The 64,350-nt window shown below is 56.1% G+C and overlaps 4 protein-coding genes across 11 annotated transcripts; 1 reads left to right on the forward strand and 3 right to left on the reverse strand.

Annotated features, from left to right (window-relative positions):
- Positions 1 to 6,350: 6,350 nt before the first annotated feature.
- ZMYM3 (zinc finger MYM-type containing 3) lies at positions 6,351 to 28,348 on the forward strand. The gene is made up of 24 exons (XM_009487165.2): positions 6,351 to 7,233; positions 7,950 to 7,993; positions 8,390 to 8,462; positions 9,274 to 9,565; positions 10,003 to 10,180; positions 10,621 to 10,833; positions 11,433 to 11,583; positions 12,146 to 12,261; positions 15,797 to 15,883; positions 16,214 to 16,364; positions 16,944 to 17,116; positions 17,540 to 17,705; positions 21,466 to 21,524; positions 22,082 to 22,250; positions 22,851 to 22,966; positions 23,119 to 23,293; positions 23,841 to 23,987; positions 24,802 to 24,905; positions 25,314 to 25,482; positions 25,604 to 25,755; positions 26,222 to 26,336; positions 27,248 to 27,502; positions 27,590 to 27,707; positions 28,123 to 28,348. The coding sequence occupies exons 1-24, from the start codon at positions 6,351 to 6,353 to the stop codon at positions 28,319 to 28,321; spliced, it is 4,305 nt and encodes a 1,434-aa protein (XP_009485440.2). The 3' UTR covers positions 28,322 to 28,348.
- Positions 28,349 to 30,095: 1,747 nt separating this feature from the next.
- On the reverse strand, positions 30,096 to 30,989 carry LOC104033019 (gap junction alpha-3 protein-like). Its single transcript, XM_009485529.2, has one exon. It carries the CDS (start codon positions 30,987 to 30,989, stop codon positions 30,096 to 30,098), a length of 894 nt encoding a protein of 297 aa, XP_009483804.2.
- A 959-nt stretch (positions 30,990 to 31,948) lies between these two features.
- On the reverse strand, positions 31,949 to 32,785 carry GJB1 (gap junction protein beta 1). Its single transcript, XM_009485527.2, has one exon. The coding sequence runs from the start codon at positions 32,783 to 32,785 to the stop codon at positions 31,949 to 31,951; it is 837 nt and encodes a 278-aa protein (XP_009483802.1).
- An 8,825-nt stretch (positions 32,786 to 41,610) lies between these two features.
- NLGN3 (neuroligin 3) lies at positions 41,611 to 63,025 on the reverse strand. 8 transcript variants are annotated; one of them, XM_075720515.1, is made up of 8 exons: positions 62,548 to 62,668; positions 61,392 to 61,451; positions 54,263 to 54,322; positions 51,384 to 51,533; positions 49,462 to 49,651; positions 44,574 to 44,596; positions 42,877 to 43,666; positions 41,611 to 42,448 (listed from the first exon to the last, which is right to left on the reverse strand). In XM_075720515.1, the coding sequence occupies exons 1-8, from the start codon at positions 62,651 to 62,653 to the stop codon at positions 41,611 to 41,613; spliced, it is 2,217 nt and encodes a 738-aa protein (XP_075576630.1). In that variant the 5' UTR covers positions 62,654 to 62,668. The 8 variants fall into 8 exon arrangements, with proteins under 8 accessions (XP_075576630.1, XP_075576626.1, XP_075576631.1 ...); XM_075720511.1 differs by lacking the exon at positions 44,574 to 44,596 and having other exon boundaries at positions 49,466 to 49,651; positions 62,548 to 63,025; XM_075720516.1 differs by lacking the exon at positions 61,392 to 61,451.
- Between the last annotated feature and the right edge of the window lie 1,325 nt (positions 63,026 to 64,350).

Here is a 64,350-nt window from a genome sequence, read left to right on the forward strand (position 1 = left end):
GACACCAGGCATTGCTGCTAAGACCTCTGTGTTAACACATGTAAACAAAGAAAGGTGTGTTAGAGTATACCTCAAGTTGTTGCTCCTTTCTCTGTTGCAAAGCCTTGACACTTAGTGCTTGGGGGGATCCTGGTCTTACGAAAAGATGAGGCAGTATCCAAGCAGTTTCAAACTGCTGCCAGGCATTCTGAATGGATGAGCATGCTCCTGTTGTCTTCGAGTTTACTACTAGTACAGAGGTGTTGGGTTAGCAGCAAATAATGCTGAGATCCGAGGAATGTTATCAAGTACCTTTGAAGTGTTGCAGGCAGTCTCCTGGTAACCCTAATTCCAGACAATTCTGTAAGAAGATTTCTGAAATTTGTCCTTCCTCTTGCATTTTCTTGAAGCTGAGATGAAGTTTCTGGAATGCAAGCCCAAAATCTAGTTTGGTCATTCCTGCCTTTGAGGAATTAACAGGAAACTCATGGTGCTGTTTTGCAGCACCATCTGCTCTGTGTTGAAGGGTTCAGGCTTTCTTGATTCTAGGTGACTGCTATACTAAGTTTGAGTCCTGCACCCTAAGCTGGTGCTCCTGCTGTAGAAAAATCTAGCAGTGGTCTTGGTACCTCCTGGCTTTGGGACCATTAGAAAACCATTGCTGGAGTCTTCAGGCTGCTGGTGATGTTCTGGGAAGGACCTTCTTTTCCCCATCTACCAGTTCCTGTTGCGTAGACAGTTCCACTCACATGTGAAGACTGGCCTGAAGGAGACGGTGATAGCTGCTGCTGTTTGCGCTCTAACTGCGAGAACCAGTAACATGTTTAGAGATGAGAAGAGACAACTGTTCACCGAGCCCTGCCTGCAAAGCACAAGCTGAAGAACTTGACCAGTGACATCTGCAGTAGCTATAGCTGACTTGAAGAGAGTCACTGAATGCTGTTGTGGAATCTCCAAGTCACAGAGGGTTTACATATACCTGGGTCAGTTGTTTAAGTAATCAGCTATGATGTTGATCTGGAAATAGCTGTTTCTGAGTTTGTCCAACTTTGACTTCCAGCTTTTCGAGTCCTCATGTGCATTTGTCTGTATCTCGGAGGAGTCCTCTGCTGTAGATCTTCTTACCTTTTGTTTTATTTGAGATGGGTCATGTCTCCCCGTTTCTTTTCAATGAACAAAATAGATTTATCACTGGAAGGTGTTTTCTGAACCATAGATGATTCTTAAAGCAGTGGGATTCTTGCATTACTGTGTCAGCTATTTTTTTTTTTTTTAATTTGAAATATCTCAGCTCTTCCAGTAGCTGTCATCAAGTGTAGACACTAGCCAAGAATGGGATAATAATGGTCTAATGTGGTACTGTGTGCAAGCAACACTATAGTGAATGTCACCAATGGGCTTCGTGCTCTTTGAAGACCAAGTTTGGGCTGCCAGGTGGGAGCTCAGGGAGCTGCCTCTCCAAAAACACTAGTGAATAACAAAATCCTTTCGGCTCCTTTCTGGAGATTTTTGGCTGGACTGAAACCTGGTCCTTAGCAGTGTGCTTAGTTTACTGGTGATTCTTCATAAATTCATTTGCTTTAAAATTAGTTAACTAATCTCTAATAAATGTTTGCAGTGCTTGAATCTGGAAAGCGATCAACTGCCCATATAAACTCAGATAAGTCACAGCAATGAAGTTAGCTTTTAGCATATTTGTAACTCAAGGTATAATATTGTTAATGAAGATCTGTTGACTGAAACCATGTTGGTAGGACGTGATACTAATAATGTCTTATTGATAGAACTGTGTATCGACCACTGTTGTTTTTGTTGAGAAATACTAGGTTGGGTGTTACTGTTTATTCTAAAATTTGGCACAAAAAATAGGAACTTCCTCCAGAGCTCTGCTCATGTCTTACAGAACTCGTAGGTTCTGGAATCAACTGGAATGTTGATTTAAGTGTCTTAATTTTTGTAGTTATTAGTTAATGCTTTTCATATTTCAAATGATCTCTAATGGTGAAAAAGAGAATTCCTTCAGCCTTCAAAAGCCTTGAAAAACTGAATCCATATCCATGAACAAAATTGCAGGACAGGTACCTAAGCAGTTGCTGGCCCTTTGCTAGAGGAAAGCAGTAACCGTGTGGCCATGCTCTTTCATGGGCAGTGGAGACTTCTGAGGTATTCACTTCATCGTGAGGGAGTAACAACAGTATTTTTTCTTCCTGTCTGATTTTAATTAAATGTTTGATGGTAGCTCCTCATTTTTGTAGGTAGGCCACGTATTCCCCTGCTAATAGTTATCTGAGGCCACTGAGATGTGGAAGATCTGTGCAGTTACAGCACCACTGATGTCTTTTATAAGGCAAATAAAGTCCCAGGTAGTCACTTGGTGTACTTGAGTGTCCTGGCAGAGATGTCTCATTCTGAGCTTCCAGGTCTGAGAGGAGATCCATGTGTTCCCTCTTTGGCAGAAAGGGCAGGTCAGGTCTGGTAGTCACATGGGTTGGATTTGGCAGTCAATGTTGCATTCCGTGCCAGTCCTGTGGACTAGGGGAGGACCGTCAGCCATCCCATCACTTCTTTGGAAACTCTTGCATGCTACCTGAGAAGCACTCCGCTTCAGACTGTTGTGCAGGGGACTTTGCTCCTTGAACTTGATCTTCCCAGGAATATCTGTTACTGAGTACTCTGGAGAGGTTGGTGCTGAGTCCTAAGTAAGGAGTTTCCAAATGCCCCATAGAGCAATCGTATCTGCTGTAACATGCCAGATTTCAGCACGCTGCCTCCTCTTTGTCCGAGTTGTGTTCCAGTGTACTCTCCTCGCTGCCAGGTTATGTGGCTGGAAAAGAGGAAAATTTCAAGCAGACCAGTGACCAGGGTCCAGTGACTGAACTGTGCATTAGAGGGTCCTGGAATAAAAAAGATGATGACTTGTGGTGGATCATTTCAGCATCTGCCAGAAGCAATAAGCTATTTTTCTTCAGTTGGAGAAAGTGAGAATAGATACCAGAGGTAAAGTGCACGTTCACTTGGCAGCTTAACTCACTGTAAAGCTCAGCAGAAAGCTCAGATGAATCTGAATGTCTGGGGCAAACAGAAGAAGTAGCGTTTCTTACCCTGCTGCAGCTGGGCAGCTCTAATTTCCTCAGATTCAGTTTTACTTCAGAGCAACCAATGGAGCTAGAAAGCATTGTTTTCTCCTGTTCTGAGGGCTGCCCACTTGATCCTCACCAGGTGGCGGTTGAAAGCCACTGTAAAAGACTTAATTTTCAGGGAAACAGAATTGCAGTGATGGGCAGGGACGTTCCTTGCTTTCCCACTCAAACTGCTTGTCAGCATCACCTCCTTGGGTCCAGCCTCAACTCTAACTCCGTCAGCTTTTCCAGATTCTTATATATACATCAAAAGTCAGCACTCATCTGCTCTGTATTGCCTTGTCACGGAGCTCTACTGCAGCAGGTTTAAAATAAACAAAAGGGAAATACTTTTAAAAACTAAATGTTAGGCTGCAGAACGTATTGCCACTGGAATTTTTGGAAGCCCAAAGTATAAATTGGTTCAAAGGGGGATTAGGCAGATTCATAGAGGATTTGCCCAGTACAGATTCTTAACAGCGAGTCTCAGTGCAACTCAAGCCAAGCAGTTCTTCTGCAGCTGGTTACCACTTGATCGGAGGATGTGCTGAAGAGGAACGTCCTGTTAGTTATGTTTCTTATACTCTCTCCCCAGGTATCCATTCTTGGTGTGAATAGGGACAGGATATTTGAATACATGGTCCTTTCGTTTGACTGACTGCAGCAGTCCTTAGCTTTGCACATACTAAGTAGTTTTGGGTCATTCATCAGAATGTGAGCTGTTCTGCTGGGGGCGTTCGGACAGAGCTGGTGAAAGTGGACAGGACCTTGAACACACAGGGCAATGCTGTGCTTCCTACCAGAACATGCAAGTGAGTGGTCTTGCTGTGGGCTCTTGGGTCTGCAGAAAGGTCTGTGTGTCTGTCCCAATCACATACCAATAGTTTGGAGTTGACTTAATCTGACAAGAATACTTGTTCCCTTTAAGACTATTTTGTTGGTCAATGTTATTGCCATTAAGTTTGTCAGAGTCTTGTCCTGCATCGTAATGCTCTTGCACCCAAAGCTTGAAAGCAATGTTAAGGTACGCACTATTGAAACCAGATGCTTTTGGTCTATTTGTAGAGCACGAGTAGCATGGCAAGTTCATAGATTAATTGTTGCTTGCATTATCCTCTGGGAGGGAATGCCCAAATGGATTTCTTATGTTCCATAATTGTTCCCAGAGTCTATTTCTGCCAAGCAAAGACTAGGCCAGCTGAAAGTGGCAAATACTGTAGTCATACCACCTCTGTGGTTCATTGTAGACTCGTGCAAAGTGTCTGAAGGTAAATTTGAGGAGTATGTTAGTCCTGTTAAGTATACCTGTAAATAAACTTTCCTTATTCATCTGGGTGGCTTGACCTTTCCACTGCTTATTGTTGTAAGGTCCGCTGTCTGTCTGGAAATCTGGGTGGGGGACATCTTTGAGGAGGCAGCATTGTTTGTATTCTGAGCAGCAGAAAAAATGTGTTTATCATCTTGGAAGGGTTCTCACCTGCTTCAAATCCTTAGGACCTTTCTTTCAGATGTATTTATTTCTGTTTCACTTTGTTCTTTCTGTCAGCCACCCTAAAACACATATTAGGTCCTGTATTGCTCTGGAATTGGCTCATTCTAAGAGCTTTGTCTCCTCCATAACTAAAGAAAGTGAACGGAATCACCAAAGTCTTTAGAGGTGAAACTTGCTGAGCATCTCTGAAGATTACGTCTTCTGTAGTTTCTGTTTGTGATTGTGGGAGCAGTGGTTATCTGCCACTGTGAAACAGAAAATGTAGCTGTGTTTTTAGATGAAATAAGGAGGCAATGACTTTAAACTCCAGCTGTAGGGTATGGTTCCCTAAACTCCTGCTTAAATGAGTTTCAGAAGTTGGGTACATTCTCTGTCCAAATATGTTCTGTTTAGTTCTGAGTAAACCATTTGTGAGTGAGACTTGGTTATCCTTTCAGAGGGATCAGGATTAATCAGCCATCACCAGTGAAATTATTTTTGACTTCGTCCTTTGTTGATATAGATGAGTTTCCAATAGAAAGGAATACTGAATCTTCTGCTTCAGGCCTTAAAACAGTGTCAAATTTAGAATTAGAATTACTCTAATGTGGGGGATAGGTTGGTGCCACATTTTTTATTCTAGTGCCTTCCTTGTAGTGTCTACTTACAGCCTGTTCTGGGGACATGATGCCACTTCAAGTCTTACTCTGCCTCACCACTTATAGATTCCAGGTCCTTCGCCCTTTCCCTCTTCAGGTTTGTCAACCATTATCTCTTTGTGGGGGTATAATTCATTTTTAGTCAATATTGATATAAATGCTTACTTGCCTCATCTCAAAGTCTTGCCCTTTCTGTCTTATGATAATCATGTTGACCATGAGGAGCTGGCCTGTAACTTTGTCCCTCTGATGTTAGCAGTCAGCATCACATCTTCCTGTGCCAGTGCGCTGTCTGTGCCCTGCACAGTCACACTGGTCTTTTTTCCTGACTCCTCATTGCATGCTCGTGTCTACTTTGCTACTTGTTCTTCCTCTTATGACTGCTTTTAACGTCATGGGCTTTACCACCTTTCTTCTTGCCACTGTCCAGAATTCCTCCTAGTTCTAACTTAAGCTTTTCCAATTGTTCTGTGTCTGAATATTAGCCCACGTAGTTTTGGGACTATGCTGTAGCTGTAGTTATACTATAACATGGTTTATATCTGTCCTCTGACAAAATTCATGCATCTTGTCATCCTATATCTTGTTCAAGGCACAGGCTACAGAGCTGTTAAGGAGTTCTTTCTGCCTCTGTGTTTAAGAGAAAAGATATTTTAAAAATAAAAGATGTGTTAACTCCATGAGAACAGATCAGGAGAAAGGACAGACCAGATTATTTGGATCTGGTGAGATAGAGAGGAAGGCAGGGAAGCAGGTATTACATACCACAGAACAGCTGTGTGAAGCCTTCTGAATTGGTACGCGAGTCCTTTCTGATACACCACTGTGTCATTTAGCATAAGCAAGTCTGCCATGCTGTGGTGAGGTGTGTGGGGGCTGTAAAGTTCCCAAAGGTCTGCTGTACCGAACTGCTGTATCCTGCTGCTGCTGTTTGGCTTTGGAGTTTTGTAAACTCCCAAATATATGTGATTGACCTGCTGGTATCCTGGTTATGGCTAACAGTATTACTGGGCCTTGTTTTACTCCAACAGTGTTCATAAGAGCGGACAATTCATGCACTATGTTAGACTATGTTTCATTAACTTGCAAGTCTCTCTCTCATTTCCAGTTGCCATCTTCTAAATGGATTCCAGTGAATTTTCGGGATCTTTGGACCCCCTGTCCTTGCCTGACAAACCGCTTATTGGTGATCTCCCTGCTGACATGGAGTTTGGGGAAGATCTCCTGGGCTCCCAAACAGCTTCTACCCAGGAAGTTTCAGTTCTTCAGCCCCCTGACTGGGATCAATCCAAGCAGATGACTGCAGATGGGGACTTGGACCTTCTAGTGAAAGCAGACAGCCTGTCTGAACTAAACAAATCAAATGACCTCGTTCTAGATAAACCTAGTGTCTTGGATATGCTGGAGAAACCTGATGTCTTAGATGACTTGGATAAAACTGCTGACTTGATGGAGCTAGATAAATCAGAGGGTCTGGATGGGCTGTATAAGGCACATCCTTCCCAGGATGTGGAGGATGGACCGGCAGACTCCTCTGCCCTCTCTAGAGAAGCCCTTGTTCCAGAAACATGGAAAGAAGGGGAAGATGCACCAAAAAATGATTCTGGGGACCTAAAGGAAGATGGTGCTGCTGCTATTTCTGCACTGTCTGATGACAACACCCCTGAGTCACCCCAACAGCCTGTTCCTGACTCTGGGGACCTCAGCAGTGCCCCAGCCACAGAAGAAATCACAGCACAATCCTCAAGTCCACCAATGGCGCACCCCCAACTCAGTCTTAAACAGACAAAGAAGACAAGGTTGAAGGCACCAAGGAAAAGCTCACCCATGCAGAGGGAAGGGCTGGCAGGGGAAGCAGAGGTGGAACTGAGCCCAGACAACAGTACTGCAGCTTTGCCTCCTGGGCCCATGGAGGAAAACCAGGCAGAGGAAGGGGATGATAGTGGAAACAACTTGCTTAAAGAAAGTAGTGTACTGAAAGCACAGGAAGCCTCACCACCAGCAGGTAGGTTGTTATCTCTGCAGAACTTAGCTTCCTTTTGCTCAGGGGGTTATACTGCTGCACATTGCTGAAGCTGGAGTCTGTTTTGCACTCCAGCTTTTCCCATCGTCCCCTGCTATGGAAATTGTCAATGCTACTGATGGACTAGATTTGAGGAAAGTGTCTTGCTTACAGGGAATAATGCTCTGGAAGCTGCTTCCTTGGTGCACATAAGCTCTTGCTCTGGCTTTCATAGCTTTAACTTTGATTTTCAATGCTTGTGTCAGCTAGGAGCTTCCCTGATAAAGCTGCGGCTGCGCGTCAGCTTAGCTCACACTCTTCAGCATTGGAGTCTTTGCTGGAACTGAGGGTCACCAGGAGAAGGTATTTCCAATAGGCAAAGTCCTTCTACCCAGTCTGGCCATTCTCAGGAGATGCTCAGTCTCAGGCAGAAGCAGTTGGATCAACTGCCCAGCATGCCTCCCCCATACAGGGAGGTCTCCCCCTTACAGGACTTCTCCCAAGCTGTGTGTTTGGATCTCTAACTACAGGTGGTGAGTTTAGGAGCTTTCCTGTGTCTGATCACCACCAGAACTGTGCTTGTTAGCCAGGACTGTCTGAGGCTTCATGTGCAGACTGACCCAAAGGGTGGCTGCATTTGAAGAACACCTGCACCTGTCCTCTTCTGTTGGAGAAAAGCAAGATGTTAGATGCAAGCTTATTGTGTGCTTCTGTTCCAGGAGAAGGTCTGTCTGGGAAGGGAAGCGAGCTGCCAACTGAGAAGGTGAGGAGAATGCAGTCAAGTACATATGCTACAGGAGCACAGAGGGTGGCTGGCTGTTGTCAGACTCTGTGAGGGACACTGGCTGTCTCATCACCCCTCTGGGAAGGAGTTTGCATGTCTCCTGTGATGGAGTGATCCCTGCGCGCTGCCACTGTGCTGTAATGTGGCTTCAGTGTGTCCCTGCTACCCCCAGCTAGAATGTCATTCTCATAAGCCTACTTCCCCCTCGCCCCCATCTTGCCAACTCTGGTCAGGTATCCATGGAGTTTTATCTGTTTTCGGCCTAGTTATTGGGAAAGCAAATTGCAGAAGCTGGAATTCCACCATGATCTGGGATATTTATCCATGGTTGTCCTAGCAGATGGTTAGCCTAAGTATTTTCTGAATGTTTTCTAGGAGCAGAAAAGAAGTGAAAGAGCCAGAAGATCAGAAACTGCCAGGCCTGAAACTGTGAACTCCTCTGAGAGCAGTGAGTAACTAGGGCTGGCCAATGCCTGTTTTCAGCCAGAGAGCAGGGCTCAGGCTGGTTGCGGGCAGGTAGTTCATGGTGTGAGTACGGTGGGAACTCTGGAGCTTCTGTGCATACTTTCCTCCTACGCAGGACAGGTCCCTTCACCCCATGAGTCTTCATCCTGGGATACTTGCCTTGCTTTCTCAGGGCACTTAGGTTGAAGGGAAGGTTTTTACGGTGTAGTAAATACAGGTAGTGTTTTTACAGTGGTGTGTGGACACCAAGCACCAAGTAATAGGATGAGACTCTGGGGTTGTTACCAGGAAATCTATCTTCCATCTCTTCAGCCAGGAACCTTTGTCTCTATGGCAGCAGGCTGGCTGAAGGAAGGTTGCATTTTGGGAATTTTCCTGCAGAAGTATGTGAAGTCTCTGTTCTTTGAGACGTTGAGTGTCACCCTGCCATTCCCTAGTATTTTTATGTTGCTCCTTCATTGCCAGCTTGTTCCCTTTAAGGTCTACTGGTTCTTGGAGGGTTTTCTGCTGTAAGTGTTCACACTTTGGGCTTCTGCTCGACCTTGGCAAATCATTACTTCCTAGAGAGGAATTGTACTTACGCCTAGTTTGCTTAAAGACCTCCTGACTCATCTCCAATTCCAAAAGAATATCTTTTAAGGGTCCCTTTATCATTCCACCCAGACAGGTACAAAGCATGTAGAAGGACTCCAGAAAGGTGACCCCAGAAAGCCTCAGTATGTGTCTCATGGCAGAGGTTTCTCTCTCAGTTCCTAATCAGGGATTTCTGTGCATCTTTATCTGCTGCCTTGCAGTTCCAGTCTCTGACGAAGATTCTGATGCAATGGTGGATGATCCCAACGATGAGGATTTTGTTCCTTTTCGTACCCGACGCTCAACTCGCATGTCTTTACGCACTCAGATGGCTCAGCGAGCTGCCCGCTCTACTGTCACCAAGATGACTTGTGCCAACTGCCGGACCCCACTGCAGAAGGGCCAAACTGCCTACCAGCGTAAAGGGCTCCCTCAGCTTTTCTGCTCCAGCTCCTGTCTCACCACCTTCTCAAAAAAACCACCTGGCAAGAAGATATGCACCTTCTGTAAAAAGTGTGTGTTCATTCCACTTTCCTCAATACTCCCGCACTTGTAACCCCATTCACCTGCCCCACAGCCCTACCTGCCAGTCCCCATCCCTGTGACTCTGTTTCCCATTCACCCACATCACTCCTGCCCACTGCCAGCTGCTGCCCCATGTCTTCCTTCACACACTGCATATCCCATGCTCCCTACACCCACTTCACATTATGGCCTTTCCCTGCCTGCCCCCAGGCTTAGTGCCCCATACCCCAGCCTCCTCTCAAAACAACCTCCCGCATGCTCTGTCTTCAGGCACCACCCCTATGGGCCAGGACAGAAGCTGCTGTGAGAGTTCTTGCCACCCTTTTGGGACACCAGAAAGTCCCATGCATTGCAGTGTGCCATCCTGTCCCTTTGTGGCAGGACTGGTGCGTCCCTGCACTAACACATCCTGTCCTGATCCCTAGGGAGATCTGGAACACCAAGGACTCTGTGGTTGCCCAGATCGGTTCAGGTGGCTCTTTCCATGAATTCTGCACCTCTGTCTGCCTCTCTCTCTATGAGGCCCAGCAGCACAGACCAGCACCTCAGTCCGCAGATGCCTCGGACACCAGCCGCTGCAGTGTCTGCCACAAACCTGGCGAGGTAAACGAATCCCTTGTCCTTCCCATGTCCTGGATGAGGTGCTTGTGACCTGCAGCACTTGACTGTGCCTGGGACCATCACAGGACATTCATTTGCCAGCTTCTCTTGTGGTGTGAGGCCTCAGCCCCTGAGCTGGCTTGGGCTCACTCCCACGTCCTTCCTTGTTACTGTGAACTAGCCCTTATTCCAGCAGAAGAAATAAGGCTTCTGCTTCTCCCCGCGCTGAAGCTCTTTGCTTCCTGCCACTCCAGCTTCCCAGTTGCTCTACTGACTTTTGGTGAGGGAGGCCAGCCTGAGTCCACACCAGCTTCCAATATGGCACTTGCCTGAGTTTTAGCCTAATAATCTGTTATCCCACGGGCTGTGATAGTAGTGGTGCACAGGTGTTGGAAAGAGGCACAGGGTGGTTTGGGGGAGTGACAGCAATCATGTCTCTGCAGATCCAGCATGAGGTCAGCAATGGGAACGTGGTTCACCGCATTTGCAGTGATGCCTGCTTCACCAAGTTCCGGGCCACCAAGGGGCTGAAAACTAACTGCTGTGACAACTGTGGACTTTACATCTACAACAAGGGCTTGCCCCTGGAGTACCTCTTCCATGAAGGCCAGCAAAAACGCTTCTGCAACTCTGCCTGTCTCAACAGTTACAAGAAGGTGTGTGGAGTCAGCTGCCTGGCGTGGGGGGCCTCTGTGGGTTCACAGCTCCTTTACTTGGTGTGGCACAGGGCACTTTATGCAATAGCAGGTGACTTGAATCCCCTTGGCCTTTTATTGCTGACAAAACATTTAAGAGATTGCTGTGAAGAAACTTTGAAGCAGGCAAACAGAATTTATTCATTCCACGTGGGGCCTATCTTGGATCTGAGCACAGGTTAGGCACTCAGTAAGCTGGACTGTGCAGCGACACTGGTATGTGCAGTTAGCTTGGGCTGGGTTCTTTTGGATGTCTCCCCAAAGCTTGGCTGGATATGTTCCTCTGTGGCCTGAGAAGGCTTCACTTAACTGTCGTCTTGGGATTGCCAAGCTCTGTATTCCTGCCAAGGTACCCTTGAAATGAGAAGGTGAAGTGCCAAAGGCAGCCTTTTTTGCTACCACCACCCGAACCTGCAGACTGTGAGCCTGGCTCTGGCATCAGGCGTTCCCTGCAGGACAGCTGCCCTGTGGCGGATACAGTAGTGGGGTGGGATATGAGGGTCAGACCTCGCCGGCTGTGGTGGTCTCCCTGGCAGCTCTGTTCTGCTCTGTGTTTGCAGAAGAACACTCGGGTCTACCCATGCATGTGGTGCAAGACATTGTGCAAGAACTTCGACATGCTGCCCAACGTGGATCGCAGTGGCAAGATGGGCCTGTTCTGCTCCATTTGCTGCACTACCTCCCACAAAGTGAAGCAGTCAGGCTTGGTTGGTAAGAGCACCTATGTACAGGGAATCAGTCACCTCTCCACTCCAACTCCTTCCTTGGTACTATTTATTACTTGTGGATGAGACTGGAAAGAAGGCATGTTGATTGCTTGGGGAGGAGTCCAGTGAGACAAGTAGAAGGAGATTTGGAGAGGGAGGAACCCTCACAGCATGTAGACATCTTAATACTGAGTAGTGTATGTTGCTGTTCTTGACAATGCAGTAAGCAGTTGTAGTGCCATACTGTGCTGGCATAGCCTTTTCCATTACACAGAGTAGCAGGGTGTCCCGGAATGAGTGTGGTCTCTGGTGCAAGTATTGCAGCCTGTTTTGTCCAAATTCCTGTAGAGCCAGGGTCACTTCCTTGAACCACTCTGCTCTCCATCCATGTTTAACATTTCTGACCTAGCAGAATCTGGTGCTTTTAGTTTCCTGATGTTCTTGTCCCTTGCTTTTTGATAATAGCTTGACAGACTGAGGATGAGTGAGTAGCTTGCATGCCATCCTCAGAATCCAGTCCCACGTCCTGTGCTGCTGCCCTCACCAATTCCTGTCTGTTTCATCAGGTCCCCCTAGACCCTGCAGCTTCTGCAGAAAGAGTTTATCTGAACCCTGCTATTACAACAAGACAGACCGGGTTGTCTACCAGTTCTGCAGCCCCAGCTGCTGGACCAAATTCCAGGTACTGAAATATTATTCATGCTGGGCTGGGCTGTAGAGCTCATGCCTCCTTTCACACTTAGCAGAGGCTCCACCTTCCTCAACCTCCTCAGGGAGGGTCCATAAGAAAGTCTCTGCTGGAGCACAAGAGTTGCAGTGACTGTAGTTGCCAATCACTCAGTCTTGACCTTATCACCCTCTTCCTCCATTGGGATAAGACGGGCTGTAATTCACTCCTGTCTGTCAGGTTATGCCCAGTGGGAGTGCAGTGTAGAGCTGTGCTCCCTGAGTGGTTTAGGATGTAGTGGCCTTACAAGGGCACGAGGAAAAGCACAATTAAGTTAGCAAAGCAAGTGGGCACCTGCTAGTGGGGTGGAAGGGGGCAGAGCTGCCCTCTGAGCCAGGTGTCACCAAGGAACTTATATCTTCTAGGATGTGTTGTCTAAAAATTGACAACCAGCAGGCCTGGATACCTCATGTTTACTAATCCGTAAATGCTTGACTGGTGGTTTTTAATCTTCTGATGTTAAGTTTCAGCACATGTGAAATGTTTGTGGTGTTCAAAGGCAACTGGAAGAATATTAGTTTTGTACAGCTGTCAAATAACAAAGCAATAGTCAGGAAGACCTGGGAAACTTAGGCTAGGACATGTCTTGGGCAACTGAGAAAACTTACAGAATCTAGAGGCAGAGAGTTAGTTACTGGCAGTTGCAGCATCTGGTTTTGGGATTTAGTTTTTTTATTGTGATTTTTGTGTTGGATTTTTTTGTTGTTGTTTTTTGTTTGGTTGGTTTTTTAATAAATCCCTGATGTAATCCTTCGCTGAGATCACAAATGGTGTTGGTAGGGTAGCTGTAGAATTTCTGCAGTTGTAGACTTCATAAGACTTGAATCATAGAATGGTTTCATTGGAAGGGACCTTTAAAGGTCATCTAGTCCAACCCCTCTGCAATGAGCAGGGACAACTCCAAGCAGGGACATCTCCAACAGTTGCTCAGAGCTCCATCCAACCTGACCTTGAATGTTGCCAGGGTTGGGGCATCTACCACCTCTCTGGGCAACCTGTTGCAGTGTTTCACCACCCTCATTGTAAAAAATTTCTTCCTTATATCTAGTCTAAATCTACCCTCTTTCAGTTTAAAACCATTACCCCTTGTCCTATTGCAACAGGCCCTGCTAAAAATTTGTCCCCGTCTTTCTTATAAGCCCCCTTTAAGTATTGAAAGGGGCTGCAATAAGGTCTCCCCAGAGCCTTCTCTTCTCCAGCCTGAGCAAGCCCAACTCTCTTAGCCTTTCTTCATGAGAGGTGTTCCATCCCTTTGATCATCTTCATGGCCCTCCTCTTGACGCACTCCAACAGGTCCATATCTTTCCTGTGCTGAGGACTCCAGAGCTGGATGCAGTATTCCAGGTGGGGTCTCACCAGAGCAGAGGGGCAGAATCACCTCTCTTGACTAGCTGGCCATACTTCTTTTTGGGCAGCCCAGGATATGGTTGGTGTTCTGGGCTGCGAGCACGCATTGTCAGCTCATGTCCAGCTTTTCATACCAGTACCCCCAAGTCCGTCTCCGCAGGGCTGCACTTCCCTTCCATCACCCAGCCTGTTTTGATACTGGAGGTTGCCCTGACCGAGGTGCAGGACCTTGCACTTGGCCTTGTTGAACCTCATGAGGTTCACACAGGCCCACTTCTCAAGTTTGTCCAGGTCCCTCTGGATGGCATCCTGTCCCTCAGGCGTGTCAGTTGCACCACTCAGCTTGATGTCATCTGCAAATTTTCTGAGGGTGCACTCGATCCCACTATGTCATTGATGAAGATATTAAACAGTACTGGTGCCAGTACGGACCCCTGAGGGACACCACTTGTCACTGATCTCCATCTGGACATTGAGCTGTTGACCACTACCCTCTGGATGTGACCATTCAACCAATACCTCATCCGCCGAACAGTCCACCCATCAAATCTATATCTGTCCAATTTAGAGAGAAGGATGTTGTGGGGGACCATGTCAAAGGCCTTACAGAAGTCCAGATAGATGACATCTGTAGCTCTTCCCTTGTCCACTGATATAGTCACTCCATCATAGAAGGCCACTAGGTTGGTCAGGCAAGACTTGCCCTTGGTGAAGCCGTGCTGGCTGTCTCGAATCACCTCCCTGTCCTCCATGTGCCTTAACATAGCTTCTAGGAGGATCTGTTCCATGATCTTCCCAGGCACAGAGGTGAGGCTGACAGGGCGGTAGTTCCCAGGGACCTACCTTCTACCCTTTTTAAAAATGGGTGCAATGTTTCCTTTTTTCCAGTCACCAGGGACTTCACCTAATTCACCTAACTGGAATTATTGCCATGTGAAATCAGCATTGTAACGTATAGTAAACCCATGCATAACCTGCATTAGGAGCTGTCTTGCTGGCAGATCTCAGAACACACTTGTCAAAGAAAAAACACTGAAAAGAGTGTTTCAAGATGGCTTCTTGGGGATCAGTATTAAGTCCAAGGAGTTCAACATCATCATCAGTCATCTGGCAATAAAGTGAAAGTAAGCGTGATAAAATTTTGCAGATGAAACAAAAACTGGTGAAGTGTTAACTCATGCTGAGGTCAGGGCAGTCATTAGAAAGCAAAGCAATTGGATTGCTTGACAAGACTGGTTCCTTCTAACGTGTGCACAGTTCAGTGCAAGATCCTGTATCAGCCTTACTCAAGTAGTATGGGGATGTAAGTCCTGGGAAAATAAGGATTTTGAAAAGGCCCTGGGATTACAGTGGATAAGCCATTCAGTATGAGTGTCTTAGTTTACAGCCACAGAGGGAAGGATTAATTAAGTTACTGCCAGTACAAGCAGAGGAACAGGGAGTTAAAGTTTGGGGGCTAGGGAGCAAAAGAGCTACCTAGAATGTTGCACACATAGGAAGGGTGTTCATCCAATGTCCACTTTATTTTCAATGTTGAAGAAAAATTGGAAATATGCTGAAAAAAGACAGAAAAATTACATTTGGGCTTGAAAAATGCATGTACTGAGGCAGTTGCAGAGCACCTTGTCTGAGGTTATCAGAAAGAAAACCAGGAAGATGAGTTATTAATAAATAGATCCTTGTGGACAAGACACCAAGTGCTAAATGGCTGTTTAATCTAGCAGAGGAAGAGGGATGAGAACGGCTGCTTAAATTCTGAAGTTGCATTACCTTGAAAATAGAAACCAGGCACCTGTGCTTCAAGATCTTTTAGAGAAATTCTCAGAAGAGGTAGTGGAGACCCCATCTCTTAATGTTTTCAAATCCAGAGGGGTAGCAGCTTGAAAGCTTGCCTTCCTGTGAAGAACTGAACCCAGTACACTGGAAGCAAAGTGAAATTGCTCAAGAATCTGCTCTCCAGGAGCTTGAGACATGATCTGATGGACTGACTATGAGTCACTGACAGTGGCAGCAAGTGCAGGTCTGAGCCCGGGCAGATGGACTGCTGTGAATGGTGGAGGAGGCAGGAGGTGGTAGCAGTGTGAAGTGGGTGCTCGCTGCCCTCTGTGTGCCTCTCCCTCCATGAGTTGTCTGTCTCCTGCAGCGAACCAGCCCGGAAGGTGGGATCCACCTCAACTGCCATTATTGCCACAATCTTTTCAGCGGGAAGCCGGAGATCCTAGACTGGCAGGTGAGGACTTTCCCCAGGGGGATGTTGAGGCTGAGGCCAACCCCGGTGAGGACCACAGGGCTCCTTTCTCTCCCTGCTCAAAGCAGAGCTCCTTCTGTGCCAGTGCTCTGAATGCCTTAGCTGCAGAGACATGCCTGGAGACTGTGCGCAGAGTGCTGCACTCCTGATGTTCAGCAGGACGTCAGAAGGGCAGGAGGAGACCACTTCTGCCAAACCCCATGCCAGGAGAGCTGTGGACTTGGCTCAGCCTGGTAGTCCTACTCTTGCTTCCCCAAGAAGTGTGGGGACCTCCTGCCAGCCTGGCTGACCTGGTGGCGGTCTCTTTGGCAGGACAAGGTGTATCAGTTCTGCTGCAAGGACTGCTGCGAGGACTTCAAGCGGCTGCGTGGGGTGGTGTCTCAGTGTGAGCACTGCAAGCAGGAGAAGCTGCTGCATGAGAAGATTCGCTTCTCTGGAGTGGAGAAGAACTTCTGCAGCGAAGGTACTTGGGGAAGACGTGGGAGAGGCAGACCCCCCCATGCCAGCCCATGCTGGGGGAGAAGAGAGCATGGAGAGGAACAGAGGGGAGACTGTCTTAGCCAGGCCCTGGGGCGAGAGCCTTGCCATGCAGTGAAGGGAGGACTGTTGTGGGGATGGCTTGCTGTCCAGCCAGGCCCTAGGGCAAGATCTTTACCATTCATTGTGTCCTTGGGGAGGGCTTTCTCACAGCTTTTCTCTCTCTGGGGGCTGGGGAGACAGCAGGTGGCAGCTCCGCTCCTCCTGTCATCATGCACTTCTACGCTCTTGCGTCTGGGCTGGCCTGACCTGGCCTTGCCCTGCCTGCTGGGTTCCTGCACACAGGAGGTTGGAGTCAGACTCTTCCTAGAAGCATGGAGGTGAGAGATGGCAAGTCCCCATGAGGTCCCATCTTATCCCAGCCCCAGGGGCCAGTGCTGGATTGTTCCCTACAGTGTGTTGCGTGTGCTCTGTTGTCTCCGCAGACCTGGATTCTGGTCATGTTTGGGTCAGGGAGGCCCCCAGTTCATCCTGGGAAGGTTTCACTCCTATTGTTTCTCCGCAGGGTGTGTGCTTCTTTACAAACAGGATTTCACCAAGAACCTGGGCCTGTGCTGCATCACCTGCACCTACTGTTCTCAGACCTGCCAGCGGGCGGTCACCGAGCAGCTGGAGGGCAGCACCTGGGACTTCTGTAGTGAAGACTGCAAAAGCAAATACTTGCTCTGGTACTTCAAGGTCAGTATTGGCACTGGCAGCTTGTGCTAAGTGCTGTGGTGGGCACAGCACCCAGATAAGTGGGCATTGCACTGAGGAAGTTCGCACTGCTGGAGTCTGGCTGGCACTGCTGCGGAGAACCTGGCACTGCTGGAGTCCTGCCTGGTAATGACGGGACACTGCTACGGGGAAGCTTACGTAGCTGGAGTCCCCAGCTGATCCTGCCAGAGCACTGCACTGAGGAAGCTCACAGTGCTGGATCCGCGGCTAGTGCTGCTGTGAGAAGTTCGCACCGCTGGAGTCCCCGGCTGGCACTGGCAGGGCACTGCTGTGGGGAAGCTCACAGCACCTTGCTATGTGCACCTTTCACTGGAGAGTTGTGTTGCACTCGGAGGGGGTGTGGTTAGTTACTCGTTGTTTCTCTCCTGCTGATGCGGGCTTTAGGCAGCTCGGTGCCATGCCTGCAAGCGTCAGGGGAAGCTGCTGGAAACCATCCACTGGCGGGGGCAAATCAAACACTTCTGCAACCAGCAGTGTCTGCTGCGATTTTACAATCAACAGAACCAGCCCAACCTGGACACGCAGAAGGGGCCCGAGAGCCTGCTGAACAGTGAGTAGGAGGGAGGGAGGGGACCTGCATAGCTCAGTCTGAGAGACACAGGGAAGACTGAACAGCGAGGGGTGGAAGCTTCGTGCCCGGGACTGGATGAGACGCTAGGGAACAATCCTGCACTGGCCCTTGGGGGGGAAAGGACGGAGTGGGACCTAATGGGGCTTCTCCATCTCTAACGTCTATGGTTCTATGACACACAGGGCCCAGACGGGAGGAGCCGGTGCCAGCGTGCTGCCTGTAGCTCACACTCTTAGCGAGGATACTCAGGGATTTAACATCCTCATGTTGCCAGCGGAGAGCTCGATTTACAGGGTTAGGGGACAGCGTGGTTTGGCATGATAATCCACTTGCAGCCCCACACCACCTCCAAGCTGTGACCTTCTCAGATCTCATAAGCTAATCAGGATTGGGCCAGGTCAGTGCTTGGATGGGAAACATTCAAGGAAAACACAGGGTGCTGCAGGAAGTGGTGCTGGTGATGCTGTAGGTGGGCTCTCCTCAGCCAGACCTGAACCTAGAACGATCTTGAGGGAGCGCTGAGCTGCTGGAGGCACTCTGTCTTGTGATGTTAGATTGGAGTCCTACCACTTACCCAAAGATCGCTGCAGCTTTGGGGAGTTGCCAACCCCGTGTCCCGGATAACCCTATTCTGCATCTGTGGAGTTCCAGCTGGAGAGGAGATTTTGACTGCCTGTTGCCCCATATCCTATCATTAACTTGAGCCAGTTGCTTATGGAAGATTGCAAAGTGCTTTGGGGTCCCTCAGGATGGAAGGTGCTCGTAGTGACAGTGACAAGACATCGCTTGGCCTCGGACTCTCGCATAGTCTCATTTTGCTTGGTCTTTCATAGGCCATGATCTTCTAGGTAATCTGTGATCTAGTTAAAATGCCTGCAGCTTATGTTTGGACTCACTTCAGTGCATCAAACTTCGACAGATACCTGGATCACAGGCTCAGGGCTTTGCTGCCCTCCCTGGGATTTCATGAGGTGTAAAACCCTGACTAGGGTGCACCAAGGAGGGGAAACCAAGACAAGGACCTTCCCGTGAGAGACTTCATCCTCCATCTCCAGACTCTTCCTGGTTCCTCTCCTGACAGCAGTGGGCTGATTGCAAGACAGGGGAAGCCCTGGATGTCAGTGCTGCTTAGACAGCAAAGCAGAGGTGCTCTGCCAGAAGCGGCAGGTTCCCCCAGCCAGGGGAGCCCCAGCCTGCCGTCCAAGAGCCATGTTCTGTAAAAGGCCGTGTGAGACGACGGCTCAAGTGGCAGCGCACTGAAGTGACCTGGATAAGGAACTGTTGGTTTCTGCTGGCATGGGGGTGCCCAGGGGGAGTCTGCTTGATGGGGCACAGACTGTCCGGCTGCCCAGGGGAGGAAGAGGTGTTAAACTTGCTGGCTCCTGTAGCTCACCAAGTGGTTCCACAGCCCTAGCCATGCTGTTCCATTTGTCCTCTGTTTTCAAGGCATCTCACTTGTGAGGGACCCATAACACTGCTTTTGGGACACAGGCACAGCAAGCAAGCTGTGCTTGCAGAAGGAAGCATGTTTCACACCATTTGGCCATTGTCTCCTTGGAGCCATGGACCACAAGACTGCGAAGTACCTTCAACAACAACAACCACAAGAGTCCAAGCCCCACCCTCCACCACATCTCTGGAGGCCCCCAAGAACTTCACTGTTTGGCACATGGGGCACTACCCTTCACCATGCTGCAGCTGCCTCTCCATGCACCCTGTGAGGCAGAGGACTCTGAGGACAGTCAAGGAAAAGCCCATCAGCAGTGGTGAACGCTTGGCTGAGCACAAGCTCCAGACTGCCCCAGTAGCTGCCATGCTTGGTGAATGACGCTGGTGGCACTGGGCCCTCTGTGTGTTCTGGCACACTCATCCCATGCCAATTGTGGGATAGCCATGGACATCCTTGTCCCAGGACTGCAGCATACTGCTCAGCTTGCAAAGGAAGGGTGCTGGAGCCAGGGCCTGCCATGTGTTTACACAGAGAGCTTTCCAGCCCAGCGTGCTATGCGGGGGACTTCAGGAGGAGCAACTTGTTAGTGCATGGTGAGGAACAGCTTCTGCCTGGTCCAGACAGGGTTTCCTGTGGACCTGGCAGTTGTGTTGCCAGCTCACAAGGGAGTACCTGGATTTCAGGCCCATCTTGGGCAGAGCTGCTGACTACTTGCTTCTCTTGCAGCCAGTGGTTGCCTAGAACCATTCATTCCTGTGACCCAGTGGCTGCTGCCAACCTGGTGATCCTGAGAGTGCTTGCTGATGATGAAAGTGGCCATTCCTTTGCTGGGAAAAGTTTGTGTAATGAGGGATTGAGGAGCTTTGTGCCCAAAGACTTCCAAGGGGAACTGCCTCTGCATGGGGCGGCCATCCAGCTGGAGAGGATAGAGGGCCAGAAGTCACAGTTGGTGCAGGCAATGCCTTGACAGCTCCTTGCTGGTGTTGGGATGAGAGTAAAGAACAAGATGAAGCTTTTCTGGAAGCCTGGACATGTAGTACATGGAGCTTTGTGGCAGGAGGATCTTGTTTCCCTTAGTCCTAAATCATTGGCTTGTGGGGCAGTCAACTCTGCTTTTGATTCTGCTGCAGCAGAAACTCTGCTCATAGTCTATAGCTTGTCTTTTCTCATTCAAGCCTTTGATGTCTCCCACCTAGACCCGCTGCCCATCCACTTCGGTCTCGTCAAGGGGAGTTCTTGGACCCATCAAGACCATTGCAGATCCTATGGCTGAATGCTCAGCAGCAGGCTAGGGAGCTTCCTCCAACTGGAACTTACCCACCCCTCTGTGGTGGTCAGCAAGTGGACCCTGCTGAGCCTCCAGTTGCTCAAGGGCTATCCTGCATTTCCTCGGGACAGAGGAAATCTGCAAAGTGCAAATGCCCATGTGTTGGTCCTTTGGGAGTTTGGGTCTTTCCCGGAGAGCCTATCTGTATGTAGGAGGTGCAAATGGACCCACCACTCCCTTTGGGTGCTGAGACCTGCTGCTTTCCTTGCAGGTGTCTCCTTCATGCATGGCCCACGGTTAGTCAGTGCTGTAGAAGGTAGTTCTTTTTCCCAGCCACATGGGTAACCAGGGCTCACAGGAGACTTGGATGAAGGTGCTCTTATAGCTCATCAGCCTTTGAGACGGGTGCAGGTTCTCTGCAGAGCAAATGAGCTGGAATTATCATCCAAGCCAGGATGGTATTGTCGCCACCTGAGACTAGTGTCTGCCACATGCACCTCTTACCTGCAGGTGATCCCCTCTTTCCTTAGGGGTATGGACTGCATCCCTAGGGCTGGGGCAAGCTGTCTCACTGCTTTCTGGGATATCTCATAATGCTACTAATAGCTCTGTCACCTTCTTCCTAGGGATCTCGAAGCACTTTGCCAAGTTATTTGTAGCAGGGAGATGGAGGCACAGGGAGGGGCCATGGCTCGGTACAGCAAGCCAATAGGCAGAGCTGGGAGTAGAGCCCTGGATTCCTCTCTCTACAAGGGGCTGGGATTTCTCCTGACCTGCTGTGATGGGGATGGGGTAGACTGCAAGGGAGCACAAAATGACATGGGAATGAGTTGATTTTGGAGTTGTAGCATCTTCTGAGCTGCTAGGGCTAGAGATTGTGGAAACATTAACTGTTCCTGGAGTGGCCAGGAGCAGTTTCTGGGGAGCCTGTCCCTACCCTCTGGCTGCTGCCACCTCCAGTCCCAGCAGTGGGACCTGTTGGCCCAGGAGCTCTTGGACTTAGTCATTGCTTTCTCTTACAGGTCAAACTTCAGAGCCAAAACCACCTGCCCCTTCCCCACAGAAGGCAGAGACTAACATGGTAAGGCCTGTTGGAGGTAGGAGTTTGTAAGATAGGATAAAGGGGCTGTCCCCAAAGAGAGGACAGATCTGCAATTGCTCAGGGACATTTAATCCTTCTACAGCCGATACATTTTAAGATGTCTGGGTAATGGGAGCTGATAAGAGCTGCTGGGGGAGGGCAGCATCAGCATATCTCCTGCAAGGGGGAAGAATAACCATTCCCCAGGAATCGATGATGGGCTTCAGAACAGCCTGGCACTGGCTCCTCTTTGCATAGCGCTCGCCTGTGCCTGGGTATAGTTGCTGTACCACTGTTCCCTGCTGCCCCATGGGGCAGAAGCAACCAGTGGCAGACTCCCTGCTGGCTGCTGCAGAGATGCCACACAGGCTTGCTGCCTGCCAGGAGTAGCTTGACAGTCCTTCGGCTGGGTCTGACCGTGAGAGTGTCCATGTGTGTGTTGGGGACTGCCAGGCTCCAGGAGGTGCTTTGGGAGTCTCTCCAGCTGTACCCATGGTTGGGAAATGGTGGTGCCGCCTTAGGTGGACACCAACCTTCTGCTTTCTGCGTTTCCTCAGCTGTCAGCAAAGACCTCCTCAGCCCAGATGTCTCCAGCCGCGCCACCTCCCCTGACCCCTCCGGTTCCAGCCACCCCTCGGAAAAACAAAGCTGCCATGTGTAAACCACTGATGCAGAACCGGGGTGTTTCCTGCAAGATAGAAATGAAGTCCAAAGGATGTCAGACAGGTAGGAAAACAAGACATAACTGCAGGATTACCGGGGCGTTTTGGAAAGGCAAGTGGCACATCCCTGCTCCAGACAAAATGCGAATCCAGCTTGAAATGCTGTACAGAGCAGCTGGGATTTTGGCACTGTGTTGAGGAGTCTCAGGGTAGTGCAGGGCACACACGGCAGGGCTGGAAGTAAGGAGCCTATTTCCATCAGCAGCAAAAGGAGAGACACAGAGAGCCCTGCAGCATGATCCCACCTCTTGTGGGACAACTCCTGTTCCTCTGGAGATCATGAGCTTGTCTGAGGGGCCATCTGCTGAGCAGGTTCCACTGTGCAGCTCCTGTCGGGCATGTGTTTGTGGTCTCCAGCATATGCAAGGCAACTAGACCCCTCAGCAGGGCCGCATAAGAGCAGGGCTTGCACCTCTGGCTAAGGCAGGCTCTCTTGTTGCAGGGCTGTTTGGCTTGCTGCTGCTCCAGCTCTGCCCATGAGTCACAGAAGCTGGTGGCTGGAAGGGCCATGGTGCTGCATGGCTGGGGGCATGGCAGTGCACAGTGGGGCTGGTTGGAGGAGCTGCTGGGAGCAAGCTCACTGACGTACTTCTGCTCTTGTCAGAGGCTGACTGGAAGCCCCAGGTGATTGTGTTGCCAATCCCCGTCCCGATCTTCGTGCCTGTGCCTATGCATATGTACTGCCAGAAAGTACCTGTGCCTTTCTCCATGCCTGTCCCGGTAAGCAACACACTACACCTGCTCGTGTTCTCTTACTGTCTCAGTCCTGCCTTGCTGCAGCCTCCCTGCTTCTCTGTTTGTCCTCTTCTGCCTCTGCTTTTACATCCATTGGCTGAGTGTCAGTTTTCTGCCTGGTGTGCTGCTGTTGACAGGTGCCTGTGCCAATGTTCCTGCCCACCACACTGGAGAGCACAGATAAGATTGTGGAGACCATTGAGGAGCTGAAGGTGAAGATCCCCTCCAATCCCCTGGAGGCTGACATCCTGGCCATGGCTGAGATGATTGCAGAGGCTGAGGAACTGGACAAGGCCTCCTCAGACCTGTGTGGTAGGTTCTGCCATGGCTTGGTCTGGCCCAACAGCTGGGATCATGTGGGGTTTGCCGGCTCTTGGAGCTGGAGTGTCCACCTGGTTCACAGCTCCCCCAAAGCCTTTTGAAAGGGAGCAGGGAAGAGCAAGTCCTCAGCTTCTGCTGAGGAGGTACCAGGAGGGAAGAGCTGCAGCAGGGAGCAGTGCCTGCCACTGTCCCTTTTGGGGGTGCCAGTCTTGTTGCACATGTGCAGCACTATTAGTTTATTCAGGTGGCTGTTCAGGCTCTTGCCTAAAGCAGCTTCCCAGCCAAAAGACTAGCAGTCCTGACCTCACAGGTCTTTTGACTTGGGGGCTGCATTCCTCAAGCCCCAGTGACTAGGGCTGTGGCTGAGGAGAGAACAAAGGTCCGGTGTCTCGCTGTCCAGGGAAAGCAGATGTTGCGGGGCTGCTCTGGGCACAGGACTGTGCTGCAGGGAGCCTGACTTCATTTTCCAGCTGTTACAGGGAAGACAGACAAAAGACTTTCTTGAAAGTTGGGTTTATGATCTGCCTTTGCATTGCAGACCTGGTGAGTAACCAGAGTGCAGAGGGTCTCCTGGAGGACTGTGATCTGTTTGGACCGGCACGGGACGATGTGTTGGCTATGGCTGTCAAGATGGCAAATGTCCTTGATGAGCCGGGCCAGGACCTGGAGGCCGACTTCCCTAAGAGTAAGAGCTGGGTGAAGCAGGCATGCAGGGCTGCTCATGCTGCAGCAGGGTCCTCCCACTGCCCTCGGCCGACCGTTGCCAGCAGCATTAAGAGCTGTGTGAACTTACCTCCCCATGCCCTCTGACTGACCAGGCTTGAGGCCAGGAACTGAGAGTCTTGCAGATGACTGCTCGCAGCAGGGGTGAGGAGACCACCACTTTTGAAGGAGTGTGTGTTTGTCTAGACTAACTGACCTGTTGCGAACATAGGTCTGCAGAGAAGAGGGAATGAGAAGCCGATTTTAACAGCACAGAAAGCAGGGCAGTGGCACTGGTGTGCTTATGGATGATGATTCCAGAGGATCCAGCAAGGCGAGAGAGAGACGTGGACAGGGCATGATGTCCTAGGAGATGGCAGAATTGCTGAGTGTCCATTAGCAGGCAGAAAGTGGAAGAAGAGGCAGGGACTTTCAGGAGCACAGCAGTGCTGAGGCAGGATGCTAGCAGCAAAAGACAGAGAACTGGGATGCCTGTGCCAGGCTGTCCCCAGTGCTGGCCTGGCACAAGGGGATGAGGAATGTTCCTCAGGTTTAAAAAACAAACAAAAAACTGTCAGAGGGGAGAATGTGGGGCTCTGGTTAGTCTGAGAAAGCTTAGCATCATCTGCCAGAGCTGTATTTCCTTTGGGTTGTGGCTGAAAGTTCATGCTGGGCAGTGGTGGAGGGTGTGAAGCATTGGGCTGTGTTCCACCTTCATCTTGCTGTAAGAACCAGGCCAGCACAGGGGACAGGATGAGAATTCTCAGCTGAGCCCTTCTGCCTGTGTTTCCTTTCAGACCCTCTAGACATCAACCCCAGTGTGGACTTCCTCTTTGACTGTGGGCTGGTGGGACCAGATGATGTGTCCACAGAGCAAGAACTGCCTCGTGCTGTCCGAAAGGTGAGCTCTCCGTGGGTACTGCCTGCTTAAAGCTCTTTGGGTTTGGAGTGGGAGCTGTCGTCTGGGATATATGAGGTGAAGTGTACCAGAAGCTTTCGTGTGCTGGGGAGGTTGTGCCCTCTCCCTTCAGGGCATGCCTGGCCTGTGGCTACTCCTTGAATGAAAATACTTGCCTGTCACTTCAGAGGAGCTTTGAATGCCACGGGTCATATGAGAGCTGACCTCTTTCCTGCCTGTGGTCCTCATAACTAATGGGCCTTGTTGGTTTGGCTGTCAGCAGAAAGATGCCTGCTGGCATGGGCACAGGCACACTGGGAGAGAGCTGGCAGTCAGCAGGTCTGAGGCATGGCCACGACTCTTGCATCTGTCCCAGGTAGGTCCCCAGTCTCACAGTACACCTCTCTGCAGGGGCAGAAGCGTCTGGTGCTCTCTGAAAGCTGTTCCCGGGACTCAATCAGCAGCCAGCCCAGCTGCACAGTGCTGAACTACTCATATGGTGTGAATGCCTGGAAGTCTTGGGTGCAAGCCAAGTATGCAGGGGGAGAGACCAGCAAGGGAGAGGAGCTACGCTTTGGCCGTAAGTGCCCTGTCTGGATGGGGTGGAGGGGCAGAAACTTCCCAAAAGCTGGGTCTCAAGATGTTGAGGTGCTCCTGGCCTTGCAGGCTATTGTCTGAGGCTGCTGTGCTTGTCTTCACAGCCAAGCCCATGAGGATCAAGGAAGACATCTTGGCCTGCACAGCAGCTGAGCTCAACTATGGCCTGGCCCAGTTTGTCAAGGAGATAACACGGCCCAATGGGGAGCGCTATGAACCGGACAGCATCTATTATCTCTGCCTTGGCATCCAGCAGGTGAGGGAGGGCTTACTGCCCTCACGTCCTCCACAGCCAAACTTGGGGGTCAGATCTGGTGAGGGGAGCTTGTATCCTTTATTCTGCCTTCTGGGGACCCAGAGAGGCTTACTGGACTCTGCTTCAGTGCCTCACCCCAAGACAGCAGCCCACCTGGTTCAGTCTTTGTTCCCAAGCCCAGCGTGTAGGGTGGCAGCTGTTCCCCAGCCTTGCACCCTTCTTGCACATCCTTGAGGAGGGCTGGGAGATCTCCCCAAACTCAGTCCCTTCTTCAGCACCAAGTCTGCTTTGTCATGCCCTGGGGTTTTCCTTACAGCTCTCAGAAGTGGCTGGTTTTAGGAGTCTGCCCTGCAGCTCTGGTTGTACAAGGGGAGGTGTTCTGCATGTATACCCTGGGCTCTCTGGGGAGGGTTTGCATTCTAGGTGCTGCTGTGTCTCTCTTGACTGTGTGTTCTGTCCTTCCTAGTACCTGCTCGAGAACAATCGTATGGTGAATATATTTACAGACCTGTACTACCTGACCTTCGTGCAGGAGCTGAACAAGTCCCTGAATGGCTGGCAACCCACAATCTTACCAAATAGTATGTGTCTCCAGAGTAGCTTCAGTCACCACACGTACCTAGTTTGTGCTTCTAGCCTTGGATCCTCCAGTATGATTGTGCTCCCCCAGCCTCAACCCTGTTACTTGGCATAGGCAGCATGGTCCCACTGTGTCTTGGGGTCATACTGACCCATACCGACAGCAGAACCAGCCTGGTTTACGCCTCAGCAGCTTCTGTTGCCCAGAGTTAGGGTAGCTGGGAGCAGAGCACGGCTGCTTTGTGTCCTGGGGCAGTTTGAATCTTTACAGCATTTCACAGTGATGTCTCCATCATTTGGCAAAGAGGATACCAAATCAGGAGGCATGCTGGCTCATGTCTTTGTGTTCCCAGCACATGGGCAAGCCCTGCACACTGTGCTAAGTGTTGGCCAGGGTTGCTGTGCTGCCGCCTTGTGAGCAGACTAACTTAGAGCTCTGCAGAGGCTTTTCATGATGCTGTGATCTGGGCTGCCTTCCCTGCTGTGTCTTGTCTGTGGTTAGTTCACAGATCCAGCCTCACCTCTGCATATTGGCTGTCCCAGGCAGAAGCATTTGGCTCCAGACCTGTGTGTCTAGGCAGGAGCTGGCCATGTCTGTCCCTGCCTACTGCTTTTCCTTCATTTCATGTTGAGTGTGGTGGAGCACTGACCCGGAGTTCACTTTGTGGCCATCTGTAGGGATGAGCGGGTAGGATTTATTTGGGTTCTGGCCTGTGGTTTGGCTGCGCTCTGGGGCAGCTTGTGGCTGGGCAGAGCCAGCATCTAGCTCTGCTGATGGCCTGGAGAAGTAACCTCGTGGAAAACAGGATGTTGTGAAGCGTCAGTCTTTTGCAGTGAGCTTGCCTGGGCAGGGTGAAGGGATTGCCACGAGGCCACTGTTGACTTGACCTGGTTCTTCCTCTGTGCATTGCAGACACAGTTTTCTCGCGTGTTGAGGAGGAGCACCTCTGGGAGTGCAAGCAGCTGGGCGTTTACTCACCCTTTGTGCTCCTCAACACTCTCATGTTCTTCAACACCAAGTTCTTCGGGCTGCAGACAGCAGAGGAGCACATGCAGCTCTCCTTCACCAACGTGGTGCGCCAGTCCCGCAAGTGCACCACAGCCCGTGGCATGACAAAGGTTGTGAGCATCCGCTACTACGCTCCTGCCAAGCAGAAGAAAGGTCGAGGTAGGGTCTGACAGAGCACCTTGCTGTCCCTTCCCCTGCCTCCCGCATCGGGTCCCAGCCATGATCCTGCTCTCTCCCCCTCTGCAGATGGCAGCTCTGGAAAGCGGAAGCGTGAGGAGGAGGTACCGATGCTGGAGCAGCGGGAGAACAGGATGAACCCGCTCCGATGCCCAGTCAAATTCTATGAGTTTTATCTCTCCAAATGGTGAGACTTTCTCCGGAGAAGGGGCATGTGGCATTTTGGAGCCATCTCTCAGCTTTGGTGGGACCCTGTGGGGTGGCTGCTGCTCTCCAAACATTTGTACTTTGAGTGTGAAGCCTTGTCCAGGGTCTGCCCTGCTTGTATAGTCAGTGGTTGAGAGAATGCTTCTCTCTGGACCCTTCCACTACTTGCCTCTCTCCAGACAGGCAGGAGTGTGCAGTATGTGTCCTGGTGCTTGGCTGGTTAGGGGCTTTGGTCCTGAGTGAGGAGCTGAAGACTCAGTTTGTGTCCTCATTCTGCCGAAGGATGAGAGGCTGTGATAAGCCTTGAGCCACCCCTTGACAACCATGAGGGCAGGCCAGGCTTTCTGAGCCCCTAGAGCTGATATCCTAGGGCTCACCTTCCTCTCTTTTTACAGCCCTGAGAGTCTGCGGAACCGCAACGATGTCTTCTACCTGCAGCCTGAACGGTCGTGCATTGCCGAGTCCCCACTCTGGTACTCAGTCATCCCCATGGACCGGAGCATGCTGGAGAGCATGCTGAACCGCATTCTGGCCGTGAGGGAGATCTACGAGGAGCACAGTCGGCTCAGCAGCCTGGAGGATGACATGGACTAAGCGTGAGGTGCTGCTGGGCTGGCTGCGCTCCAGCCCTGGATGCCTCATCTCCCTGCCTCCTGCTGCAGGGCAGGGGCCGTGCAGCATGGGAGGGGACAGTGCTGCAGCAGTGCTGTCCATTCATTGTTACTGGACTTGGACATCCCATCCTGCTCGTTACAGGCCTCTCCTACGTACGTGGCCCCCGTGCTCAGCCCTGCCTCCTGTCCCGGCTGTTGAGTGAGCCGTCTTCCCCAGGGCCAGTCCCCCACAGCACAGGGTTGACAGAGCCCCTGGGGCAGCTCCCCTTGCCCAGCCTTGTCCCTTCTTACCCACAGCCCTGACACCACCCCCATCTCCGCCTGCCCTGGGGCAGGAACCACACAATACTGCAGAGCGCTGTTTGGGACCAGTGGCCCAAAGGCTTTTAATTCCCCCTTCCTTTAGCATTCCCTTGAGAGGCTGCGAGTGGCACGACAGGAATGGTGGCTTTGCTGCTGCTGCTTTGGCAGGATGGTGTTTTCAAGGGTGGGGAAGGACCACTGGCAGCCTGAGAGCTGTTGGGTCAGGGGGAGGGCTTGTTCCCACACGGGGAGAAATTTGGGCTGGCTTCAGGGAGCAGAGGGAGCCAGTGCTGGAATGTGAGGGCAGAGACCTGGCCTCGCCACAGGGGTACCTCCCTCGTGCACAGCTGGGCTGCCTCCCTCAATTTCGTCAATATTTTCTGAATTGGCAGAAAACTGATGGAGGCTGGTCCTGTGCCAGCGTTGCCCCTCCCTCCCCGCTGTCCCCTGTCCTGGTGTAACCCCCCTCCCTGGTGCAAGGTGCCATCGGTGGGTCCCTCTGCTCCAGCTGGAGGCTTGGGTAGCTGCTGGCAGAAGCGAGGAGCTCTGTCTGCCCACCCCGCGCCTCTCCCCCCACCCCCCCAAAGCCGCAGGGTGCCAGTGCCCTGCCTGGGGCAAGCCTGGCTCCGGCTGTGCCACTCCCTGCTGCCTCCTGCCCCTCGTGTTTTGGTCGGTTTTCTTGAGCTGTACATGGGTCTCTTGTTGAGCCTGTATATATTGTTCTGGGCCCTGGCCCGGGGCCATCTGTTCTCTGTGTCCATGTGGAGAGTGAGCCGCTCACCAGTCTTGTTGTAGTGATGCCAGGGCAGTAGGACTAACCCTGTGTCTCTGGAAACCATTCATTTCAAATAAAGATGCAGAAAACTTTTGGCAGCCCCTGCTTTTCCCCCCTGGGCAGGCTGGGCACCGCAGGAGAGCAGGGCCAGTGTCCCACTGCTGCCACGCACCTCACTCTTGTCCATCCCTGCCTGCCTGTGCTGCCTGCGCTTCCTACCTTGTCTGGCTCCTGGTATGCTTCCAGCTCTGGCATGCTGGGATGGCCTCTGACCCTGTGCCCACTGGTGCCAGCCAGGCATGCCCTACCTGTCCTTTGCCCATAGGGCTGCAGCCCAACCCACCCAGCAGCAACCCTGCCCTGGCCACGCAGTGTATCCATGGGACAGACCAGTCAGAGCACGATGCCATGGTGCCCATGGGCAGAGCAGGAGTCGAGTGAGGTGCAGTGGGTGTTTATTTGCTCCCCCAGGGCTGACAGGCCCCTGCCCCAGCCCAGCCTTACTCTCAGCCCTGCTGCTCCCAGGAGTGCAGGGAGCAGCCAAGCCGTGTCCCCAAGGCCATGCCCATCTCTTGCACTGGTTTTGGAGTCCATGTCACGAGCCTGGCAGGGCCTGGAGACCACAACTGTGGCCACCCATGCATCACCCATCCCTGAGCATCTCAGCAGGCCATGTTCACACTGCCAGGTCTGCAGCTCGTGCCTTCCCATGGGACCCACTGGCCACCCCCAGCCATGCACTCGCCCTCCCCAGGGGTGCCAGGCATTGGGGGGGTCTGCCAGCAGCCATGGGGCTGCCACTGCTGGGGAGGGTGATGCAGGTGCTGCGAGGCCCTGCAGGGCCACCAGGACTGGGCAGGGTGCGGGACTTGGGGCCTGGCTCCTGCTGGCACTTGGTGAGACCCAGGTGGTAGATCTCCACCAGGTTGAGCAGCAGGGACACGCAGGCCACCCCCAGCATGAAGAGGATGAAGATGGTCTTCTCGGTGGGCCGGGAGATGTAGCAGTTGACTGTGTTGGGACAGGGCCAGCGGCTGCAGGTGTAGAGGGGCTTCAGCTGGAACCCATACAAGGCGTACTGGCCCACAATGAAGCCCACTTCTAAGAGAGCCTTGAAGACGATGTTGCAGACATACGTTCTCAGGATGGCCCCCCGCATGCAGACCCGTCCCCGCGTGTCCCCTGCAGGGAGCTGGGGCTGCCTGGGGCGCTGCCGCCTGGCCCCGCTGCCAGCCCGTGCCACTTGCTGCTGCGCCTTCTCTTCTAGATGCACCAAGTGCAGGATGTGGCCCAGGTACACGAGGCTGGGGGTAGAGACGAAGATGATCTGCAGGACCCAGAAGCGGAGGTGGGATATGGGGAAGGTGCTGTCGTAGCAGGCGTTCTGGCAGCCAGGCTGCTGCGTGTCACAGGAGAAGCCAGACAGCTCATCACCCCAGACCCGCTCAGCAGCCGCCCCCAGCACCAGGATGCGGAAGACGAAGAGGACGGTGAGCCAGACCTTCCCCACCACTGTGGAGTGCTCCTGGGCGCTCTCCAACAGCCGCCCCAGCAGGCTCCAGTCCCCCATGGCACGCGCTGCAGTGCCCTGCAAGACAGCCACCCTCCAGACACGGCCACCCCCCAACCCGCCGAACTGCCACTCCATCCCCCAGCCAGGCAGGTGTGCAGGGACCCAACCTGGGGCTGTCCCTGGAGTGTCCCCACCCTGCGTCCCACGGGACCCCCTAACCTGTCGCGGGGAGGGCAGCAGGAGCAAAGACCTCTGGCAGAAAGCAGCCCCGCTATGCTGGGAGCACCGTGGGGGACAACGCGGTGTTGATCTGGAATGGGGACCCCTCACCGTTGGTGGGTGCGTGGGGCAGAGCCCAGTGCTGCCGCACTGTCAGCTCTCCTCGGCGGGGTGGTGCGGGATGCTGTGAGGCCCCTTCCCGGCTGGTCCCCGGCTCCTCAGCAGGGTGCGGACAGGTCCACCCGGCTCTGTTCGTCCATCCACCTGACAGTGGGCACAGGCTTATTGGGCAGCTGCATGCCCCATTGGCTTTTGTTGTGACTGGCAGATGAAGCAGCCACTGGGGAAACTTTTTCCCTCTATTTTTGGTCTGGGCACTTTTCTAAATATATTCGGGGCTGCAGGGGCTGGTGCTGGGGGAACGCAAGCCCTTGGACACTGCTCAATGCCACCCAGGAGTCACTGCTCCTGCATGCCAGCTGCCAGGGCACCTCAGCCATGGCCCTATCTCAGCCTGGACACTGCAGCCCCCACAGCCCCTGCTGGCACCCCCCTGGGTTAGGGTGCAGGGGTGGGCACCCCACACTGGCACCCCAGCCCCCGGCACATCCCAGCTGGAGCAGAAAGGAGGGAGGCAGTGCCTGAGAATGGAGATTTAATGGCCTGAGATATCCTCCTGGCCATCCAGGAAGGATGGACCAGTGCCTGAGCGATGCTATCCATGGGACAGGGTCAGGACAGGGCCGTGGGGCAGCTGTGGGGTGGGGGCAAGGACTGTGGCCCCCACGGTGCTGACCCTAGCAGGCAGAGCAGCGGTCACCCTTCTCCTGCAGCCCAGGGTTGCGGCGCAGCATGTCCTTGAGGGAGCCATCCTGCTCCGTCAGCAGCTGGTTGATCTCATTCTGCTTGTACTCAGAGAGCTTGTGCCCATAGAAGGAGCCTTTCCCCGATGGGGGATTGGAGTTGTGCTGGCCTCGGCGGGTACAGGCCCGCACCACCAGGTAGACCAGCTCCGCCATGTTGAGGACTATGCAGATGCTAGAGGTAACCAGCATGAAGACAGTGAAGATGGTCTTCTCGGTAGGCCGGGAGATGAAGCAGTCAACTGTGTTGGGGCAGGGGTAAGCCTCGCACTTGACCAGCCGCACCATCTGGTAGCCTGGGTAGAGCATGTAGAAGATGTACATGAACACGGCCTCGAAGAGCAGCCTGAAGACCACACTGCAGACATAGGTCCACCACAGCGAACCCGATATGCGCATCTTGTGCTTCTTCACCTCCTCCATGTGCTTGGGGTCCGCGTGCCCCGTCAGCACCAGCAGCTTCTTCTCCTGGTGCTGCTGGTAGGCCACATGCATGGCCACAAGGAGGGCCGGCGTCGTGACGAGGATGAGCTGCAGGGCCCACAGACGGATGTGGGAGATGGGGAAGAAGTGGTCATAGCAGACGCTGTTGCAGCCAGGCTGCTGGGTGTTGCAGGTGAAGGCAGATTTCTCGTCCCCCCAGACGCTCTCAGCTGCCACCACTAGCACCATTATCCGGAAGATGAAGATGACAGAAAGCCAGATGCGCCCAATGGCTGTGGAGTGGCGATTCACCCCGCTCAGCACCGTGTAGAGGCCAGCCCAGTTCATCGTTCCTCACGTCTGCAGGAGCGAGCAGCGAGAGACAGTGTTAGGAGCAGGAAGGGCCACTGGCTGAGAGCCACTGCATCCTGACCCTGGTGGCAGCAGCCCCAGGAGGGACCCAGAAGCAACTGGCTGCCACAGCCCTGATAGGTGGACAGCAGGATGGACGGACAGCAGGATGGCAGCATGGCTCCTACTGCTGACATGGCTCAGGGCAGCGTTTTGGCCAGAGCAGGCAGGAGACTGGTTGGCCCTGCAGTGCCAGCTACTCCTGCCCTGCCACCCTGCACTGGCACAGGGATCCTGACCCATGGCTCCCACAGCAGGTGAGGGTGAAGCTCCCACACCTCTGCAGGGACCCCTGATCTGTACCCAGTGCTGAGCTCTCTGGCTAGTGATGGACCCAAGGAGCTCCATGGGCTCCTCTGCACCAGCAGCTCCCTGCCCTCATTCCCTCATTCCCTGCAGGAGCGGGGCCGGGGAGCCCTGAGCTGGGGGGACCCCCTGTGCAGCCATGCATTGCTGCCCTCCTAGAGCCGTCCCTGTATGGGAACATGCGGTCACCCTGCACCCCAAGCACAGACCCCCACCCCACCACAGCCACCCACTGGCACTAAGCAGCCCCAGGGAGCTGCTTCCCACTCTGAGCATGAGGCTGGGACCTGCCCTCTGGCCACCCCTGGTGTGGAGGGTCCCAGCCGTGCATACCTGCCAGTGAGGAAGGGTCCTCGCGAGCTGCCCCCAATGGCCCCTCTAAGGTCTCATGTCTCCCACAGGAGAGCTCTGCTCTGACTGCCCTTGTCTCTATCCACCACTGCCCTGCACTGGAAGTCATATGCTGCTTTATAAACTATTTACATACAACAGGGCCTTTATCGGCCCCTGAACAACACACTTTAGCATTCAGATCCAATGCCCTGACTTCCGCCCACCCCGGCCAAACAAAGTGCCTGTGTGCTGCATTCCCAGCCCCACACCCACTCCCACCTCGTACCGCACCAACCACGGCCGTGGCCCCCGCAACTGCCAGCTGCAGGGTGCTCATCACTCTGCCCAGCAGGACCCATGCCGTGGGCATCACCAGGCTGGACCCTGAGTGCTTGGGGGTCCCTTCCCCAGGATGCATGGCAGAGCCCAGCTGCGTGCCCATCCCACATGGATGGCACAAGGCGCTCTGACGGGAGCTGGAGTCTGGCTGCTCCCAGGCACGGCACTGAGCGGTCTCTGATGACCTGTGGGGCTGGGTGCACCGAGTACAGCCCCTGTGGGCCTCACCATGCCCTTGAGGCTCTGCGGCTAGGGGGTTGGTGCCAGCAGCAATGGCTGCAAGGGCACTGGAGCCATTTTGCATGTGCCCCGTCCTGTTAGGGACATGGGGAAGAGTCTGCCGGGGTGACACTGGCTGTGCACTAGCAGGGGCTGTGCTCAGTGCTGAGAGCCATGTGCTGCAGCGAGCTGCACTCCTCTTGGGAGCTCCTCCTCCCTCCCCCTCAGGGATGGGGGCCACTGACACTGCCCCGCTGCTCGGACATGCTGGTGAGGGCAACAGCCCCTGTGTTTGCAGACCCCCACGCCCACGTCCCCCCGGGCTGGTGTCCCAGCCACACCATCACACTGTGCTGCATCCCCGCAGGGATGGTGCCATGCTCCTCAGGTTTTGTACCCAGCCTCAGGTGGTGAGCAGCACATCCAGTAAAACCTACCAGCTGGGGGCCTGCACGGTGGCGGGGCAACAATGCCATCCCAAATGCCACCTCCACCCCTTAGCCCAGGGTGCAAGCACCTGAAGCGGCACAAATGGTGGTGGGCAAAGACCCTCCAGTGAAGCTGCAGGGAGGGCAGCCAGTGCCCAGGCCACACTCTGCTCCTTGCCCCGCTCCCCCCATGGGGGCCAACATCCCCGGCTCTGTCCTCCCCGGCCCACAGCTGGGCCCTTTTGCAGCCCCCACCCTGGACCTGCCGGTACCTCGCAGCAGGAGAACACGCGGCCCCACACACAGCAGTACCATGCCCACCAGGCTCTCACCTCAGCTCCAGGACAGGCAAATCTCTGGGGGAGCACAGTGGCCTGAACCTGCAGTGCGGCACCCTGGACTTTATACTGCCGTCTGGCACGTCACCCACCCCCTCCCAAACCGCCTCGCTCTTTCTAGGACTTACTCCCTACCAAGTAAACACAGCAGGTGTGCCCAACCCCCGCTCACACCGCCGAGGCACCCACTGGCACCCACCGCGGCAGCTGAACATCCCCCGGGGACAGACCAGGGGGCCACCCCAGCACTGAGGCAGAGCCAGCCCCCCAGGATGGTCCCCGTGGGAGCCCTGTGGTCCCCCTGGCTGCGCTCCCCCGCTGTGAGCATCCTCCCCACCACATCCCCTGCAAGCTGGGCACATGGATCATGGTGGGGCCTCACTCTCCATCCCAGGGGACGGCTCTGAGCACCCCCAGCACCCGCACCTTGATCTGCCGCTGCAGGCTGCCAGCTAGCCCCTGGGGAGCCAGCAACACCCAGATTTAATGTGTAAAAGCGCAGCCGGGACAGGCAAACAGCCTGCCAACGATTAACCCAGCTAACGGCCCCGCTCCAAGGTCCTGCTGCCCAGAATCCTGTGTGGCCCTGCAGCATACTGGGACATGGCCACCCCGCCCCACATTTTGGGGCCTTGGGGCGGGCTGCAGGACCCTGCGCACCATCCCCTGCATGAGCATGGCAGTGGCGCCTCTGGCCCCACCTGAGGATGGAGGGGTGGCGCTGGGGGGGCGGGGGGCAGTGAGGCGCCGGGGTCGCCGGGGTTGCGGAGCGGGTGGGGCCGGCCGCTGCCGCAATCTCGGCCCCCGATAAGGCGCCGGCTGAGTCAACAGCGCCCGGCGGGGGGGCGGGGGCGGCCGCAGCCGCCGGCACCGCCCTGGCCGCGCAGCCGGGGCCCGGGACGCGCCGCGGAACCGGGGGGTCCTGGCCGGAGCGGGGTGCGGGGGGGGGGGGGAAGGCGGAGGGGGGCCACTGGGGGGCAGGCTGGGGGGCAGTATGGGGCTAGTGGTGCCAGGCGGGGGGATCAGGCTTGGTGGAGGTCACTGGGGCGCCCTGGGGGGGCTGACTGGTGGGCGCCGGGGGTTTGTGACCTGGGCTAAGTGGGGGGGGAAGCACTGGGGGAGGGGGCTGTGGGAGCCAGGCTGGGGGGACACTGGGAGCCAGGCTGGGGGGGACACTGGGGCGCTCCGGGAGGCAGGCCGGGCGCAGCGGGGCGGTGCGGGGCGCGGGCGGGGGGGCGCCCGCCGTGCCTGCTGCTCCCGGCCGCGGCAGCAGGTGGCGCTGCGGGGCCGAGCCGGGCCGGCCCGGGGGGCGGCGGGGCCGCAGCCGCCCGCGGCAGCACCGGGGGGCTCAGCGCGTGGGAATCCACGTAAAAATGTAACAAAAATGGAGAAAAAAACCAGGAAACAGGGAGGACGAACCCGGGGCGTTGCTGTCCAGCCCGGTGCCCGCCCGGGAGGTGTTGGGAGGACCAGAGGCCCGGGGAATGGGCGGCAGCGCGGGCGGCCCCTCGCCTGCCCGGGGCTGCCGCTGACCCCGTGCCCGGCCTCCGGCGACCGCCGCCTGTTTGCAGTACGCAAAACTTGCGCAAGAGCCAGCGGTCGAAGACAAGCTATATGAAGCAGGCGTGGCCGGTGCTGCCTCCAGGGCTCAGAAAACTGCCCCGTCAGCCACTGCATGCGCCAGAAACAGGCTTGTTAATGACATTAACCGCGAGGTTAATTTGCTGTCTGAAGTTGCGGCGAAGAGCTCGAGGATGTGGGTACGTCAAACGCAGCCAAGCTGATGAGATAGGCAGGGCTGAACCTACAGCCGGATGGCGGGACAGGGTGACGCACCTGCTGGCACCTTACTGGGGTCAGAGATCTCACAGCCCCGCAGTCTGCGCCGGTATGATGGGGGAAATCAAGTTCCAACCATCACTGAAACACCTCGGCTGCCAGGAGGAAAAGGGTGCTGCAGAGCAGGCTCTTGGAACCCCCTTTCCCCTGCCATCATGCCCCAGGCAGGGGTGGCCCCATGCATGGCTCAGCCTCGTCGGCAGCCTGGATGGCCGCTGCGGTGCAGGGGCCGCCAGGCTTCCAGGCTTGGGCTGACAGCAGCACAGGCATCCCTTGATCCAGGCTGATGCTCTTGGAGAGACAAAACCCTCTGGTTTGAGTCAGCTCTGCCAGGAAGGGCATTGGCAGTGGGTGAGCACAGAAGTCCTTTGTGCCACTGCAGCACAGGGCAGAGGGGATTGCAGTGCATGGTGTATGTCGTGGTTTAGCCCCAGCCAGCAACTAAGCACCATGCAGCCGCTCACTCACTCCCCCTACCCCGATGGGATGGGGGAGAGAATCGGAGGAGTAAGAGTGAGAAACACTCCTGGGTTGAGATAAGAACAATTTAATAATTGAAATAAAGTAAAATAGTAATGATAATAATAACAGTATAATAATGATAATAATAATAACAATATACAAAGCAAGTGATGCACAATGCAATTGCTCACCACCCGCCGACCGATACCCAGACAGTTCCCGAGCAGCGATCGCTGCTCCCCGGCCAACCCCCCCCAGTTTATATACTGAGCATGACGTCATATGGTATGGAATAGCCCTTTGGTCAGTTTGGATCAACTATTCTGGCTGTGCCCCCTCCCAGTTTCTTGTGCACCTGGCAGAGCATGGGAAGCTGAAAAGTCCTTGACTAGCATAAGCAGTACTTAGCAACAACTAAACCATCAGGGTGTTATCAACATTCTTCTCATTCTAAATCCAAAACACAGCACTATGCCTGCTACTAGGAAGAAAATTAACTCTATCCCAGCTGAAACCAGGACAGTGTAACAACTTGTCCTGCCCGCCTCTGGGTCTGCTGTCCTGCATCCTGGGTGCATCAGGGGTGTGGGGACCAGGACAAGGACACTGTCCTGGTGATGCTGCTGTGTGGAGCAGCATCCCTGCCCTCTTGCTGGCTGTGGCTCCTGGAGCAGGCAGGGGCCAGCACAGGTCACTCATCCCCTTCCCATGCCCGGGACACCTTTGCGGTTCAGTTCCCTTATGCTTCTCTTTGCCAGCAGCCCTAAACATGTCCCCTGAAGCTGAGGATGTCTCAATTGTCACACAGATGTTAACTGCACATACCCTCTGGGACACAGTGTCCCCTGGGTTTGCCAGGTCTCCAAAGAAACGCTGCTGATGGTCAAGGACACCCTGGACAGATGTCAGGCTTGGGAGTTTTGCAAAGGCAGTAGTGTAATAGCAGTGTGTTTTCTGTCAGCAGCTTCCCCTTGGGGTCCTAGCTAGGGTGGCTGTGCTGGCACATGGGGTCAGCAGACAGCTGGGGCCATACAAGGACAAGGAGCGAGGACAGAAGGGCAAGGCAATCCCCTATTCTCGGGCAGAAACGCATCTCCCCTTCAAGAGGGCATTAGGCACCACAGGGTGAGCAGGCAGCTGATGATGATGCTGGCATCACTGGGATGGGCCACTGGCCGCCAGGCAGGGCTGGCCCTGCTGCTTGCACCGCAGTGAGGCAGCTGCTGTTGGAGCTGTGCTGCGGAGCACCAGCATTTCCATGGAAACCCGGCCCCATGGCCTGATGTGGGTTTTTCATCTTGGTTCCTCTCACAGCCAGGCACTAAACAGCGGAACCCAGTGGCTGCGAGGCAGGGCCCTGGGACCGTGGTCCTGGGGCTGCAGGGTGGGTCAGACCAGAGGGGCAGTGGTTGGGGCAGCATTGGATGGGACTGCAGGTCAGGGTTCTGAGCGGGCATCCTGGGCATCCCCCCACCTGGAAAGCTGAGCCCACAGGGGAGCAGCTCTGCGCAGGGGAAGGCAGCCCCGTGCCCTGGGCAGGAGTCCCATTGCATCTTGGCTCTGCTGCTACCTGTCCCCAGGCACTCTTCAGCATCCCTGCCCTTGGTGGCACAGCATAGCATGGCAGAGCATGCTGCCTGCCTCCGGCACCTTCCCCACCCTCTCCATCTGCCCCATGGTGAGGCCCTGCTGCCATCCCAGGCTGGTGCCCCCAGGCCATGCCCATGCTGCCTGCTGTGTGCTGCAGCTCCAGGACACAGGGCACAGGCTGGCAGGGGCTCCAGGACACCCACATTGGCAGCACTGGGGTCCATGGGTGTCCGGCACAGGGGCTGGAGCACGGTGCTGAGCAGGTTAACATGTACCAATGGCACTGTAGCTGCAAGGGCCCCCTGGGGAAGCAGGGCAGAGCCCCCCATGTAGCCCCCCCCGTGCAGCTCCCTGCCTGCCCCCAGCCCCCCTTGGCTCAGGGCCTCAGCCCTGGCTCCACTGCCTGCATGCTGCCTGGAGGCGATTCAGGCCTCTTGCCTGGTTTCCATGGCAACTCCAGTTGAAATTACATTAAAAAGAAATGAAACCAGCAGCTTTTCTGGTTGGCAAGCAGGGGGAGGGGAGGTGGGCTGGGAAAGGCGGAGGGGAGCTCGGTGGGAGGGGGCTGTGGGGCAGATGAGGTCCCACACGGGGTCCCAGTGCTGGAGAGGGACCCAGCAGGGCTGGGGGCACGCAGGGACCCCCCCCACTGTGGCACCTGGTGTTGGCAATCCTGGGTCGCATGGTGCTGGCTTGCATGTGTGCTGCACTGGGTGTCCAACATCCTGACCCGGTGGGATGATTTCGAGGTCCTCCTGCTGCCTCCGTGGGGTCAGTGCCAGGGACATGGGGGCTGTCCGGATGGTCTGCCAGCAGGCACAGCCATGGCCGGGGTGGCTCTGAGCCAGCACAGGGCACCCCACCCAGCCTGGGAGCTCCCAGCCCCTGCACGCTCCAAGAAGAGGCGAGACACACTGCTATTAAAAATATCACTTCTGTTTTATTTGGAATTTGTTGCTCTGCGCAGGTGACAGGGTATAAATACATTCTCCAACGAGCATCCTCACCCTCAGACCTGCCCAGGGGTGGGGGCCGGGGCAGGGGCAGGGTGCAGGGCCGGGGGTGTGCTGGCCCCAGGCAGTAGGGCCAGCCGGCACCGGTGCGTCACGGCCGCCAGTGCGGGCAGCGTCTGCCAGCCGGACCGTCTTGCACAGGGACGAGGTATGGTGTCCCCACAAGGACCTGTCCCTTCCTCCTGCCTCCCCAGGCGCCAGCGCCCACTGCGGGGGGCTGACACTGGGGTGCCCCACATGGGCTCCTGGACAGCTCCTTCTCCATGCCCGGCCGCACCAAAGCCCCTCACCTTGAGCCTCGCTACCCGCAGCCACATGCGGTTTGGTGGCCACCACCAGCCCAGTGGGTGCCCCAGCCCCAGAGCGGGTGCTCCCAGCCCCATGCAGGCTGCATCATCCCCAGCAGCCCCACTCGAGCAGCCTCTGCCCAGGCATCTGTCCCGGCTGCTCGCTCCAGATGCTGGAGCTGGGGTCACCCTGCGACAGGGCAAAGGCCCCAGCAGGAGCGAGGTGGGAGGCAGAGTCACTGTCTGTGCACAGCTCACCCTGCTCCTGCCAGCCCCACGGCACTGCCCACCCCTGCCGCAGGCTGCAAACCACTGTCTCTGCTTTCAGGCAGCGGTGCGCGGGTAGGCAGGGCACAGCATGGCCCCAGGACAGTGGCGAAGGGACGTGGGATGCTTCCAGGGGAACAGGGCAGGGTGGGGAGCACTGGGACACCGTGCCAGGGGGCTGCCCTGGGTTGATGGGGGTGGGCAGACAGTGCAGTGCTCACAGCGGGTGATGCCCATGCAGGGCAGTGGGTGGCACTGGCCGGTGGTGGCAGCAGGGTGGGCTGGGGCGGGGGGTGCTCACGGACAGGCCATCGGGCGGGCTTTTTGGCTGAGATACGTGGGCACAGGCGACAGAGGAGGGAGAATATCAAAAATACAAAAGAGCGCGGCCCCGCAGCGCAGGAGGCAGTGCCCTGCCTGGTGCCCGCCCGCGGCAGGCGGGGGCCGCAGGGGGCCGGCACCGCGCGCACACGCTGGCTTCTAACTGGCTTTTTATTTTATATCAAGAACACTTGGTTTTAAAATCTTTACAAAGGACAAAACGCGGCGACTCCGTTAGTGTGTAAAGAACTAAAGATCTGCTTAAAAAACGTCTCTGCAAAGAGAAACGACTGACACAAAAGAGATTCTCTGCAGCACAAAGAGGGGCCAGAGGTGCCAAGTGTCCCGCCCGGGGCCCCACTCCCAGGGTCCCTGGGATCCCCGAGCCCCAACACTGGCACCAGCGCCCACACCCAGCACGAGGCCAGGTCCCCGGACCCTGCCCGCTCCCTCTGCCTATAGCACCATGGCCCAGGGCCACTTCTCGACACAGTGAAGGAGCCTTTTCCAGGGCACTCGGGATGCCAAGCCGCCTGGGGATACCCAGGCACCAGCTGAGAGGGATGCCCAGCCCCGCTCCTCATCAGTCCCGGGGTGCTCAGTGGGTGGAGCACTGGGGATGTGATTGCCCCACAGGGAGGCACAGCCCTGGTGTGGGGAGCCCCACGGCCACTGCCAGTGGGGTCCCCCCTGCCCACCTGCACTGGTGCATGGGCACAGGGTCTACACCACATCCTCCCTGCACCCCACTGGTGCCCTGGGGCAACCCACAGGGCTCTCTGGCTGGGAGCTGAGAGAGTCAAAACACTTCTCAAAAGTTAGATAGGAACGAAAGAAAGAGCTGGGGGGAGAGTGGGCCATCTGGCCGTGCTGGGACCCCACAGGTCTCCGAGCTTGGTGCCGCACCATCCATGGGCACTGCCCCTCTGTCCAAGGGCTCCATCGGCCCCGCCAGTCCCTCTGCCAGTGTCTGCTGCGTGCGTGTGCGTGCGTGCATGCGTGTGTGCCAGCGGCGGGCAGCTATACCCTGGTGGTGGAGTGTGAGTGCGGGAGCCCCGTGCTGTTGAAGCCAGCGGTGAAGGTGTTGTAGGGGTGCAGGGTCTGCAGCCCCACCAGCGAGTTGGGGATCATGGTGATGGTGTTGGGGGTCATGAGCGGAATGTCATCCGGAGAGCGGCGCAAGGTGAGGGTGTAGTCAGGCAGAGCAGCCAGGCGCAGAGCATCGTGGGGCGGCACAGCCTCGCACTCATGGTGCCCCTGGCTCACCTGCAAGGAGGGCATCTCCTCATCGGGCGCATGGGCAATGTCGTTGGCGGTGCCACGCTGGGGGCTGGGCTGCCGGTGCGTGTCCTGCCTGCGCTTGTCCTTGCGGTAGTAGAGGGCAGCGAAGGCCAGCACGTTAAGGAAGAGGAGGGAGGCGCCCACGGCAATGGTGACACTCAGCTCGGTGGAGTAGTCACGGGGGCTCTCGAGCAGGGTGCCCGCCTCCTGCTCCGGGCTCCACTTCTCCTTTCCATTCTCACTGTTGTAGGCAGGCGAGATTGCGGGGCGCTTGGTGGTCCAGATCTTGCCGTTGGGTCGGCGGGTGATGTGGGAGTTCTGCGTGGTGTCGGGTGGCGGCACTTTGGTGGTGGTGGAGGTGTAGTGGAACATATCGTGCAGATTGTACAGGTGGGGGACCAAGTGCTTCCAGAAAGCCACCTTGGTGGCCCGGTAGTGGTCACGTACCCGTGGCTTCAGCCCGATGTGCAGGTACAGCTGATCGCGGGGGTTGTACTTGGACCAGGCCACTTCCTCAAACCGGTTGGCCTTGGTGTGGATGAACTTGGTGTCCTGGGGGACAGGCTTGTTGGGGTCCCTGTGAAACACAGGCAAAACAGAGCTAGCACTGGGAGAAGCCAGAGAGGCGAGGAGGGAGAGCTGGATGCAGAGATGGAGGCTGGGGGGCCTTTGCCAGTGGTGACACAGGGTAGGTTGGCAAAAGGTCCTGCAAGGCTGGGCAGCACCCCAACCCCGGGTCAAGTGTCACCCATGATAACCATGGCCAACCAACGTCCCCACCCGTGCACTTGGCTTGGTCCTGTCCCAGGGGCTGGCTGCACTCTTAGCTTCTTGCTGTGTGGTTGATGCCCTGACCCCAGTGAAGGTGCAGCACACAGACCTCTGGGCACGGCAGGGCTCAGTGTCCCACACCAGGCATGACACCCCCCCGCCACAGCATGGTCCCTCGGGGTGCAGCTGCAGTGAGTGCAGACCCCCCCAGGCACAGCACCCATCCCCACTCACCCTGTCTTAGCAAAGTTGGTCCAGTAGGTCATCACTACGGCACTGAGCATAACGTCATTCTTGGAGAAGTTGCAGGGAAAGAGGTCTGTGGGACCAATCATGGGAATCCCGAACACGTAAGGCACCTCGTCCCCGTGGGCCGCGTCAGACCACGCAGGCTTCATCAGGCTCTGGCAGTGGTGGTAGAAGGCGTAGAAGTAGGTGGGGGAGCCGTAGCGGGCGTGCAGGTCGGCTGTCACCACTGACGGCTCTACCCACTGGTGGTCAGTGAAGAGGGCCACCAGAGTCTTGCGACGTGTCTCAGGGTTGTCCCTATCGGCCCAGTCTGTATACATGAACTTGATGGTCTCCCGCAAGGTGTCCTTGCCCTCGGGGTAGCCGTACAGGTTGTCTACAAAGTTGGAGACTGAGTAGTCAAAGTCACTGCCTGAGACGCCATCCTCGGGGTCCACCACGCCCTCCACAAACTTCAGCCCCTCGCCCTGGTTGACCCCCAGCATGATATCGTAGTTGAGAAACTCGCCCTGCTCCATCAGGATCTCTGGGTCGTCCGGGATCACATCCCCATCAATGACCGGCCCAAAGGCCACGTGGTAGCGAGCCGGCTGGATGTCTTGCTCCACCAGCTCCTTGGCACTCTTCTGCCGCAGGCAGTCCACCATGTCCACCGTGTCCAGCACGTTGCAGCCCACTTTGTCAGCCAGCATGCTGGTGTACTTCACGGGCTGGTAGTTCACCGCCCAGCTGGAGAGTGCAGAGCCACTCTGGATGATGGCTCTCTGGAAGAGACCTGCAAGACAGGCAAAGAGTGGAGGAAGCTCGCAGCAGGGTGAGCGCCGTTCCAACACCCCAGTGCCGCAGTACAGGATGCAGTGTGGCGAAGGCATCGATGCCCTTGGACCCCTGCAAGGACCCAGTGCTCCAGCCTGCACCTGGCCTTGACGTGGGCTGTGCTGCCTGCTGAGCTGGGCTCACACTGGGGGCTCAGCGCAGGGCCACCACAAGGGTGGCAGGTGGCAGCTGGGCATACAGTGGGTGCTCCTGGCAGCAACCAAGGGCTGCTGTGCTCCCCAAGGATCCCATCACAGGGGATGGCCCGGCATCCCTCTGTCCCAGTGTGGGGAGGAGAAGGGCCACAGTTGCATCACAGCCTGTCCTTGCCAAGCAGCCCACGCTGTCCCAGCCACCCCAAGGCCATGTTGCCTGAGCCCCTGAGGGGCACATGCTGCCCCTGGCTCAGCACCATCCTCCAGCCCAGGGTGGCACCGGGTTCACTGAGCAGCCAGGCTGCAGGCTGGCAGCAGCGGGAGGGTTAACGCCTGCTCGGGGACACTTAACCCTGCATGTCCCACCCACTGCTTTGTCAGGGTCCCCCTCACTCCCCTCCCTGCTGCTTCCTGCCCAGCTGGGGCTGCTCGGTGCCAATCCGGCCCCGCAGGAGCACACTGCCAGATGCACAAAGAGGGCCTTTCTGCCACCGGGAACACGGAGGGAGTGGACTTTCGCCCTGGAAAACAGGGCCACAAAGGCCCTGGCCCAGGCGGAGGAATGCGTGGCTCCACTCCAGCCCCATGTCAATGGCGCTTGTGCTCAGAATACAAAGGGCGGTGAGGAAGCAGAGCCTCCGGGGTGGTGAAAGGCAGCCAGGCTCAGGGTGCACCCTGGGGTCCCTCTCTCTGGCCAGCCCTCTCCTGCACCCTGAGTGCTGCCTGAGCCCTTGCTGGACACCGGCACTCGCTCGCTACAAGGGACTGTCTCAGGCAGTCCTCAAATGGTGCTGGTGCAGCAGCATGGTGGAATGCAGGGCACCTGTGGGAGATCCCTTGTGCAGCCAAGGCCATGCCGTTCTGCAGGGGAGCATGCACGTTCCCACAGCAGAAGTGTTTGGAGGCTCCTGGCTCCCAGCCACCATGTCCATAGCTCTTGTCTGCACGCAGTCCTCACTCTGCCAAGTACCTGACGTACAGACCCATGCGCTGGGACAAAGAGAAGTCACAAACTCTGTTTGTCACCTCCCAGTGCCCTAGAAAGCCATACCCGGCCTATGGGCTGGAGACTGGCCATGGGCTTGCTTGCTCTGCGCCATCATCCATGTGCCAAAGAGCCAGGATGGGGGGTTCCCTGGCTCCCAGGAGATGCCGTCCCAGCAGCAGCTATTGCTCCTCGCCAGCAGCATCACTTCCCAGACAGACCCACCTGGCTGGGCTCTACACCTGCCTGCCCCTGCCTGTGGAAGCACAGGCAGCTGGTGTCACCAACAGCTGGTCATGTCCCTGATGGAGCCCCTTCGCTGTGTCTCTGCATCGCCACATCCTGACCCAGGAGGACCCAGGAGTCTGCGAGAGCCTAGACCTGCCATGTCCTCCTCCATGCCAGCACCCAGCTGAAGCCTGACAAGCACCCCAGGGAGGCATCAGCACTCTGTAGCTTACCCTGGAGCCCTCCAGCCTGCTGGGGCCCAGGCAGGAAGATGCAGCTCTGCCTTCCCTGCTTGTTTCCCTCTGAGGTGAGGGTCCCAATGTACCCCACGCCCTGCAGAGCTGGCTGCCATGGCGCAGTGGAGCCTGGCAGTGGGACCAGGGCTCTGCCGGAGGGTGCCCAGTGCTGCAGGCTGCCCCCGGCTCCTAATTTCCCCTTCACTTTGCACAGTAGCTGAGACTGGAAACACCTCTGGGGTTGTCTGGGCCAAGCCCTGCTCAAAGGAGGGTGCTGAGTGCCTTGTCCAGCTGAGGTCTGAGCATCCCCAGAGCTGGCAGCGAAGGGCAGCAGCCCTCACAGAGCCGGAGATGGGGCAAAGGAAGCACAAGAGGTCTGCTTGGCAGTGACTGTTCCTGTCCCGGCATGGCTGGCTGGGGAGAGATGCAGCACTTTTGTCCTTGGTGAGGATTCCACTCGCCTACAAGGGCTGAGGCTGGTAGGGGAGCCACAGGTCTCCCTGGCAGCTAGACACAGCATGCACTGCACCAGCCTCCAGTGTCTGCCTCTCGCAGCGCCTGGCAGAGCAGGCACAAATTAGCAGCTTCATTAATAGCTCTTGCTCACTATGAGTTTTATTTTGATGCGATAAAACCAAACCTGCCTGGTCTGCAGGCTGCATCTTAGTGCAGCTCCCCCACCATGCTCCAGAGCTGGCTGCCTCATGCCTGAGGAGATGGGTGCTCCAGCACAGGGGTTTTTTTGAGGCCATTTTATGGCCATTTGCTTTGATGCGACACTGGCTGCATTTACAGCTGGCAGCAGCTCCCCTGCCACAGCAGCGAGGGTGCTAGGCACCCAGCACCGCTGCAATGCAGGGGGGAATGACACCACAGGCATTGGGGCTGGATGGGGCAGCAAAGGACATGGCACACAGGTGCAGGGTTTAGTGTCAGAAAGCCTAGTGTCACCTGAAAAGTGCTATACTGGCACAACAGCATTTCTCATGGCTGAAAGTCGGGGACCACTCCCTCCAATCCACCTCCAGCCTCTCTCCATGCTACTCCCTCCATCCTGGGCCCGTACAACTGCCAGGCCTGTACAAGCAGTTGGGGCCACCTGGGCAGCCAAGCACACGGCCCTGCTTCCAAAGAGGTGTCATCATCTGGCCACGAAAACCAGTCTGCAGCCTTGGGGCTGCCCTGCCAGAAGCACCCAATCCAGAGAGGAGACTCCTGGACTAAGAGCACCTCCCTGCAATTCCCCGCTTGCCTTCCAGGCCCTCCTGTGATGGAGAAGAGCACCCTAAGAAGCATCGCGAATGCATTACGCCCCGTGTCCCCTGCCCCACCTTTCACACTCAAGTATGGGCAGAGAAGACCCTTTTTCCCTCTGCAGGAACTTTCAGCCTGTAAAAGACTCCCCACCCCTGTGCGCACGCTGCCCACAGTGCCTGCGCAAGGGCAGGAGGGCATGCAGAATCCCAGGTATCCACACAGGGATGGCATGGCCCTGCACTGGCCCTTGCAGCTGCAGAGCATCCCCTGCCCTTCGCGCTGCTCAGAAAGGAGTCTGCAAATATCTACCCATGCTCCTTTCCTACATGCTGCTCAATTTACCATCTAATACAAGCAAAGCATCCTCTGGCTTTAGCCATCAAAAGCGTCTCCTCCTGTGGGCTAGAGAGCTGCTGCCTGCTGTGCATGGCTCTGGGTAGCTGGGAATCCTATGCCAAGAGCCCCAAAAGCAATGAGGGCAGCCCTGGCCCTGCCCTGCTCTGGCATTGCAACATCAGCAGCAGCTCTGTAGGTATAACACACATTTTCCATGTTTTTGAGCTTATTGTAGTCTAATACCTACTAATATTTGTCCAAGTCACCTGAAGAGGATGGAGCAACAGCCCCAGGAGTATCCTGCCCAGGAGGTGGCACGGGGGGAGCAGAACAACAGAGGGGCTGCCTTCAGGCGCCAGGCACTCACGCAGGAGCACAGAGCGAGCACAAGTGTCCCAAGTGCCCTGGGGCAGCAGGGAAAGGGGCTTACCCAGAACAGGCATGTTCTGAGCAGGCAACAGCAACTCCATGCATGCTGCCAGGGCTGGATCACTTCATCTTTACCTGCCTTTTTGTTTCTCCCTGCTTTACTCACACATGGCCGGGCACTGGCAATGGTGACAGCAGAGCCAGCAGGCTGCGGGGCAGTCATGGAAGACCAGGGACCACTACGGGCTTAATGTGGGAGTGCCCAAGCTGCCAGCTTCTGGGAAGCAGCTGCCCACCAGGTCTAGACATGCCTCTCTCGTCGGGTCTGTGGGGCAGAGCATCCCCCAGAGCTCTGGTCCTTGGGGCACCAAGGGGAGTCCAGCAGTGGGAGCAGCCGCCCCGAAAGCAGGAGCACTCTGCACAGGGTGGGTTGGTGCTGGCTGTGCCATGGGCTCTGGCACAGAGGTAGCCTGGAGCACTGGTGGGCTCCAGAGCCCACTTGGGATATCCCACCACACAGGAGCTCTTCTGCATACTCTGATCCCATGGGCCCATGATCATCATATCTCAGCCTCTCCATTTCACTGGCCCATCCGAGGAGAGGCTGGCAGCCAGCTGCGACTGCTGGGCACCCTGATGGGCAGCAGGGATGGATGCGGAGGTGCAGGCAGCCTGTCAGCCCCACTCTTGTCCCTGGGGAAGGGCCATCAGTGGGAAGCAGAGCCCAGCATGGCAATGAGTCTCTGTGTGGGCATGTGCTCACCGCAGGGCAAGTGGTTTGCCGGAATCAGGCAAGTTAAACCAAAAGGGCAGCTGGAGAAATCTGGGAGAAGGGAGCTGTTGCAGGCTTGCCTTCCTTCACTCCACGGTGAACTGCCAGTGTCCTACGAGCCCTGCGCCAGGTCTGGGCTCAGCAGGTGCTGTCCTTCACTCCCCACCATGAGCACAGGCTCTGCCACCTCTCACCGCAGCTGATGCCAGCCTTGTGCTGCCTGCAGCACCTGCAAACCTCCACATCGAATGCCACCAAGCAGACTGTGGTGCTGGTGCTGGTGCAGCCACCTTTGCAGCAGCTTAGGCTGAAATCATTCTTGCTTTCAATATTGGGGCAATGAGTCCATCTACAGCTCCCAGGGCTGGAGGAAAGTTGCCCATCTTTGCTGGAAGCCTGGCCAGTGCCAGCTTCCTCCCAGACACTCTCCGTCATGCCATCAGCCCTGCTGAGGTTCTGAAGGTCCCCTTTGTTCCTGTGTGGTTCCCAGGCTGTTGAGCAGGGCTGCAGCTCTTTGCAATGGCTTCAAGTGCAATTTTGGGTGTGTCTCTGAGGTGCAGACTCATGCCCGTGTCCACTGCCCATACGTGTCCCCTTCTCCCTTGTACCATGCTTGGGGACACAGCACTGGCAGAGGGATGCACCGTCATATAAAGCCCCTGTGACCAAGTCCCTGGCAGGCTGGTCCCCTGTGGACCACGTCCAGTTCAGGCTTTGCTCCTGCGATTTCCTTTAGGAAGTTTACTGAGAATGCCTCTGCTCCCATGGTTAATTTTTTTCCCCCCAATGCTCAATGTAAATGTCTTTGCAGGTGGTTTACATGCATTTGGTCTTATGCCAACACAATCTTTTAGTGTAAATAATTCCTTTCTTTATCTAGAATAAACACTCAGCTATATTTACAGATATCAATCATATCACTTCCACCCGTGTTTGGCTAGTTGCAGCACTTCCAGCCCTCCCAGCCTTGCAAGATGGGGCCCTCCATCCCTCCCCAGGCTCAGGTCTGGCTTCCCCGCTTTTCCTAGCACTGAGATCCATGCTCCTGGTGGCCTGCATGATGCCCTACACCCCCTCCACACCTGCGTGTGGGTGAACCTGGGCACCTGGGCAGGGCGCTGCAGGAGGGATCCCCACCTCTCCTCATGCCCAGGTGCTGCCCCCCGGCTGCAGCCCCATGCGCTGGGAGCACCAGCTCCATCCCTGGCTCCCACATGCTCTGCCGCTGGCCTCTCCCTCCCCACAATGAGAAGGTTTTGCTTCCTGGCCCTGAGTCAGGCTCTCACCAGTGACTAATTAAAAAGCAGCCCTGACTTTGCTAGGGTGGCTGGTGGTACCTGGGCAGGCTCCCTTCCCCTGGTTAGCATCAGCAAGGCGCTTGCTCACAGCCGCAGCACCCTCGGGCATAGCTGACACCTACCTTCAGAGTGGTGGGAGAGGGTGAGCAGGCTGACGCAGGAGGCACCGATGCCGGAGCCGAAGACAGTGATCCGCAAGGGATCTCCCCCAAAGAAGGCGATGTTCTCACTGACCCAGCGCAGCGCCTGTATCTGGTCCAGCAGCCCATAATTGCCCTTGGCAGCCTGGTCCCCCGTGCTCAGGAACCCTGCGGGCCAAGGGGAGCCCAGTTAGGGGTGAGGAAGCAGGGCATGTCCTGACCTCCCACCCCCCCTTCCCCAGGCCTAGGGAAGCTTCCATGGGACCGTGTCCCACCACAACATGAGACCCCACTACCAAGAGAGTCCTTTGAGCTCTAAGCGGGAGCAGGGACACCACGGAGCTCCAGCCACCCCCTACATGGCACAGAGGGGTGAAAGGCTGCAAGTGCAGCTGCCAACCCTGGGGAGCCTCTCCAGCCAACTGCAAGCAGTGACAGGGTTATGGGCACAAAGCCCTGTCCTACCCAGACCACCACCTGTGCTAATAACGAATCAAGATGTCTCATGCATGCTCCAAGGAAAGCCAAGAAAGTACTGACGGCTGCAGGCAGGCTGAGTGTGTGCACAGCCAACGCTTTCCATGGACTAGCATGGCTGGGAAGAGGCTCTATAAATGTAAGGAGGTGGGCTGGGCAGAGAGGAGCCAACTGCAGCTTAAAATACAAAAGCTCTCAGTGAGGAAGATGCTGAGAAATGCTTTCAATAGCAAAGGGAACACCCAAGATAAGCTATCAGCATTTTGTTTGCAAAGCAGGAAGCCAAAACCATGCTCCTGAGGTAAAATCCAGGGGAGTAACCCCAGCAGGCAGGGAGTGGCGCCAGTGCTGCTCCAGCACTGGAGGTGCTCTGGCCAGGCATGGTACAGCACTTCAGTGGAGCTGATGATGGCACCATTTAAGTCTTATTTCACATTGTGACTTATGTCTCTTAAATTTGCACCTATCCATCTTAAAGCCCTGACTTTTAATATTGAAAGATCTTGAAAAGGCTTGTTTTTACTGAAAAGCCTATTTTCTACCAGGTGACTGCCATCTTCCCCAAGAGACTATGGGGTCCGGAGGCCATCAGAAGGATATGCTGCCCCAGGTAATGGCTGGGAGCCCAGCTGCCTGGGAGGAGCACCGTGCCAGTCTGGATGGGTAGGAAGAGAGCCAGCCCTGCCAGCAGCTTGGCTGGGAAGGAGCTCTCCCCAGACCTCCGCACCCCTTGTTCTCCCTGCTGCTACAGGAGGCAGCAATGATGCTCCAGGCAAATCTCCTGTGTCCCAGACCCTGGGGGTTTCTGCTGCAGCAGGCAGGGGACCACACTGCCTTTTGACCCTGTGTCTCCATTTCACCTCTCTATGTCATCAGTGCTCGTGAAAATGAGACTGCCACTTTCCTCTATATGGCACCTGGCAGCCTTTGATGACCCCCTCTGCAGGCAGTCAGGCCGCGATGGGCAGCTGTCAGGGTCCCGGCAGCTCCACTGGCTGGGAGGCAACCCCTCCCTGGGGAGGGAGAGCTGCCAAGTCCCCAGGGGCAGCCAGGCAGTACCTGCTGGCAGCTCACTGCTACGAGCTCTCTCAGGAGGAGATGCTGAGTAAACACATTTATTATTTATTTAGCTGCAGACCAGTATTTGCTTTCAGCTGAGCCAGGTTGTGTAAATGAGCCTGGGGGGGCCAGTGCCAGGAGCCAGACCATGCTGCGACTGCCTCCTGGGGGCACTGCCACGTGGCACCCCACTCGGCAGCGAGGGTGGAGGGCAGGGGCAGCACCTGCAGTGCAGGCCCCATCCTGCTGGGCCCCATGCCCCCTACCACCCCCTTCCTGGCTGGTTCAAGCCTGGTTGGCCATGGGGGCTCATCCCACTGCCCAGCTGTGCTGGCGGCACAGCCCACGGCGGCCAGCCCATTACCGAGCACTCCAACGCGGTAGTTCAGGGTGATGACAATCACGTTCCCATAGCTGGCCAGGACACTGCCGTCTATCATGTTCCCTGTGCCCTCCATGTATGAGCCGCCATGGATATACACCATCACCGGCTTGGCCCCACTGTCCCGGATGTCTGGAAGGAGAAGCAGTTAAACACAGGACCCCGCCAATGGCCGCAGCACCCTGCCCAACAGGCAGACCAAGGACGAGGGCAATGCCAGCTACCAGGACTGGGGAGGGGGCTTAGAAGCCAAACCCAGAGCTCTCCTGGGGGCCACAGCGTGCACCTCCAAAGCAGACCACCACTGAACCAACCCCGCCAGCCCCTCTCTGAGTGGTGGCAGCCACTGTGCTGTCCCCACGCTGCTGTCCCCTTGGAGGTCTCAGCACATGCAGGAGAGATGCTGGCTGGACCCAGCTGCTCTTCCCTGGAGCCAGGCTCTGGCCACATGCAGGAGCCAGACCAGCGGCACCTCTGTTGTGGGTGGGAGTTGCAGAATCCAGCCCCAGGATGCAGCCCCATGTCCTGTCTTTGGCTGGATCCAAGCCCTCGGCTCTGGGAGTCCTGGAAGCTGGCATTGCAGGGGGGCAGGGATGGGGGTGTGCAGGACCTGGAAGGCAGGGGGGCACTGGTGGGTGCTCTAATGTCTGACTCTCCGCCCCTTCCCATTCCCCTGGGAAGGCAGAAACCTGCCAGCTGCCTGGATGTGAACCCATGGCACCCCAGTGCCCAGACACAGACATGGTGATGAGGCAGACAGTGTGTGCACGTGTGCGTGTCAGGGAGGTGAGCACGGCATCCAGACGAGGACAGGGCATAAGGCACGGAGTGAGGATGGGGAATGTGACCCCAAGGGCCGGGGAGGAAGGACTGCGGGACAGGGAGAAGCCACGCTCCCTCTCTCAGCTGGCCCTGTCCAGGGGATGTCCTGCGCCTTCTGCACCACTGGCCTAGGATCCTTCGTGCAGCTGAGCCTGGGCACGAGGGAAGAACATGCGTGCTCAGCTGCTGGTACTTTTCACCCACATTACACGGAGGATGTGGTTGTGCCCGTCATGGAGACGGTGCCAGGTCCCACATGCCTGCGGTGCCCAGCCCTCTTCTGGGCTGGTGAGCCAGCACTGACGGACTTTGCCCCCCCTCATGCTCACCCGCACCCAGCGCCTTGCTCAGGCGGACTGGCATCAGCGGCTGGGGCTGCTCGGCCTCGGCTGCCCTGGCCAGCCTCTGCTCCCTGCCTGCCTCCCTTACCGGTGCGCCGTGCTGTCCCAGCAGCCAGCCCCCACCGTGGTCCCTGCGGGGCTGGGACTCCTGGGGTACAGCCACACCAACTCAGTGGGCATGCCCAGTCAGGGTGGACATGCTCCCTCACACCCATCTAACCCCTGCCCACGTCCACTCCTCCCTGCGGCTTGCCCATCGCAGCAGGCCGCCAGGGCAGGCTGAGAGGTAGCTCTGGCCATCCCCACCTCCAGCTGTGGCCTGCGACATGGCTAAGGGTAGCCTCCCTCCCGGATGGAAAACTTCTTCCCTCCAGGAGAATGAAGACATGGCAAAACCTGTGCAGCTCTTTTCCTATTGCCAGGATGCAGCCAGGCAAATGCACAGACCTGGGGAGCAAAAAGCACTTGCGTCTCCTCTAGGACAGACATCACCCGTGTGGCAGAGCTACAGCAAGGCAGCCCTTCCCAGGGCCACCTGCTTGAAATGTGAAGGGTAGGAACAGCAGTGCCTGTGCCCGTATCCTCTCCTCCCTGCCACATGCTCCCACCGACACAGAAGGGGACATCCTTGCGGCAGAATGGCAGCAATGTGCAGAGACATACCAGGGAATAAACGGCTCCTAATCACTGCGGCACATTTTAGTGTGTGGGAATTTAACACACTCAAGTCACTTAGGCTGAATGCCAATTCACACCCTGGTACAAGAGATCCTGGGCCACAGGTTAGCGGGAGAAAACAGTGGAATTTTGGTACTGCCAAGGAAAAAGCTTTTAATCTGTTTCCCAGATCCTAAACACCATCTGCCAGGCCATGCTCGAGCTGCCCTGGGACTCCTGCACACAGTGAGGTTTTACTTTTTTTAACTGTCCTCGGCATGTTAGGGCTGCACCCTGGCCGACCCTTCCTCCTGCCTCCTCTTCACATCCCTGCAGCCAAACATGACTCCATACCCTGCAGATGAACAACCCTGATTTACTAAAAATAGCTTATTCTGCAGCTTGCTTAGTACATCTAGAATCACATCTGCTTGAAAGCCCACTTGCTCTGCCTCGACTGGTGCTGATGCTCTGGTTGCAAGCAAGACCTCGCTTGCATTGGGTGGAGAAGGAGAGAGGTTAACAGAAACCAGGTCTGAGTGTATCTCCGGTCTCCTGGGCACAGCCAGATACCCTGCAGACACCAAGGGTGCCAAGCTGCTGGCACAGCCACCCTGCGGTGGTGACCACGCCAGGGCCGGGCAAGGGTGGAGGGGGAGGTCGCTGGCTCCCAGCTGCATGTCACCAACTCCGGAGGGATGAGGCTGGAGGTGGAATGTGACCGGGCTTGGGGTGAAATGGGCCCAGGTTCCCGAGGGCTCCTCTCCTCCCAAGCTGCCATGCTTCCTCCCTGCCCTCGCTCAAGCGGAGCGGGAGCAAACTTCTCCTAAAGCAAAAAACCCCCACGAGCTTCCCCCTCCCCATCCCAAGGAGGGGAAGGGCCTGGGCGCCCTGCACAGCCAGCCAGCCTGCCCCCCGCCCCGCGCAGCTGCCCAGCACGGCAGACAGACACACACAGGGCTCCCTGGGGATGGCAGCAGATGGTGGGCAAACGGAGTTGCTTTGCATGTCATGCAGTGGCAGCCTCGAGCACAGAAATACCTTCATCTTCATCCCCGTCATTATCCGCTAAGTCCTCGCCCTGTTTCTTAGCGCTGGCTCCTAGGGACCAAACACGAGGAGACAGAACAAAAAGGAAAACAAAAGGAAACAAAAACAAAACAAACAAAACAAAACAAAACAAAAAAAACAAACAAAAGAGAATTCAAAAATAGCATGATAGTAGAGACGGTGGGGCCAGGCCCGTGCCCCACAACACTGCTGGCTACTCACACTGCACCTCTCCCAGAGCCAGGGCGGCGCAGGGTGCAGGCAGGACTGCCCCAGGAGCTGCGCCAGGATGCCGCTTCACCTGGACCCCTTCCCAGATCATCCCTGGGAAGCGCCGGGGCGGTGGGGAGGAGAGCTGGCCTGGGGCAGCATCAGCACCGGTAGCGGCTCAGCCTCTCAAAGCAGTCACTGATCCTCCTGCATCCCAGCCTAGCCCCCGCCTGCTTGAGCATCCTTGGCTCCCTGTGCCGGGGCAAAGCTCCCTCTCCTACTGCCTGGGTGTGAGCAGGAGCCCTGCTCCCAGCTCTGCTGCCACTGGGGACAACCATCCCCTGCCACCAACAGAGGCCACATGAAGGGTTACCCTGGGTGGCCACTGACCACCAGCCAGGGTCCTGCTCATCACCCCCACGTGGTGCATGGCCCCTTGTTGTGCCTGGCACAGCTATGCTGCAAACCACCAGTGCCACAGCACGACACCACCACGGCATGCTGCAGGGAGCCATCGTGACGGGTGCTTCCCTGTGCTGCTCAGCTCCGTCCTGTACCTTCTTAAAAGACTAGTTGCATGGTTCACTGAAGATTGCAAACGCACCAACCAGCTTGCCCTGACCAAGGCAGAACCCTAAAAATATCAGTTTCTGTAACATCCTGAACACCTTCCAGTTGTTGCATGGCCCTTAGCAAATCCATGGTGCCAGGGCACGGGCCAGGCCAGCAGCCCTAGCCCGGCACTGTGGGATGCTGTTGCAGATGGTATGCACCGAGCATGGCACTCCCCAAGCTGTATGCAGCTGGCATGAGCCAGGAGAGGTGGCCTGTGGGCTCGTGGGGAGCAGAAGCGGTGCAGACCTGTACTGAGGCTACATTGCTACAAAGGGCTGCATGCCCTTCTGGGCACAAAGCCGGGTGGTGCCGTCCCTGTGCCCTGCAGCTTCAAATTTCAGGAAGAGGATGTGCTCTCCTTATTTCCTTAGAGCTGCAGACCAGCACCTGTGGTCTTCTGCTCCCTAATGCCTGCACCAAAAAAGTTCTCCGGGTGACAGTGACCTCAGGGGTGACAGCAGGGTTTCCCCAGGGCAGGACTGCCTGTGCTGTGCCTGCACTGCCCAGCAACCTCCCCCAGACACACAGTGCTCTGAGGTCCCATCAGGAACCCGGCTGATCCTGGGGCCCCGTTGCTATCACCAACTGGACCCATTGCCACCGCAGCAAGGGTTTGCATGGACTTCAGCAAGGCTCCTGCGAGCAAAGGGCAGCCCCATGGCTGGAGAAAACTATGATGAGGCAAGCACAAAACTAGCCGGGAAGACAAAATGAGGGAGCTGTCCTCACTGCCACTCTGGGAGTGGGATCCCACAGGTGACACAGGTGGTGGATAACAGAGATGGCAGCATGGAGGGGGACAGGATTTGAATTTAAAAGGAATTTGTGATGTGATTTGGAGTGAGAGGTCTGAAATGGCCATGGGGCAGCTCCATTGGGGCAAGAGGCTTGCCCAATGCTTTAAGCAGCCATGACCTGCTGGAGAAAGTCTGGAGGAGCAATGACCAGAAGTCTAGAAAAATCCAGCAGGCAAGAAAAGTTTGCAGGAGGCTGGGTCACGTGAATCCCAGGAGCAGAGGAGCAATGGGAGCTACAGTAGCATCCAGATGCATGAAAGGCCACTGCGAGGTGATGAGGTGGAAGAACAACTCCGTCTCCGCTGCACAGAGCACAGGCAGCCCTGGAGCTACACAAGCCAGGTTGAAGCTGGACAAGAAGAAAACCTTCCTGGCAGAAAGGGCAGAAAAGCTCTGGAAGAGGTGGCCTGGGGAGGTGTTTAAGACCAGGTAAGACACACTGCCAGGAAGAGGTGAGGTAGAGCTGCTCCTGCTTGGGGCAGGGATGGATTGGCTGTCTCCAGAGCCATCCTGATTTTCTCGGACTCGGAGTTCACCCCTTGACCTACCCGCTCCATGCCTCAGCCCCGCCTCCTCACCTTCTGCTTCACCACCCCGAGCTCCTCACATCATTCTCCTGTTTTCACCCAGTGCCACCCCCATCCCTGCCACCTCTCTCCAGCACCCCAGCCCCAGCATCGCCCCTTCCTGCTGTGTCTTTCCTGTGTGCTCCCTCCCCAGCCCATCCACCAGCTGCACACTTGGCTGGGCACGTGCGGCTGCCCAGCCTGTTTGCAGGAGGCTGCAAGCTTGACCTACTGCATCTTCATTAGGAAGAGCTGCAAGCCCAGAAAGCACTTAAATGACGAAGTACTCATGCAACGTTTGCTAACCAGTGCTATGCGCCAACCTCCTTGGTACTGCTCAGGGACAGGGATTTTTCTCTACAGTGAGCCTTCATCCACACTGTGCTTCAGAGCTGGGAAGCTGATCACAGGCAGCTGGAGATCCCTTTCCACTGCCGAGGGCCCTGGTGCTGTTAAAGCCCTAGGACTGGCCAGGCTGCAGCCCTCCAGCCTGCTCTCCTTCAGGGTACAAATGTCTCCATGCAGACAGGGATGGAGGAACTGGCTATGAGGAGCTGTCAGGCTGTAAGAGGGGGCAGTGGAAAACATCCCTGTGATCTGAGCAACTGTCCTGGCTGAGCAGGGAAGGATCCAGCTGGAGACTGCTGCCCCAGAGCTTAGGGATGGCTGGGACGAGCCTAAAGCAACCTGAGCTTCACACACCACAGAAAGGACAGTAGAAAGCAGCACTGGGAAGTTAAGCAAAGCAATAATGCAGGCCAGGGGGAAGGGCAACAGCGGTGGCATGTGTGTGTGTCAGACTGCAAAGCACGAGCCTTCCCCATTGGCAGGAAGGTGCCACGGTGGCTGCAGCTACGGCGAACACAGGCTGCTGCAACCAAGTGGGCTTTTTGCCTCTTGCTGTGTTGTTCACCTCCATGATGACCCACTGTGCCCCACAGCTTCACTTCCCTCACCCATCCCTTGCACTTCGCTCCATTACCTCCCTCCACTCATTATTACCATGTTCAAGGACAACCACCCTAGGAGATCTTCCTCCACACTGGCAAAGGCCACCACGCAGTGGCCCGCAGCACCTACTCTCTTGGGGATGGGTTTAAGCTTGTGTATTTACAGCTGGAAAAACCAAAAGGACTCATGGCTCTTACTCTTCTTACCCATCAAAACCTCCCTCCACTAACCCAGTGTGAATGCCCATTGTGCTGCTTCACTTTAAGCTGACTGCGAAGTGGCATTGTTCAGGCTGATAGGAAGGATGCATATGCTCTTATCTGAAGGCTCTAGGAAGATTCAAGCTCAAGTTCAGTAAAAAATAAAATCACTTTCCCTGAAACTGTGGCATGCACATTGGATTTATGCTATCTTAAGTAAATCATGTCAACAGCACTGACACCAGCACAAACAGAGATAAAGGAAGGTGAGGTGCCTCAGTCCTTGGAGCCTTTGCACTCAGTATGGTGTGGATAACAGAAGACCAGGAGCCTGAGCTGACACCTTTCCAGTGTGTCAGCTCTGTCAGGGCGGCCATGGGCAGCTCTAGCACCCCCTCTTCAGTGCAAGCTCCCCAGGGCACCTGCTCCCATGCAGCAGCCACGATGCCACAGGGAGCAGGAGCCCGCAGCACAACTGCCACCATGTCTGATGGCCACATGCACCCAGAGGCATACATGCTGGTAGCCACACTGGCTCAGGTGCTTCTCTGGGAGCAACATGGAATGGGACTGGGACTGATGACATCCGTTGAACCTGCTGCTGCACAACCCCACAGGCAGGGGCAGCTCCCCTGCGACCTGTGTTGGGCGGCCCCTCCAGCCATCAGCCCTTGCTCCAGGACTGCAGTGCACCTTGGTGCTGCCTTGCCCTGCCCTGCCCTGTCTCTGGATGATGCAGAGGAGTTATCCCCATCCTTGAGTGGACTCCATAAAAGCATCTTCTCACACTCTGCTGCCTCTGCCAGCACAAACACTGACCCTCACCTTTGCAAATTGCTCCCCGGAGTGGAAGTGGAGCGCCAGGGTGGTGGTCTGCTCCCAGCCAGCTCTGCAAAGCAGTAGGCTTCACAGGAGGCTGGTGAGAAGCCTTCCAGCAAGGGCATACTGCAGAAGTCATGCAGCTGTAGGGAAGCCTCAGCTGGTATTCAGACAAGTTCACTTCTTGGAGAGCAGAGGAGAAGACACAATGTTTTTCCCACAGAGCAGTCGAGGTGCATCCCAAGCCCAGAAGCTGCTGGGAGCTCCAGCCACCCTCAGAGCAAGACGCTGGACTGGCATATCTGTCTCTGCAGCATCTCAGACTCTGCACAGATCCAGCCAGAGACATTAGGGCAGTTGCTAGTAAAGACCAGGGAGGCCTGCTATGTGCAGGGCAGTCACACTTCTCACCTCCAAAAGTGATATCCACCTCCTCGTGGCCTGCAGCAAGGCCTGCCCAGGCTGGTGGTGAAGGGAAGGGGAAAGCATCCTGGCACCCGCCACAGCCAAGCACAGGTTGGAAGTGTTGGCAGCACAAAGCAAAGAGCAGAGCTGCATTTTGCACATAGGTTCTATACCCTCTGTGTGTGTACGTGTTCTTCAGGTGGGCAGCATTATTTTCACAGCAAAACCTGAGCCTCAGCTGAGCCTCAGTGCTGTCAGCTCCCCCAGCACTGTGCATGGCTAATTATTCTCAAAACACTGCTGCCCTGCCTTGTTCCCAGAGAAGGGACCAATGCGTACGGAGGAGACTGGTATGTCAGAAATTTCCATATAGGAAATTATTGTGGGCAACTGGGCAGTTCTTCTGTCCTAGGGATAAATTCTGCTTAATTCTCAGTCCTTTGGCTGCTATGAAATACACTGAGCTTAGGGGTGGCAGAAATCATGAAAACTCCAGTAAGGTGGGAGCTGAGGTGTTTTGAACCACCAAAATACTGCATGGTTGCCTGCTCTGTGAGAGGAGAGTTTATTCACCACTATATGTGGCCTTAGAAACAATAATCAAGAATATTCCAGAACAAGCCCACGTTCAAATGACATGCAGCCTGAGGAAATCAGCACTGCAGGTACGTTATCCTCACCCCACGCATTACTACCCCAGGATACAAGACAAGGGGTGGGGGAGCCTCCGTGTCTCATCACAAGTGACTCAATTAATTCAAGCCAATGGCCACCAGACCCGTGGCTGGAGCCGAAGGGCAGTGCCAGCATCTGGGTGCTTTAATTCCCAGCACATCACACCTGGATGCCCAAATAGCCAGCACTGGGGATCCACTGCTCTGTGAGTCAGCGGAGCCCGGTGGGGGCAGATGGCATGTTGAGGTGACTAGAGGCAACCACAGATGGGCTGCAAAGAAACCCTGCCCATGAGCAGAACCAGTGGGGAGGGAAAAACAGAAGATGAGCATGCCCAAGGTGTTTTGTCGTGCCTTACATTGTCCCCCTTCTCCAGCCATAACCTGGACCCTGCTTCCCTGGCCCCAGCCATAGGGCTGGGGGCGGTGGGGGTCTGCCAGCCCCGGCAGCCAGTGGGAGGGCCGGGAGAGGAAGTGCTTTGAAGTGGCTGGTGATTGCTGGCACAGCCTGCTCCGGAGGCAACGTGCAGAGACTCCCTAATGCGCCAGCCCTTTCAGGGGCAGCCTTGGAACTCAGAGAGATGGTGTGTGAATAGCCAGGACAGCAACAGGAAAAGCAAAGCAAAGAAACCCAACAACAGAACTGGGGGAAATGTCTCGAAGGAAAGTGCTCCCCAAACCTCCAAACCCAGCTGCACCGGCCCCACCAACCCCAAGGACGCAGGGAGGCAGAGGCCTGGATGCACGGACCCTGGTGCCGCGGGATGCCCAGGACAGCAGCCACTGTCTGCCAGACACCCCCTCCCTGCACTGAGCCTTTCAGAAGAGCTTGGCTGCCAGACCACCCGCACATCCAACTTTGGGATGCACAGAGCAGCCCAGGCTCTCCTTGCCTGCAAGGGGGCTGTGTGGCAGGACAGGTGAAGCACTGTGTCCGACAAGGGGCTGAGCCAGCTCCCGTTTGCACGTCTCCACTTCGTAGCCTGCGGTGCTGGGGCTGGCCATGAACACAGGATCACTTTGGGTGAAGGGGGCCTGAGCTGCATGTCTTGCCCCAGAGTGCAGCAGGGTGAGCCCCACGTGGCCCTGGGGACGGAGGCAAGGCAAAGTGGAGATGTGTCTGAACTGGAGGTGCTCAGCCACCCACGGGGCAGCTGGGGCTCAGGGAGGATGCTGTGTCAGGGGGTGAAGAGCAGATCCTCGCTGGCAGGACTGGCAGAGGCATGGGGGTGTGAGCAGCAGGGAGCAGCCTCGGTGGGACCATGGGCTGGGGCAGAACATGGCAGTATTGAACATGGCCAGGAGAGGTTTTATGCCTTTAACTGAGGAGCTTTAGATGCAAAATGACCAGGGATGCAATGGGGGAAGAGCTCAGGCCAGGACAGGCTGCAGTCCCCCATCACACAGGTGCTTCCCTGGAGCGGGTCTGTACACCCCCAACGGGGGATGCGCCCCTAATGGATGGGTGCATTTAAGTGCTACCCACCATGAGAGGCTCCCCCTCATACCCAGGGGCTGGGAGGCGGACGGTGCCAGCAGGATGAAGGCAGGAGCGTGGGCTCAGCCCGGGAGAAGCTGTTCTGAAAGGCCTGGAGCAACATGAGCACCCTCCTCTGACCTTACCCCAGACCTGTGCTCCCAGCTGGCACCGGTCCCGGCTCTCCTGGCCGGGGAGCAGAGGTGGCCAGAGCATCCATGGGGCTCCTCCAAGCGGGAACTGGGGGGTGGCAGGGTGGGCTGCTCAGAGGGCCCGCAGTCCGGGTGGCGGCACAGAGAGGTGCCAGAGGAGTGTGCCGCGGGCCGGGGGGCCGGCCAGGCACCCTCTCACTCTCTCTCTCTCTCTTTCCTCTCTGTGCCTCTCTGCCGGTCGGCTTGCTACATACCTCCTTTCCTACATATTTTCTTGTTGGGCTTTCGGGTGCATTCCTTGGAAATCCGTTTTACTGTAAAATGAATAAAAGACTACAAAATAACAGGAGGCCTCCACTGGTGGGAGTGGGCATGCAATCACAACCACGCTGCCACCCTCCCACCGCCCCGGGACTGCAGGAAGTGGGGAGGGAGCGTCGCCGTGGGAGGAAAACTCTGGGCCAGCCTTGCTGGGCAGGAAGGAAGGTATGATGCATCCCGTGGCCAAGGGCCCCGACAGAGGAGCGGAGCCAGCCAGCCTGGGAGAAGCCACTGGCCTGCCAGGCTGCTCCGCCGCGCGCAGTAGGCCTGCTGCAGGTCCCTTCCAAGCCCGCTGAAAATCCCCGGGGGCTCCCATTGCAGTGAGGCTGGGCGGGCGTGCAGGCAGGCGCTGCCTCCTCTGCCCTCTACTTACAGTTCATGTGGGATCCCCTACAAAGAAAAAGGTTAGACAAGGAGGCACCCAGCGCCACTCAGCCTCACCCCAACGGGACCATGCCCTGGGGGTTCCCAGCACCCCAGATTCACCACTCTGCCACCGTGCCACCAGCAGATGGGGGAACAGCCAAGCAACGCGCCTGCCAGTGCCCCCAACCTCCCATCCGTACCAGAGCCCAGAAAAGGGCTCCGCAGTCCCTTCCTTGCCGGAGCATCTCCCCAGGGAGGGGCAGAGAGTGTTCCTCCCAGCCGCAGCCGCAGCCCACGCCCACAACTAGCGCATGGACCTGGGGAGGGTGGGAAGGGGGGAGGAAGAACGAACCCGAACCAACTCAAGACAGAACCTGGCACTCGGCACCTGGGGAGCACAAACCAGCTTGTCGCTCTGTGGATCTGCAGTCAGAGAGTCGGATTCAGATTTAGCAACAAAAGACAGGAACCCGTGATGATGCCATGGAGGTGGAGGGAGGGGACCAGGAGGCATGGAAGAGCAGGAGCACGCGAGACAGAGATGGCAGCTGAGGGCAAGAGGGTGAGCTGCGTGGCCAGAGAAAGCTTTCCACAAACAGACAGCATGCTGCAGGGTCCACAACCACATGCTTCAAACACAACACCCAGGTGAGACCAACCACTACTGGGGAGGGGCAGAGCAGCCCCCCCTGCCCTCCTGCGGGCACCCCCGTGGGGACTCACCATCCTCTGTGGGAATGTAGATGTTGAGGTACAGACAGTCCTCATTGGGGTCCTGGATGTACGTGGCCACGATATCCAAATTGGAGGTAAACCAGATGGGCAGCATGATCTCAGGAACAGCGTTGTGGATGTTCTGGGGGCAGACCGGCGAGAAGTGAGTAGCGTTCCTGATGCCCGACCAGGATGGCGGTGGCTCAGGGGGCATGAACCTCTTCTCCCCGATGGGGGGGGCGGCATAAGGCACCCCCAGGTACTGGTCCACAGGGCCCAGGATCTCGCTGGGAAGTGGCATGCGCACCCCCCGTAACTTCCCATAGTGCGTGTTGACAGTTGGAGAGTAGACCTGGCCCTCCATCCGCACAACCGCTGAGGCGAAGCTCAGGACCCAGAGGGTGAGACGCAGGTCCCAGCCGGCTACCAGCTCAGGCACTTGGAGAACGGGGGGCAACAGAGGGCTTCTGCAGAGTATCAGCCACATCGTCCGGGAGGAGCAGCACCAACATCCAGGCCTGAAGCTCCTGGGGCAAGGGCTCAGGGCATCCCCATCACGCCAAGCCTCCGATTTGCCCACCAGGAACAGATGGAGCAGGAGAGCCAGGCGTCAGGAGCGTGCAGCCCAGCCACACCTTCTGCTGGGTGAGTCAGGAACACAGATGCTGGGAGACGTGCCACCGCTCCTCACAGCCCGCCAGCTGCCCGCTGCTGCCCACCTGCCAATGGCCCGGCCCGGAGGGGACTGCTGATACTGTGGAGAGATGGAGGGAATTAACAGCAGACTTGCTGTGGGAAGATTCAAAGAGCTGTAGCGCAGAAGGAGCTAGGATCCCTGGGCTGGACCCTCCCACCCATGGGTGCTCATTGGCTCTGCCACTGCCTAGGCAGGCAGCTCTAGGAGTAGGCAAGCGCGGGCAGCACAAGTAGAGCACGTGCAGACACACAGACTGCGTCTGTTCATCCCTGCAGAGCATGTCCCCAGGTCGGGGGCCAGCCTTGCCCCTGCCCGGCCCGGGTGAGCCCCGCAGCTGCCCTGCACAGCAGCATGGTGTCCTTGCCTCGTGCTGCAGGAGGGTATCAGCAGCAGATTATAGATGCCAAGATAAGCAGGACAGTGCCACTTCCCTGGCACTGTCCCTGTCCACAAGGAACCTGTCGGGCAGCACCGCTGCCCAGCACCACTGCCCAGCACCACCGCTACAGAAGAGCCTGCTGGCACCTCTCCCCTCCTGGCTGAGCCAGAGCCGCCTGCGCTCACCTCAGCTCCATCCCAGCATCGTTCCCCTGTCTGGGTGCCACCACCCCACCTCACACACCAGCAAATTAGACCCATGTGTCCTAGCCAGACACCCATCTCACCCACCCACACACTCTCCAGCCAGCTTTCTCCCTCCATGTGCCATTGGCCGAAGTGGTGAAACTGCAGGAACAACTCTGGCTGTTCCCGTCCTGAGTGCTTCTGGGCAGTGCCCCCCTGTGCCGGCACCACAGCCCCCTGCCACCCCCTCCCTGCCCCAGCTGCCTCCCGAGCAAGCCCCGGGGAGGCAGAGCTCTGCTCCCATGTCCCCATGCCGGGCTGTCAGTGGGAAGCAGATGTGGCAGCCCCCCATGGGGTCTGCAGGGAAGGAAGGGAGCTGGAGGCAGGCAGAGGTTGCAGATGGGGACCTGCGGATGTATGTCAGCGAGCAGAGCTCCTGCGCCAGGGAGCCCTTGCTGGAGGCTGTGTGGATTTTCAGTGCTCTGCCCTTCACCTCCCCACACTGCCTGCCACATTCAGGGCTTATGTAAGTGCCCCCCTGCCAGCACCGC

This window comes from Pelecanus crispus, chromosome 13, assembly GCF_030463565.1.
Source record: "Pelecanus crispus isolate bPelCri1 chromosome 13, bPelCri1.pri, whole genome shotgun sequence".
Lineage (NCBI taxonomy): Eukaryota > Metazoa > Chordata > Aves > Pelecaniformes > Pelecanidae > Pelecanus > Pelecanus crispus.

What these genes read in the sequence shown, in the direction of transcription:
- ZMYM3 (XM_009487165.2), top strand. Translation starts at nt 6,351, where the DNA reads ATGGATTCCAGTGAATTTTCGGGATCTTTGGACCCCCTGTCCTTGCCT. An exon ending in GCTGCTGGACCAAATTCCAG is followed by an intron (nt 12,262 to 15,796) that starts GTACTGAAATAT and finishes TGTCTCCTGCAG; the next exon opens with CGAACCAGCCCGGAAGGTGG. An exon ending in AGAGGAGCTACGCTTTGGCC is followed by an intron (nt 25,483 to 25,603) that starts GTAAGTGCCCTG and finishes TTGTCTTCACAG; the next exon opens with CCAAGCCCATGAGGATCAAG.
- LOC104033019 (XM_009485529.2), bottom strand. Translation starts at nt 30,989, where the DNA reads ATGGGGGACTGGAGCCTGCTGGGGCGGCTGTTGGAGAGCGCCCAGGAG.
- GJB1 (XM_009485527.2), bottom strand. Translation starts at nt 32,785, where the DNA reads ATGAACTGGGCTGGCCTCTACACGGTGCTGAGCGGGGTGAATCGCCAC.
- NLGN3 (XM_075720511.1), bottom strand. Translation starts at nt 63,025, where the DNA reads ATGTGGCTGATACTCTGCAGAAGCCCTCTGTTGCCCCCCGTTCTCCAA. An exon ending in GAAAATATGTAGGAAAGGAG is followed by an intron (nt 54,323 to 61,391) that starts GTATGTAGCAAG and finishes TTTGGTCCCTAG; the next exon opens with GAGCCAGCGCTAAGAAACAG. An exon ending in ACCAACTTTGCTAAGACAGG is followed by an intron (nt 42,449 to 42,876) that starts GTGAGTGGGGAT and finishes TGTGTTTCACAG; the next exon opens with GGACCCCAACAAGCCTGTCC.